This window comes from Dendropsophus ebraccatus, chromosome 3 (assembly GCF_027789765.1).
Source record: "Dendropsophus ebraccatus isolate aDenEbr1 chromosome 3, aDenEbr1.pat, whole genome shotgun sequence".
In the NCBI taxonomy this organism is placed as follows: domain Eukaryota; kingdom Metazoa; phylum Chordata; class Amphibia; order Anura; family Hylidae; genus Dendropsophus; species Dendropsophus ebraccatus.
Genome location: NC_091456.1, coordinates 110879436 through 110951524, shown reverse-complemented (window position 1 = coordinate 110951524; position 72089 = coordinate 110879436). Strand labels below are relative to the sequence as shown.

At 42.8% G+C, this 72089-nt stretch overlaps 1 protein-coding gene across 9 annotated transcripts; it reads left to right on the top strand.

Moving 5' to 3' along the window:
- The first annotated feature begins 12251 nt into the window (after positions 1-12251).
- LOC138785963 (kelch-like ECH-associated protein 1A) lies at positions 12252-45357 on the top strand. Of its 9 annotated transcripts, none has more exons than XM_069962492.1 (8): positions 20703-20793; positions 20879-21083; positions 30481-30572; positions 30689-31282; positions 35733-36409; positions 36573-36778; positions 39328-39504; positions 40237-45357. In XM_069962492.1, exons 4-8 carry the CDS (start codon positions 30719-30721, stop codon positions 40398-40400), a joined length of 1788 nt encoding a protein of 595 aa, XP_069818593.1. In that variant the 5' UTR covers positions 20703-20793; positions 20879-21083; positions 30481-30572; positions 30689-30718; the 3' UTR covers positions 40401-45357. The 9 variants fall into 9 exon arrangements, with proteins under 9 accessions (XP_069818591.1, XP_069818590.1, XP_069818593.1 ...); XM_069962491.1 differs by adding an exon at positions 23247-23418 and having other exon boundaries at positions 30481-31282; XM_069962490.1 differs by lacking the exon at positions 20703-20793 and adding an exon at positions 12252-12311 and having other exon boundaries at positions 30481-31282.
- The last annotated feature ends 26732 nt before the right edge of the window (positions 45358-72089 follow it).

Sequence of the window (72089 nt, the reverse complement as noted above, 5' to 3'; positions counted from 1 at the left end):
GTAGTAGCGAGCGGGAAACGAGGAGCAAATGTGCGCTGACAGCGTTCGTTTGCTCCTCTCCGTCGGCCTGTGGAATAGGGGCTTTACAATGATACTCAATATAACATACACAACTTAAAGGGGTTATCCAGTGCTACAAAAACATGGCCACTTTCTTCCAGAGACGACACGACTCCAGTTCAGGTGCGGTTTGCAGCTCCGTTTAAGCTCTGTTCACTTCAATGGAACTAAGCAGCATAACCCCACCTAAGCTGGAGACAAGAGTGGGGCTTGACTCTGTGTATAGCTGAGTTCCTTCTGATCGACCTTCCTTTACCCATGCATTCCTATCCCACCTTCTAGCCGCTCCCCCTCCCAACACCATCACCCCCTCCCCCCTGTACCTTTACGTCACAGACTTCACCGACTCCAGTTTAACGTTGGAATAGAACGGCCACAACAGCCTTTTCTTTATTAAAGTGCTTGAACATAGCAATAAATAACATGTCAACAAAAACATCCAACACATTCAAACATTAACATTGTCTGATTGACAAGCAGGGAGGTCTGTCAAGGCCCCATTCCGGGCAGTACCCAAATCTAACCCAATTTTCTCCCCTAGCCGCACCGCGCCGACTCAGGAGTTGACAATAAGTCTACTGGTACTGCCGCACACCAAACCGTTCCCAGGGTCCTATCCCGAAGGGAACCACTTAACTTTACCACACTTTCCATTACCAAATAACTTGGTAAAGATAGGAAGCCATCCCTATGATGGGTCCCCATTTAACCAGGCCAATTTTTAGGTGCCCTGCAAGACCTCCCCACGCAGGCTGTCATGACGAAGAGGAGAACAAAGAGCCTCACCAGCACCACCTTCACAATCCATGCTGCTACCTAGGGCGGGCCCTTCCTGTCTGACCCCAAGCTCCACCCCTGGTAAGTACCCTGCTCCAATCCCCTCCTTTCTTTCAAAACACTCGCCCCCACCTCCCCTCCTGACCTCTTTCCTACTCCCCTCACTCCCCACACTCCCTCTATCCCATTAACCCTATGCTGCAGTCCCAGCTAACCAGGTCATGCCGGGCCTCCGCTACACTGCGTATGCTCCGTGCCCTCCCTGTCTCTGGAAGAATGTGGGCATGTTTTTGTAGAGCTGAATAACCCCTTTAACCCCTTAGTGACCGCCGTGCTGCCTTTTAACGGCGGTCACTAATGGGCTTTATTCCGATGCGTACGCCTTTTAACGGCGTATGCATTGGAATGAATTGCCGCCCAGCGGCAGCATAGCGGGGGATCAGCGGTCAGTGTGACAGCTGACCCCCCCTGTAACTGCCCGGAGCGGAGGATTCTCCGCTGCGGGCAGTTTGACCCGTTAAATGCCGCTGTCAAACTATGACAGCGGCATCTAACGGGTCCCAGTGGATCCCAGACGGCTCCGTGGGTCACTTACGTGATCGGGATGTCCCGCAGAGCCGCCCAGTGTCCTGGTGGTCTCTATGGTGATCCTGGGTCTTAATGAAGGCCCCCGGGGTCACCATGGAGATGCCTCATGCTGACAGGGTTGGCTGTGGCTATTGCCCGTCAGCATGAGGCATGATACAATACATTGCAGTACAAGTACTGCAGTGTATTGTATCAGTGATCAAAGTATTTTACACTAGTGTACAGTAATGTACACTAGTGTAAAAGTAAAAAAAAAAAAGTGAAAAAATGTGTTGTGCACCAAACACAACACAGCCCCCCCAGCCCCCTCCCCCAATAATAAAAATGCATCACATTCCCTATACCCAATAAAACATTACATAAAAGTGATCAAAAACACAAATCCTATACATATTTGGTATCGTTACGTCCGTAATGACCCAGTCTATAAAACTATATGAATAGTTATACCGCACGACACACGCTGTAAAAAAAAATTAAAAAACAGTACAAGAATAGCTGTATTTTATCAATTCACTTTAGAAAATACGTCATAAAAGAGATCAAAAAGTCATATACATATACAACTTGGTATCAATAGAAACTACAGATCTTCCCGCAAAAAATAAGCCCAAAACCAGCTCTGTCATGCAAAAGATAAGAACACTATGGATCTTGCAATGCGGCGACAGTTTTTGTGGATTTTTGCTAGGAAGATAGTTCCTATTGCGCCAAAGTGATTATAGTGATTATAGTTAAAAAAACCCTACACAAATGTGGTATCACCGTAACCATAGTGACCCAGAGAATACATGTATTATGTTATTAGTGACCGCCGATACGGATTTTTACGCTGATCACTAATGGGCTCTATTCTGCTGCCATCAGCTCTTTATGGCGTCGGCACAGAATAGTGCAGCGGCACCGGTAATGCCCAAAGCCCCCTCCTCTCAGCTACCGGAGGTAGCTGAGGGGTTGTGGCAGAGTGTGGGCTCAGTCCCGGCCAGTCCCCTCACTGGTAGTATAATGGCGGCCACCGGTAACGGACATTGCCAGCGCAGCTGAACGCTTTCATCTCTTCTCACCATGAATCCACCATGAATTTTTTTTTTTTCATTTTTACTGTCTTCTTTTGAATACTTTCCTCCAATACTTGTGGGGTCAAAATGGTCACCACACCCCAAGATGAATTCTTTTAGGGGTGTAATTTCCTAAATTGGGTGACTTTTTTTTTTTTATTCTGCTGACACTACAGGGGCACTGCAAACGCACCTGTCGCTCAGAAACTTCTTCAGCAAAATCTGAACTGGAAATGCTAATTGGAACTCCTTCCCTTCTGAGCCCCGCTGTGTGCCCATACAGTGGTTTATGCCCACATATGGGGTACTGTTCTACTCAGGAAAACCTGCGATACATATATTGGGGTGAGTTTTCTCCCCTGTTCCTCGTGAAATTGAGAAATTTCAAACTAAACAAACATATTATTGGAAAAATTCTATTTTTTCATTTTTACTGTCTTCTTTTGAATACTTTCCTCTAATACCTGTGGGGTAAAAATGGTCACCACACCCCAAGATGTATTTTTTGAGGGGTGTACTTTCCAAAATGGGGTGAATTTTGGGGGGGGGGGGTTCTATTCTGCTGACACTACAGGGGCACTGCAAACACACCTGGCGCTCAGAAACTTCTTCAGCAAAATCTGAACTGGAAATGCTAATAAGCACTCCTTCCCTTCTGAGCCCCGCTGTGTGCCCATACAGTGGTTTACGCCCACATATGGGGTACAGTTGTACTCAGGAGAACCTGCGTTACAAAATTTGGGGTGCATTTTCTCTCAAGTTGCTTATGAAAATGAGATACTTTAATCTTAACAAATATATTATTGGAAAATTTCTATTTTCAATTTTTTTCCGGCCTAATTGTGAATACTTTCCTTCAGCCCCTGTAGGGTTAAAATGCTCATTATACCCCTAGATTAATCCTTTAAGGTGTCTAGTTTCCAAAATGGGGTCACCTCCTAAATCAACTTAAAAAAAGAACTGGTCCCTAAAAAAAATCAGTTTTGAAAATTTCATGAAAATTTCATAATTTGCTGATACATTTCTAAGCCCCTTAAAGGGGTAGTGCGGCGCAAAAAAATTATTCACAGAATAACACACATTACAAAGTTATACAACTTTGTAGGGTATGTTAAGTCTGTGAATCGCCCCCTTCCCGTGTCCCACCACCCCCGCCCGTGTACACGTAAGTGTGTGGTGCATTATACATTACCTGATCCGTGATCGTCATCAGCCGCTCAGCCGCGATTGGCTGAGCATAACTGTGCTCAGCCAATCGCAGCTGAGCACAGTTGTGACGCGGCGGAGGGGGGACGGCGGCAAGGATTCGTCCGTCCGTCCGAAGATGACGTTTGGCACAAAATGGCGGACGGCCCTCGACATGGATCAGGTAATGTATAATGCACCACACACTTCCGGGTACACGGGCGGGGGTGGTGGGACACGGGAAGATGGCGATTCACAGACATAACATACATTACAAAGTTGTATAACTTTGTAATGTGTGTTATTCTGTGAATAATTTTTTAGCGCCGCACTACCTCTTTAACACCCTAAAAAAGTGAAATATGTTTACAAAATGAAGCCAGAATAAAAAGGACATATTGATAATGTGACTTACGAACTAATTTTTGTCATGTGACTTTCTTTTTTTATAAGCAAAGAATTTCAAAGTTCGTAAAGTGCAAATTTTTAAAATTTTTCATGATATTTTGATGTTTTTCACACAAAAACACACAAGACAGTGACCAAATTTTGCCCCTAACATAAAGTACCATATGTTACGAAAAAACTATCTCAGAATCGCCAGCATATGTTAAAGCATCACTGAGCTATAAGCACATAAAGTGAGACAGGTCAGATTTTGAAAAATGAGCATGGTCATTAAGGTCCAAATAGGCTTGGTCCCTAATGGGTTAAATAAACCTATGAGAGACACACACAAACAGACAGCTTTTGTGCAAAAATACAGAGGTGAATATCACCCTGGGCTCTGTCAGCAAACTCCAGCCTGGATGCTAATTGTATGGTCACACCCAAAGTGACATTGTCATTATTAACATTATTATTTTGTTTGCATTTGCACTTTGTATAGGAGAGGGGAGGGCGACCTTTGGTATATTTATTAACATATTGACTTGGTGATGTGGGCTCTGACATAAAGAATTATAATGGACAGCCCTCTGGTGGGGTATGTGTGTATTATCACCCATTTCCCTGTGATAGTTCACCCCTTTTCTTTTTTGCAAGCGTTTTTAACGTTTAGTGTTATTTTGTAATTTGTTGTTAGGGATTTTTTGTGACTTCAATAAAATATATTTCTTTTTTTGGAAACATTTGTGAGATTATTGATTGAGGGTGTTTTCTTTTTTTTATGTTTGGGAGTTTCAGTTTACTTAAACATAATGGCATCCTGTTTTTTACAGAAATGGTAAGCTCCCTTTTTTTTCTTTTTTTTTTTATTGACCTTCTTAGGAAGTCTTGAAAGGTTAGCTTTTTCAAGTAGTTAAAGCCTGGGGACTCGTACTACCAAACCTGACACTCGCTTTATCTATCCTAACTGTGAGCATGAGGTCTTCTTCACGCTATGCCAATCCTAACCACCGTGACAGGTGCCTCAGCAAAAACACCAGAGCCCACACGCTGCCATCTCAGCACACTGGGCCACGGTAAAGTGACATCTGGTGGCGGGATTTGAATACTACAGACCTTAGTCTGGAAACATATACATGGTACTGACCTATAGATGCTGAAACAAGAGAGTGGACCCCACTCTAACACACTGCAATAACAAAGAAGCCGGGGGGGTGGTGGCGAGACGTAGATTGGCGGTTGTACAGAGGTCGGACTGCCCGCAATATCTTACTTGTCCCTAAATTAGTTTTGCCTGGTCAAGCGTCACTGTCGCTCTAACTTTCAAAATCTAAATCAGCAGCGGATGTGATATTAAGCATGTTTGCAATTTTTTTTGTTTTGTTATTATGCTGTAGAGTAAAGCTATACTGACCAGACATGCAGGTCCAGTTTCCTGAAGGCAGATTCTGCTGGCTGAAAAAAACAATTCTAATTGCAGGAAGTCACAGCAGTACAGAGTGTTGTAGCTCAATGTGTTCATCAATCAAATGACTGCCTTCTTTGTGAACACAGATGACCAGGACTTCCTGTGTTTAGGCTCTTGAGAAACAAAAGAAACCTCTAAAAACTGTAAGTGCTATGTTTCCCATTATAACAAAGGAAATAAAAAAGGATGTAGATTTTGAAAGGTAATGACAGTGACAAACTATATTTCTCCACTTTTTTTGACCATGTTCCTCGCTATTTACATATGTGAACGCCCACCATCAAGGCATAAAAATAAAGATACAACATAGTCTGCTGTGGGTTTGATGTTGCATATTTATGTATTTCAGCAGCACCAAATCCATAATGGATTAGGTATGTAGGTGCCCTTAAACTTTTATAATTACCAGCGGAAGTTTCACCTCCTGCCCCGCCCCTTCCTGCTTTGACTGAGTGACACACATGGCAGTGCTGCAACTGTCACTGTGAAACTTCAGCTGCTAATGAAAAGAATGAATGTAAATGGAGTGATTATGGTGCAATTACAGCCACTTACTCACAGGAGGTGTCTTCCCTTCTTTTCTGCATGAATTGCAACTGACATTTTTGCTGAAGTTGGTCGCTTTTTCTTGCTCGGCAGCATCATGAAGACTTCTCTGGCAATGACTCTTCTCTGCAGGATCTACCAGACAAATATTTTAGGTTGCTCACTCCAACATCATCCACATCTATATACAAACTCCCCAAGAGTATTGCTTCACTCAGTAACCTTACGCCCTCTGTGCCCTCCTATATGTAGTTAGGCGCAGTTTGTGCCTCCAAATAGTAGTCCCGTCCCCCCCCTTTGTAACATCCCCATAAAGTATAGGCCTCTTTGTAACATCCCCGTACAAACCTTCCTCCTTTGTAGCATCCATTCATAAAAAAAAGTCCCCCACCCACTTTGTAATAGCTTCATATATAATAGCCCTCCTTTTGTAACATTCCAAAATAGAATAGTCCCCCCTTTGTAATATGCCCATATAGAATAGTTCCCCCCCCCATTTGTAAGATGCTCATTTAGAATAGTACCCCACACTTTGCAAAATGCCCATATAGAATAGTCCCCCCCCCCCATTTGTAAGATGCTCATATAGAATAGTAATATTACAAAGGGGGGGGGGGGGGCTATTCTATATGGACATATTACAAAGGGGAGACTATTCTATATGGGCATATTACAAAGTGTGGGGGGAATATTATATATGAGGATATATAATATTCCCCCCACACTTTGTAATATGCCCATATAGAATAGTCCCCCCTTTGTAATATGTCCATATAGAATAGCCTTCCCCTTTGTAATATGCCCATATTGAATAGCCCCCCCTTTGTAATATGCCCATATAGAATAGTCCCCCCTTTGTAATATGTCCATATAGAATAGCTCCCCCCTTTGTAATATGCCCATATTGAATAGCCCCCCCCCTTTGTAATATGCCCATATAGAAGAGTCCCCCTTTGTTATATGTCCATATAGAATAGTCCTCCCCCTTTGTAATATGTCCATATAGAATAGCCCCCCCATTCTTATATGCCCATATGGAATAGCCCCCCTTTGTAATATGCCCATAAAGAATAGTCCCCCTTTGTAATATGTCCATATAGAATAGTCCTCCCCCTTTGTAATACTGTATGTCCATATAGAATAGTCCTCCCCCTTTGTAATATGACCATATAAAATAGCCCCCCCTTTCTTATATGCCCATATGGAACAGCCCCCCCTTTCTTATATGCCTATATGGAATAGCCCCACCTTTCTTATATGCCCATATAGAATAGTCCCCCTTTCTTATATGCCCATACAGAATAGCCCCCCATTCTTATATGCCCATATAGAATAGCCCCCCTTTGTTATATGCCCATATAGAATAGCCCCTTATTCTTATATGCCCATAAAGAATAGCCCCCCATTCTTATATGCCCATATAGAATAGCCCCCCTTGTTATATGTCCATGTAGAATAGCCCCCCTTTGTTATATGCCCATATAGAATAGCCCCTTATTCTTATATGCCCATATAGAATAGCCCCCCATTCTTATATGCCCATATAGAATAGCCCCCCTTTGTTATATGCCCTTATAGAATAGCCCCCTTTTGTTATATGCCCATATAGAAGTACCCCCCTTTGTTATATGTCCATTTAGAATAGTCCCCCATTCTTATATTCCCATATAGAATATCCCCCCTTTGTTATATCTCCATATAGAATAGCCCCCCTTTGTTATATGCCCATATAGAATAGTCCCCTCTTTGTTATATGTCCATATAGAATAGCCCCCCTTTGTTATATGCCCATATAGAATAGTCCCCACATCCATTGTAACATCCCCATAAAGATTCCATACTCCCCTTGTAATACACTTATATACAATGTGCAGCACCAGTGTGAAAAAAGAAAAGAAAACATATTCACCTGTCACATCGATCCCCCGCAGCAGCCTCTCCTTCCTTCTCCGGCTCTCGGCGGCGTCTTCTGCTCTGCAGTCCTGCATCCTCTGCGGGGCGTCCTGGAAGTGACGTCAGCCGGCAGGGGCGGCCTGTAACAGACGTGCTGCTCTTGCGGCATGTCTGCTACACAAAGAGGGATTTTAAAGGGGCGGAACAGCCCCTTAGTGTTGGCAGAGCAGCCGTGTGAATAGCGCGGCGGCCGACCGCACTGTTCACAACGGCTGCAGAGGGCTGCTGTTGCAAGTGTGCAGCGGAAACAGCAGCCCACGGATTGGCAATCTTGGCGGCCCAGAGGGCATTTGCCCGATCCGCCGGATTACTAATCCGGGCCTGCTTGTCAGTTTCCTTGGAAACTGACAACACAGATACATACCTCCCAAGTGTCCCTCTTTTGGAGGGACAGTCCCTACTTTTGACCCACATCCCTCTGTTCCTCTTTGCCCCTTACATGTCCCTCTTTTTCTTAGAAACTACATTGGCATTAATAAACTTTCTATTTTTGTGGGTAGCCCTTAAGTCATGTAGCCTAAATGGCCAACTGTATTTTCTGATGCCACATACCTGTTTGAATGGTTCTAGTATATGTTCTACTTTATGCTGAAAATAATAAAACTATGTTTAAAAACAAAACAAAAACTTTCTATGTTGCTTTAGAAAGTGTCTGGTTTCTTACTGTATAATAGACCCACCTTTGCATATTATTCTATCATTTAGGCCAAGTTGGATCCTAAAAATTGTTATATTCAGATGAATCATGTGACATTATGGCCCCTTTACACATCATTTCACACATGCAGACTCATTGACTTCTATGGCCCTATACACAGGTGTTACAGATCCATTTTGGGGACATGATCCATGCCACAAAAAAAAAAATAATTTAAGCCATTGCACATCCATGTGACTTATTTGACAATGGGTCCTTGCAAAGGCAGACAGTTACTGAAACACATTGGTAATCCCGTCCCCGCAGTTGTGGGTCCCCAATTACAGACAGGGCTACTGATGTGTGAATGGGACCTAAGGATGCAGTCACAGATACAGCAGATTTGCAGATAATAACTGTAGATTTGCAGATAGCAACTAAATGCAGGCATCAATCTGCAGCAGATTCTGTATGTGCATCCTTGAATTAAAAAGTATAGAAATGTTTGTACATTTTTTACTTAAGTGAGGCTACACTCACATATCAGTATATTTTCAAGGATAAAACTTATGAGCAGCATTTTTTTATTCTACAATCCACAAAACATCATCTGTAGTGCATCCATATTGTGCTCTGTATTTTGCAGATCTGCAAAAAAAAAAAAGAATGGGGGGGGGGGGGGGGGTGAATGTGGCATAAAATAATGTCACTAGCTGTCCCTACCAGCAAGGAGGTGCTTAAATGGCGAAGTCACAGAATTGCAGAACACAATTGCGGATGGTTTTGCAGAGTGCTTAGGTGTTTTGCGGACCGTATCTTTTTACATTGTGGTTTCCCAAAATTAGAGGATGTGTGAGTTGCACTATAGCAATGAATGGGCTACAAAATACTCTGTACTGAAAACTTATGTGGATGTGTGAATAAGACCTGAACCACAAATGTCCCTTTTTGGCCATCCAAAAGGTTGGGAGGTATGCAGATATGTATGTGTCTGTGCTTTCAGTTGCCAGATCACAAGCAGCAGTCTATACATACCAGCCACACTGCTTGTGATCCAATATCTGATTCTCTAGTCTTCGGATTGGCTGTATCTTCAGGTCCCGCCACCTCTGGCTGTTAATCATTCCGGAGGCCTGAAGTTACAGCAGCAGACCGGAGAACCAGATGCTGGATCACAAGCAGTGTGGCTGGTATGTATAGACTGCTGCTTATGATCTGAAAACTGACTGCATGGATATAGATATTTTTGAGCAATTTTGAATGCAATGAGATGTGTGCCCGCTCTTTTGCTGATCACAGCCCCTTTTATAGAGGCTGATTATCAGCTGCAGGAGCATTTCTGTTTCTGTAAAAGGGCCCTTAGACTTACGGTGCGTTTGGAAAGATTTATCTGACAATTCTTTGAAGCCAAAGTCAGGAACAGACTATAAACAGAGAACAGGTCATAAAGGAAAGACTGGGATTTCTCCTCTTTTCAAATCCATTCCTGGCTTTGGCTTCAAAATCTGTCAGATAAATCTCTCTGTGTAAACACAACATTACTGTTTTTTCCCTCTCTGGCAGGAAGAGGCTGAGCTATGGAGGTTCTTTCCACACGCCAGAACTTTGTAGACCTCATTCTTTACAAACTTACTTGACTAAGACATAAATCCACCACTAGGTGGCAGTATAATACCATGTTACATAATATAAGTGCATGTGTATTATATGAGAACACACCAGGGAACATTTAATAATTAAGTTTTTCCTGTATTTAGACATTAAAAAGTCAGGTTTGCATAAAAATCTGCAACCTTTGGGTGTTTTTACATTGACTGGACCAACTTTAAAAAGGGGACGGGGACTTATACACCCAGTGCATTTACTGAGTTAGGATATGTTCACACTATGTAAGTTTTGTACTAATCACCGCCATGGTGGCCGATTTGCAACAATGCTTGTGACCGAAACTTAAATAGTGCTGCCATCTATGGAATCCCGGCCGGAGTGTATACACATAGTATACCCTCCAGCCAGGATCTCTAGTGATGCCGCAAAAAACTGACATGTCAGTTTTCTGTGGCCACAATTGATTGAATAGCGGTCGCAGAAAACCTGTCAGTTCACACAATGGAGCATGCGGCTCTGGCAGCGGCAAATTGGGATGCAGGCACGCATGGATGCGCCCGCATCCCAATTCATCAGAAGTGAAGATCATTTGGATGGTACTGCAGTACCGGCCCGGGATGATCTTCTCTGACACCGGCCGTTCTGTGACCCGTCCTAGTAACAAAACGGCCGGAGCCTTACGCCATGTGAACATGGCCTTAAAGTGTTCTAACCTTGTCAGAGATCGGTTGCTTTGATTTTCCAGGATGGTGTACACCTTTACAGTATTTTCTGGTTCAAGGAAGTGGACTTGGGCTGCTGGATGGTTGGCGTCATTCTTACATTTTGCAATGTTCCTGACAAACTCACATAAGTAGGAAAATGGGGGGGGAATACACTTGATTTTCGCTTTTGTATCTTGAGAAGCAGTTGCTGAATTAAGCACACTGATGATGGCTTTGTGTGACTGTTAGTGTCCTTTTACTCACACAGATTATCTTATTTTTGAAGCCAAAGCCAGGAATGGATTTGAAAAGAGAAGAAATCTCAGTCTTTCTTTTATGACTTGTTCTCTGTTTATAGTCTGCTTCTCTCTTTGGCTTCAAAAATCTGTCAGGTAATCTGTCTGTGTAAAAGGACCCTAAGGCTATTTGAAAAACATGGATACAACCATAGTGCTTGAAGGAGTACTCCAGCGGAAATTGTTTTCTTTCAAATCAACTGGTGCCAGAAAGTGCTAGAGATTTGTAATTTACCTTTATTTAAAAAATATATATAATCGCCTGTCTTCTAGTACTTATCAGATGTCCTACAGGAAGTGGTGTATTCTTTCCAGTCTTGAGCGCAGGATAGGTTTTCTATGGCGATTTGCTACTGCTGTGGACAGTTCCTTCAGAGGTGGCAGCAGAGAGCACAGTGTCAGACTAGAAAGAATATACAATAATAGAATAAATGGAATAAAAGAATATACAATAATATATAAGGTCTCCCTGACGAAGAAAATCTGTGAATTTCTGAAATGCGTTGGGGTAAGTGTGGTCACCCACGGCCACCGTATCTTCTTGTGACGTCACAAGTACTTTTTGGGCGGAAGTAAGTGATGCACGCTGCCGGCCTGAGTGTGCCCACAACCTCTACTCCGCACCACATTGAGACTGCAGATCTGCTGAACGCTTCTCTGGACTTCAGAATAACTTTACTGCGATACCCACCATCGGGAGTGACATTCCAGATTGGACTGTTATACAGACTGCCTTCGTCCGCACACTGGACCGTCACGTCATGCTTCGTATTCTTGCGATGCCAGCTCTGTACACCCAGGTAGGATTTAGAAACATATCCCATACGCTGGTCAGGTTTTGCATTGGTGTTCAATAGTGAGCATTAAATGATGGATTAGTGCGCGGATATATTAGTGCGGTATATCAGATTATTCTTGAAGATATTCCTAGTGGGCATTTATCCCTTTTTTTTTCAGCACGATCTGCATCCGGCACCCACTGGCAACTTTAATACGTGTGGGGATCACCCCTGGCTCTATATGTATACTGACTTCTAGTAGAGGGTAAGTTGCGCCGGAGTGGCTGTGAAATTACATATGGTTTCATGTGTGTGTTTCTCTAGCACTTTTTCATTTTGTTACGTTTGGACTTTGGTAGGCTCTGTTCTTCACTCTGTGCAGCACCATCTGTAGGGTTTTTGGCGCAGCTTGGGCCCAGTCTGCTTAAGACAGGCATTTTAATGATTGTGATAGAGTACATACAGTACATACAAAAGCTGATAAGTACTGGAAGACTGGAGATTTTTAAATAAAAGTAAATTACAAATCTCTGGCACTTTCTGGCGCCAGTTGATTTTAAAATATTTGTTTTTGTGAACTACCCCTTTAACAACAGGACAAGCTCACTGTCCCCACAGCAGGCACCGTCTAAAGCAGTGCTTCTCAATTCCATTCCTCAGGCCTCACAAAGAGGTCATGTTTTGAGGATAATTATATCACTTGTGAAATACTAAGAAAATCCTTAAAACATGACCTGTTGGTGAGGCCTGAGGACTGGAATTGAGAAGCACTGAGAAGCTGAGTAGTCTTTTTGCATCCTTACACCTCTTAGTAAAAAAGGCATGGGGAAGGGGGGTCGAGATTTATGTAATATCACCATACAGGTACTGGATAATTTTCCCTCTTTGGGTACATCAACCGATATTTTTTTAATGCCTTTTTTATGCGTTTTAGCATATATGCTCATGATGTGATCAGTACACTTGCTCCAGAAAGAATCTGACTCCTGTCTACATATTACATTCCAACTTCTGTATTATATCCAGATTTTATGTAATTTGAATCTTAAAATCTGAGAACGTGCCCAGTTTCCCAATGTATTTGGGTATGCTCCGATTATATGACTGCTCTGTCTATTGCTGAACAGTAGTCTCATAATAAAAGTCTGCTTTTAAAATGGATGTAAAATCAATTGTACAAGGTGCAGAGCAGAATATTATCCATCCCTTCGGAGCTGCTGGCTGGACTGCAGAGCTTTGCCTTCTCCTCTACAATGATTTTGGATGAGTCATTGTGACTGGATTATTGCCAAGCAGCCCTCATTGCTGCTGTGAACACATCCAGCACATCTGAGCTGTGCATTGCTATTACCATATACAGAGGAGAGGTCTCTGTACAGCTTGTAAACCAGCTGAAGAATCTTGATTTTTCCCTTGAAAACTGCTTGAAGTTACAGATGGGTCAGAATCCTGCTGTGTTGCTATAATTTCCTATCTTCCTTTAGCTGGTTGTGAGGAAGAGTGTGGTGTGATGCCACTGTATAAAGGTAAGTGTTCATGAATAGCTGTTAAATGGTTGTCTGAGTGTGACACTTTCTAAGCACATGATTTATGGAACAGAAACTCTACTATCTCTACTCATAAGTTATACAATGGTCCCGGCCTTCACCCTCTGCAGCCTGTAATTGTATTCATTCTCCACCCATTTCTCTGACAACTTCAAACAGTACATACAATATATACTGCTGGCATGCCGACTTTGGTTGTTCACAGAATATAATGCAGTGTCCCAGAACAGCCATTCTTATGCTCATGTTTTTATTATAACTAGTTCTGTTCTGGAAAGCTATGGTCCACTGCAAACTGCGTGTATTGTTTCACCCTTCTCAGTATTCAGGTCTGCTATTTCATTCATTTATTGCATGTGTATTCAGGTATCAGTGTCTAAAGGTATTATGTCGCCTCCTAGTGTTCAAGGATGGTACTCCTCATGTATATTCCTCTGTATATGCCTAATGGTGTGATGATGCAATGGCTGGATGTCACGTGACTGTGCCCTGCTTCCATGGTAACACCAATGGTCATCGAGCTTTTGGCTGGGGTTACCATGTGACTTCCTGTGCTACCTCAGTCTATTCCCTGCCACAGAGGGGGTAGGTCGTGAGTCTAGTCTTGTCCTCCACCATCAGGAGACAAGTTGTGCTTTTGTCCTCTCTCTCCCTGCTAAGGAGAGAGGCCTCTGTGTGCTCTGCTGCTCCAGTCCACTGGCTGTGTTCCTGTCTCGAGTCTCAAGATTCTCATCTGGGTGTCGATTCTTCAGTCATTCTTCAATTCCTCTCATCATCATCTCCTCAAATCATCAACAGCAAGTATTTCATTCAAGTCTCATTCCACCCAGCATCTCAGCTTCAGTTTCACTACTACTCCCATCATTCAGCACGCTACTCTCACAGCCTATTGCAGCATCACCCATTACTCTGCTTTATCCAAGATTGCCTTATTCCCGGTTGCATCCGGAGAGACTGTTACTACTAGTTACCACCGTTACAATAAATATACAACTACCGTTGTTTCTGAACCTTGGCATTGGTGTGTTCATTGGTGCCCTGACTAAGGACAACGAAGAATCGCACGCCCAGTATTCCCGCATGGTCAGGAGCCCGGTTTCCAGCTGTATCACCCTCGTGCCTACACCGTGACCACACTACATCCTACAGCTGCCCCGGTTCCTGCACCCTCACAACATCTGCACTGCGGAAGTGGCCCCCAGGGGCCAGGGCGTAGCAATAACACATAATACAAATATCTTTAAACTTTTTTTAAATTTTGGAGTGAAAGAAGAAGACGGGTTCCAGTGAACATTACTTTGATTCAAAGTCCAGTGCATAGTAGAAGTAAAATTTGCAACACCTTAAAATGAATGCACCATCAGGCCCGGGCTAAAGCACTGGAGGTGGACCGACCCACCCCCAGTGGGAGGAACCCCTGCCCCTCTATGATGCAGCTCCATTAGAATCTGAGCCACATCATTGAGGGGCAGGGTCCACCTCCAGTGCTTCAGCTTGGGCCTGATGGTACATTCACTTTAAAGCGACTCTGTACCCACAATCTGACCCCCGAAACCACCTGTACCTTTGGATAGCTGCTTTTAATTCAAGATCTGCCCTGCGGTCCATTCAGCAGGTGATGCAGTTATTGTCCTAAAAAACAACTTTTAAACTTGCAGCCTGTGCCAAACGGGAGTATCTGTGCCCTAACTTTGCACAACCTCTTCAACCCTCCTCTCCGCCCTCTTCATCCTTAGGAATGCTCCAGACAGATTGCCTCCTATTCGTCAGCTGTGTCAGCCCGGCACATGGGCTGGATTGTTAAGGTCCTGTGCAATGTTCAGCATGGAGAAAATGTTCCAGTGGCATTCCTAATGATGAAGAGGGTAGGGAGGAGGGACGGAGGGGTGGTGCAAAGTTAGGGCACAGGTACTCGTGCACAGGGCAGTTTCTAGGTCATTTTGGCAACAGGGCGAATCTTGATAAAAGCTCCCCCCCCCCTTAGGATTCGAGTTACTGGGAAGCAGTGTAAGTATTACGGCATAGAGCAGTGCAGCGCTCCTACCAAATAATGTTCTACTGAGTACAAAAACATCATTCAGTGACTCACAGGTGACGTCTTCTTTGATCTGAGGTGTCACTTTCCTTTTCATCTCCATCTGGTCCAGGCTTCCATGACTGTTTCTTGCAGCTACAGTTCATCTCTTCTGAACCTGCCAGACAAACATCTCAGGCTCCGCACTTATCCAGCAACTTCCTTCCCCTTTCCCAGCTATAGGCTCCCAAACTGTAGGAATTCTGCTGCTTGGTGCAGTAAAGTCTGCATGGTGTGATCTCCATTACATTGACATACAGGATGCTGGGAGAGCTGTGTGACCTCCATTACACTGACATACAGGATGCTGGGAGAGCTGGGTGACCTCCATTACACACTGACATACAGGATTCTGGGAAAGATGTATGACCTCCATTACACACTGACATACAGGATGCTGGGGAAGCTGTGAGACCTCCATTATACACTGACATACAGGATGCTGGGAAAGCTGTGTGACCTCCATTACACTGACATACAGGATGCTGGGAAAGCTGTGTGACCTCCATTATACACTGACATACAGGATACTGGGAGAGCTGTGTGGCCTCCATTACACTGCCATACAGGATGCTGGGAAAGCTGTGTGACCTCCATTACACTGCCATACAGGATGCTGGGAAATCTGGGTGACATCCATTACACTGCCATACAGGATGCTGGTAAAGCTGGGTCACCTCCATTACACTGCCATACAGGATGCTGGGAAAGCTGAGTCACCTCCATTATACTGCCATACAGGATGCTGGGAAAGCTGAGTCACCTCCATTATACTGCCATACAGGATGCTGGGAAAGCTGAGTCACCTCCATTACACTGCCATACAGGATGCTGGGAAAGCTAAGTCACCATCATTACACTGCCATACAGGATGCTGGGAAAGGTGGGTCACATCCATTACACTGCCATAGAGGATGTTGGGAAAGCTGAGTCACCTCCATTACACTGCCATACAGGATGCTGGGAAAGCTGAGTCACCTCCATTACACTGCCACACAGGATGCTGGGAAAGCTGAATCACCTCCATTACACTGCCATAGAGGATGCTGGGAAAGCTGGGTCACCTCCATTACACTGTCATAGAGGATGCTGGGAAAGCTGGGTCACCTCCATTATACTGACATACAGGATGTTGGGTGACCAACATTATACTGACATACAGGATGCTGGGAAAGCTGGGTGACCTGTGGCGCCGGGGGCTGGGCTTATCATCTCAGGGGCGGGGCTTATCACGGTGGGGGCCGCAGGATTATTTGGACATATCCGGTGCTTCCTCTGGGCAGGATTCCCCCCACCCCCTCCTCATAAGCCCCCATCAGCAACTCACCCTGCTCTTCACCACTCCTCTTTTTGGTGAGTCCTCTTCTGGTTTCCGGTGCAGGCAGCCACCTGTAATACAGAGGCCGCCTGCACAGGAAGCCTCTGTGTCTGTGCCCCTGCGCTGTTCCCTTTAGCAGTGCGTGCATCTAAAAGGCGTAGGCACAGCTAAAGGTTTGCCAGGGGATCTGAAACTTAGATACCAGATCCCCGGGCAAGCCCTGATAATGCGGGGGTTGCGGGCTGGGTACTGCCCGGCTCGCCCGGCCCTAGAAACGGCCCTGCTCCCATATCTGGCACGGGCTGCTATTTTAAAAGTTGTTCTTTAGGACAATAACTACATCACCTACCGAACGGACCCTCAGGACAGATCTTGGATTAAGAGCAGCTATCCGAAGGTACAAGTGGTTTGGGGGGGTCAGATTTAAGTACCCTTACATGAGTGCTTTATTCCTTCATGTCAGAGTAACAAGTTATCGTTATTACACAGGTTCACAGGTCCTATTTCAGGCCATATGCCTGTGGTTGAACTGAGACATTGCTTAGACATGAATAAATCACTCATATGAACAGACTTTTATATTTATTACTATGGAAAATATGTAGTCCCTGCTTGTGGCTAAGGAAAATACTGTGCCGTCTAAATCCTAAAGTTAGGCTGAAGCTATGCAAACTTTTTAGAGTAAGATTTTCAGTGTTAACAACTGCTGTCCTGAGAAACTCTTTCATAGGGATTGATTAAAGGGAACCTGTCACCCCCCTGTCGGGGTGACAGGCTCCCGACCCCCCGTTAGAGACCCCTATACTTACCTCATCGCGCCGGGTCCCGCTTCTGAAGATGGTCGGGTCCCGGAGATCTCAGCTGCTGCAGCCCGGCGCGCAGAGTCCAACACCCATAGAGAATGACAGGAGAGTCCAGCGCTCCGTCATTCTCTATGGGTGTTGGACTCATCTCTCAGCGCGCGCACCGGGCTGCGGCGGCTGAGATCTCCGGGACCCGACCATCTCCAGAAGCGGGACCCGGCGCGATGAGGTAAGTATAGGGGTCTCTAACGGGGGGTCGGGAGCCTGTCACCCCGGCACGGGGGGTGACAGGTTCCCTTTAACTCATATTTACCAGGTTTTTTTACATAAAAAAAAATCAAATATTTTTGCACAAGCCTCATTTAAGAAAAACTTGTGACTTTTTGATATCTGTTATGCTGTTAAAGTGTTAGTATCGCTATAACTTTCAGAGTAAGGCTGGGTTTACACTGCATTTTGCAATTCGTTCTTTTCATCCATTTTATGCATAAAAAATGGATGAAAAACAGATGCATTTGTGTGCATCCTTTTTGATCCCTTGTTCCATTGACTTCCATTATTAAAAAAAAAGAAGTAAACTGATCAATCTGTTTTTTAAAGTGTGAACACACTGTCGTTTATGTCCAAGAGTCTTGCTGTTAATCGTGCCACTAAATGCTGTTAAGAACAGCTCAGGCAAGATGGCAGCCCCCCATAACAATGTACACAAAGTAAAATGAAATACAGTCAGAAAATAGAAACAGGTTAGAATAAAAGAGGAGATTTTGTATTTGACTAACCAGAAAAAGAAAATTTGGGTAACACATTCGCTTTAATGATGACAGTTGTTTGGTAACAGCGGCTGTTATTTGTTTTTTTTACATTGTGTGAACATAGCATTAGGTTATGTTCCCCCACAGTATTTTTTCTCAGTATTTTGCAACCAAAACAAGGAGTGGGTTGTGACCCTGCTTTTAAACTACACCCATCAGAGAATTCATTTAGGGGTAGAGTAAGCATTTAGGAATGTTTTTGGCATTAGGCCCTAAATATCACTGTTAATTAATACACATAACCACTAGCTACTAAAATATAGTAAGAATGCAATTCCTATCAGTATTTTCTATCACTAGACATAGGTCTGAAATCTAAAGTGTAGTCTAACTTCTGATATACTCCAACACTTTGATCCAAACATTTACAGATGAAAATGCCATGTCTAACCCTAGGTTCACATGGCATCACACTCCAAAATATGCTCCAAACAATACATGCAATGTTTTTAATGGAAATACATGTTTTGAGGGAGCATTTTTTAATGTAAGAATAAGTGACGTGTCATAATAAATGCAGGATGTTAACTGTCCCCTCAGAATTTTTGCCACATATGTAGCCTATTTCACTTGCATATTTTCTTTAATATGTAATTTTTCTATCCCCCTTCTGGTGACACAGGGCTATCCTGTACTTAGAGGTTGTATAACCATAGCTTATAACTCTCAGCAGTTGCAAGCATAGAGAAACATTTGTCCCGAAAAGTGTTGAGTCACTGCTGTAATTCCCCTCAGCAGGGATCTTTGAACCCAGATCAGAAGAGAGAAGGAATGCGCCCATACAGTATATCTGTCAGTATTGCCTTTTGACTTTGTTTTCAGTGTTTATTTGCTTCTGTCTTTATTCACTCTACTTTTTTTTTATGTTTCAGAATCTCAGGTTTCATTAACACGTCAGAGTCAGTTTTTACTGTCAGGAACTCCTGATCAGGAGGCCACAAAAGGCTTCAGGAAACCATCAGTATTTCCTGACAATAATCAGTTTTTAACTTCAGGAAACCATCAGAAATTGCTTTCAGGGTTTCTTAATCAGAAAAGATTTTTTTTTTTTTTTTTTTTTTAATATGGTCTAGTATGCCAACATACATTCCACATACATCACATGTACTTACATATACCCACATGGCTTCTAGTGTACCACCTCCCCCTCGTGTACCGTGCCACAGTCTCCCCCTCATGTACCATCATCCTCTAATCTGTTGCATAACCACAACTCCCATTATGTAATGATGTCCTGCATATTACCCTTCACACCATGCTAGGGGATGAAGTCCTACATATTACCACACACCCTGCTGGGAGATGTAGTCCTGCATATTACCACACACCATGCTGGGAGATGTAGTCCTGCATATTACCACACACCATGCTGGAAGATGTAGTCCTGTATATTACCCCCCACATAATGCTGGGAGTGTTATGCGGTGGGGGGGGAGGGGGCGGTTATAGTTCTGCAAACTGGATGGCCAGAGACTGCAAAACTACAACTCCCACCATGAACTGTTAGTCAAGCACTGTTGAGATCCGGGGTAAAGAGGGGGGGGGGGGGGTTGCTGCAGGGGGTTGTAGTGCGGTGGGCTCCACTTTACGGCGCACCTATAGACTGCCAGAGTTCTGGACAAAAATAGGGCAGGATATATAAAATCATGAATGGACATCCTTCAGGAGAAATTCTGAAGTGTGTTCATCACTAATTTACCCCTATGGGTCTGGAAACCTGATAGGAAATGCAGACAAATTTTCTGGATGTATGAAGGGGGCCTTAGTGGGTGGCTAGATCCTAGTGAATCCTAAAGTTCATGAAGTGACTGCGATTTTTAATGGCTGACAGACTTGTATCTGTTTAGTAGGTAAATGACTACAATAGCTTTACAATGGACTGTGGTATAAATGAACTCTACATTATATAGAATATGCTTGTGTCGCGTCTGTCTGAAATTGGCTTGTATGCATATTATCTGCAAGTCTATTCTCAGTGCTTTGCAGGTGTAAAAGGGTTAATGAGGAACTCCTCTCTAGCATTACAATGAATCACTGCTAGGTTAGCCTGGTGTGGATGACAGTGCAGTATTTGAAGCACCGTGTGCACTTCCCAGACAGCAGCACTACCAAGAGAAAACTAGAAGTAGAACTCTCAAGACCTTTTGGCTTTTGACCCCATATAGTCACAAGATGCTTCAGGCATTAGCACTGGTATGACAGGATTACGCAAATATTAAGCCTGGTCAGTAACTTAGGCTTTCAGCTACAGCCTTAACACAGACATTTTCTTTTTTAGTTTGTGACATCTTGCATATTTGGATCTTACTACCAAGAATACCTGGCGATCAGTTTGTGAAGGTCTGTTTCATTACTTAAACTGGATTCTACTGTGACTTCAAAGAGCAAACAAGACTAAACGTTCTGGGGGCAATGGAGAATGTGGAGATGAAATGCAACAAAGAAAAACTGAATATCTCGGGAGTGTGGATCTTTAACACAAGGTATAAACACCCCCTCTCTCTTTTACTATTAATAATAATATATTCAGCATTTCCTGCTTCCGCTGAGGCACTCTATGCGATTCTGAAAGTTATACACAATTGCATAGTCATTTGCAGTTTTCAGAGTGTAGGGAGAAAATACAAATACTCTGCGAAAGTTACTACTGTAGACTGGCACTTCAAGCAAATAGTGCCAACCATGTGCCACTGGGTTTATTCTTCTCACTCTGCCTTTCTCCCCTGTCCCTGTAGTTTAGACGTATTAAAGTGCCATCATAGGAAGCAAGCTATATTTTCCCATTCATAATGTCTCTTTGTGCATGGCAGGTCCCTTGTTTGATGTTAAAGTCTTGGTCATTTTTTGCTCCTAAAATGTCCTTATATTGATGTCCCTAAAATGGTACATTATTTGATACATACAATAATGAAACTGTTTACACCAGTTAAAGGAGTTATCCATTGAAAATCTTTTTCTTTCGAATCAACCGGCTTCAGAAAGTGATTTGTAATTTACTTCTATTTCAAAATCTCAAGTCTTCCGATACTTATCAGCTGCTGTATGTCCTGCAGGAAATGTTGTTTTCTTTTCAGTCTGACACAGTGCTCTCTGCTTACATCTCTGTCCGAGACAGAGCAGGAGCAAATACATATTAAAAAACTCTCCTGCTCTGTACAGTTCCTGTCTTGGACAGAGATGTCAGCAGACAGCACTGTGTCAGACTGAAAAGAAAATAACATTTCCTGCAGGACATACAGCAGCTGATAAGTATGGAAAGACGACATTTTTAAACAGAAGTAAATCACAAATCGGTATACCTTTCTGAAACCAGTTGATTTGAAAGAAAAATATTTTGGCTGGATAACCCCTTTAACGTTCATGATAAATATATCGGCTCTGTGTATATGTATGTGTGTGTATGTATATATATATATACATATATATATATATATATATATATATATATATATATATATATATATAAATAATATGTTCTGTGATGTGGCCAAAAAATAAAGTCTGTTGTGGCCAGAGGAGGAATCCTGGCTGCAGCTACAAGAGTGACTATTAACTATAAGGGCCCATTAGGAGGGTTATGGTTAAATACATATGAGCAGGAGCAGACTACCTTCTACTTAACCTCTTATGTACTGCAGTGTGTAAAGGCCCTATTCCACCAACAGATCTGAAGACAGATTATCTGCCAAAGATTTGAAGCCAAACCCAGGAGTGGATTTGAAAAGAGGAGGAATCCAGTCTTTCCATTATGACCTGTTCTCTGTCTATAGTCTGTTCCTGGGTTTGGCTTCAAATCTTTGGCAGATAATCTGTCGTCAGATCTGTTGGTGGAATAGGGCCCAATGTTCACAAGGAGATATCTGCTTTTCTGCTGGTGCACTGATAAACCCCTGACCGCTGCACAGAGCTTTTCACATTTTTCTACTTGATTGAGGCAGGCAGCTGAGGACAGAGGTTGTTAAAAGACAACTGATCGTTGTCTTCTATTACATGAGACAATTATCGGCAGAATACGGACGATAATCGCTTCGTGTAATAGGGCCTTTACACACTGCAGTACATAAGGGGTTAAGCAGAAGGACACAGAACATCTCTTATCTTCCCTCCTGCATGGGCCCCATAGCAGCTGCCTACCCTGCCTCTATGGTAGATGCGCCACTGTTTGAAGTGTATACAATACGAGGCTATGCTCACACGCTGTACAAAGAACGGCCATTCCAGCTACCTACGGCTGGAATTAATTATCATGATGTTTGTACAACGTGTGAACATAGCCTAAACATATAATATGCAATTTACTGAGAGTTAAAGAGACAGCTAAGGCCCTGTTACATTACATTTTCATCTGTACTACACTAAAAAATTCCCCATGTTCATGCTAAAGACTATAGTATTTCACTGACCCAATGAAGGCCATGAGAGTGTCCTTTTGGCCTCTGTCAAGTCAGTATATGTCAGTATATCCCAAAAAGTATAGTGTAACGTAGTAACCTACACATATAAGGTATCCTTTAAAAAATGCACATCTTCAATAGTTGCAACAAGAGTTCCACTGAACAGCTTTTTTTTTTAACAGCATCATTTTGTGATACCATCTATATCATAAAAATGAAAGTCTGTCTTGTCTGTCTGTCTGTCCCATATAGACTTCCAAACGCCTGAACCGTTTGACCCCAAATTTGGCAAACAGATACATTGGGTGCCCGGGAAGGTTTTTGCGAAGGTCCCATCCCCGCCAGATGTACAGGAGAGGAGGGGGAGGGGGAAGAGCAGCGCCCCATAGAGATGAATGGGAAAATCTCCACACTGCAAACACAGGTGATATAATTAGCTGCATGTCTCCAGCAGTAAACGGCAGTTGGAGCCTTAGCAACCAATAGGATTACTGCTTTTATTTTCACAGGGAGTTGTGGTTGCTAGGGAAGCTGCCTCACAACATCCACAGTAATAACTGGTAGACCCCCTACTCCATCTATACAGGACATGTATATACAGGGCCCCCTACTCCATCTATACAGTACATGTATATACAGGAGCCCCTACTCCATCTATACAGTACATATATATACAGGGCCCCCTACTCCATCTATACAGTACATATATATATATACAGGGCCCCCTACTCCATCTATACAGTACATATACAGTATATACAGGGCCCCCTACTCCATCTATACAGTACATGTATATACAGGGCACTACAGGTATACAGGACCCCCTACTCCATCTATACAGTACATGTATACAGGGCAGTATTACCAGCTGCTGCTGCCCTAAGCACTAAACCTGAGGACGCCCCATCCTCACCAATTAGCATCAGGATAGGTAGGTAATAGCTCCACACGTCACATTTAACACCGCCACACCAGACCTGACCAATACCGCCATACTGTGACTGGATAACACTGTCATATCAGACCTGACCAATATCGCCATACTGTGACTGGATAACACCGCCACACCAGACCTGACCAATACCACCATACTGTGACTGGATAACAGTGCCATACCAGACCTGACCAATACTTTGACTGGATAACACTGCCATACCAGACCTGACCAATACCGCCATACTGTGAATGAATAACACCGCCAGACCTAACCAATACCGCCATACTGTGAATGGATAACACCGCCACACCAGACCTGATACTGTGACTGGATAACACTGCCACACCAGACCTGACCAATACCACCATACTGTGACTGGATAACTCTGCCATACCAGACCTGACCAATACGGCCACACTGTGACTGGATAACACTGCCATACCACACCTGACCAATACGGTCACACTGTGACTGGATAACACCGCCATACCAGACCTGACCAATACCGCCATACTGTGACTGGATAACACCGCCATACCAGACCTGACCAACACAGACACACTGTGACTGGATAACACCGCCATACCAGACCTGACCAATACCGCCATACTGGGAATGGATAACACCGCCACACCAGACCTGACCAATACCGCCATACTGTGAATGGATAACACTGCCACACCAGACCTGACCAATACCGCCATACTGTGACTGGTTAACACCGCCATACCAGACCTGACCAATGCCACCAAACTGTGACTGGATAACACCACTATACCAGACCTTACCAATACCGCCATACTGTGACTGGATGAATCTGCCATACCAGACCTGACCAATACCACCATACTGTGACTGGATAACACCGCCATACCAGACCTGACCAATACCGCCATACTGTGACTGGATAACACTGCCATACCACACCTGACCAATACCGCCATACTGTGACTGGATAACACCGCCATACCAGACCTGACCAATACCACCATACTGTGACTGGATAACACTGCCACAGCACCTCCACCAACTCTATACTACAGGTATACAGAACCCCAAACTATACACTACAGGTATACAGGACCCCGAACTATATACTTCAGGTATACAAGACCACCATCAACTCTATACTACAGGTATACAGCACCTCCACCAACTCTATACTACAGGTATACAGGACCCTCTATACACACTGACACTTTATACCCTGGCAGCGCCGGGTACATTTTCTAGTATTAAGTATATGTCAAATGTTTATGCTCTCTTTGCCTATGTGTGAATACCAGAAGTGTTGCATGGGTTGCCAGTGCCAGGTTCAATGCAAGTATTGTGCTCCCTGATCATAAATTGTTATAAATTGTCCATAGCAACCAATCACAGCTCAGCTTGGTATTAGTGGCTATGGGCAGTTTGCATCAGTTCATGTTTTACAGTGATTGGGCTTATTCCCTCATAATGTATTTTATGGATGCAATGGACAGGGAAGCCCTGTAATAGAGTGTTTGCCTGCCCAGCATGATGTATCAGGATCATGCTGGGAGTGGGGAAACAGTTTGAATCTCCACAGCACTGTAGTGACAGAGACCGGCTCCGGAAAAAAGGCAGTAGGGAGCTACAGGGACATATCAGCAGGTTTGTTTGCAGGAACCTGTTGATGATTTCCCTTAACCCCTTCAAGACCAATCCCATTAGTGCCTGGATGTCTGGGTCAAATTAATGCAATGTTCCTCCCCACCTTCTTAGAGCCATAGAGCTTTTATTTTTTTCACCTACAATGATATATAATTTAAAAAAACAGCAATCAGGTTGTTTTTTTTTTTCGCCTTTCACAGTACAGGAACAATAATGTTATATTTAATAGATCAGACAGTTCTGCACACTACGATATATAATATGTTTGGACAAGGGGGTATTTTAAACTTTTATTGAGAGGGGGATTTATAAGGGATTTTGTAATACTTTTAAAAACCTTTTTATTACATTTTTTTTGAACACTTTAAAACATGCAATCATTAGATTGCATATACTAATCAATGCCAAAGCATAGCATAGTCGATCCGACAAGACGGAGGTAAGTGGATTACCTCTGCCCGTCGGTACAAGCGATCGGGACCCAATCAGTCAGTGACAGGAGCTTGTCCTGTCACTGAGTACCTTAAAGGCCGTTATCACTATAGATTGCTGCGTTTAAGGGGTTAATGACAGGCAGCTGCAGGATCACACATCCTGTCATTATCCTCGGTTACCTGGACACTGATGTGTGCGGGGCCGCTCTCACTGCAGCTGTCCCACACACATCAAAAGCCCCTGAAGTCAAGATTGTGCATATACGTCCCTGCTGCATATCTACGTATTGCTGATGTGAATAGGTTAACTGCAAAGACTAGTACAGCTTGGAAAAAGGAGGTAATGGTATAAAGTGAAGGCCATACTGGGAACTGCAAGGGACTTTAATGGCCCTGACAACACCTTTTAACCAAATTAGAGATAAAGTAAGTTTGGGCACATCTTTACATAAATTTATTCAGAGAGAATTTTGTGCTATGAAAGAAAAACATTTGTATTAAGGACAGACCAGGTGCAACGCTTGTGCTTGTTCTACAACATTGGTCATATACCAGTTGTCGGTGACAACTGACAGAAGAACAACAACAACAAAGCAAAGAGGTGATGAGATGGAGACTATATATACCCTCAGGAGAAGATGCCAGAGCTTGTGGGCTGTGCTTATAAATATAGGTGGACAGGCGCATGTTTGCCTATAGAGGGCGCCCAATCCTCCTGGAGGCCAGCTCAGAGCAAGAGAAGCTGCCAGAGAGCAGGCAGGCTAAGAGAAAGGGAGACAGCTGAGTGCGACCCAGAGCAGGTATAGGGTAATGGACACAGCCACATGCTGTTACATAGAATAAAAAATCCTGACATTTTTTTCCCATTGTATTGACTATTGTAAAAAAATTTTTATGGTGTGTACACCTATTTTAATACTCTTTAGTATTTAGTTAAATACATGATAGTCATACCATGACCTGGATCAATTACTTAGTTTACAACATAGTAAATCTTAACCCTTAGACGACCAAGGACGTACCGGTACGCCCTGGAAGTCTGTGCCCAGACGAATCTCGGAGTACCGGTATGTCCTGAGCTATGAAGCACGCTCCGGAGTGGAGCGCGCTTCATAGCAGGTGGTGGCCGGCTGCAGTGAGCAATCTCGCTGCAGCACGTCATTAACTCCTTAAACGCTGGCGTTTAAGTGTAAGTGATAGGGGTCCCCTGTCACTTATCGATCAGGACCCCTGCAGTGTGACTGCGGGGGTCCCGATCGTTAAAACAGATCGCCGGAGGTCTCTCACCTGCCTCCGTGCGGTCCGATCGGCGATCTGTTCACTGAGCCTGCACAGGCTATAGTCCCCTGAAAAAATAAATGTTTTTTAAAATGTGCCAAAGATCCTCCCCAATAAAAGTCTAAATCGTCCCCCTTTCCCATTTTATAAATAAAACACATAGAAATAATAAAATAAATAAACATTATTATAAACTGTAGCGTGCGTAAGTGTCCGATCGATTAAAAAAAAACAATATTATTACCGCTCGGTGAAAGGTGTGAACAAAAAGCTGTAAAAAACGCCAGGATTGCTGATTTTTTAATTAAATTTTATATATAATTTTTTTTATATATATATATATATATATATATATATATAAAGTGATCAGTATGTCCGATCGACACAGATACTAATAAAATCTAAAGATATTGGCACAAAAAATGATGCCTCATACAGCCTCGTAGGTGAAAAAATAAGTGTTATAAGACTCACAATAGGGACATTTTCAAAACACCTATTTGAAAAAAAACCTTTTACTGCTCATAAAAATAGTAAAACTTTAGAAAAGCAGTAAAATGCATATCACTGTATTCAGACTGACCTATGGAATAAAGATAGCATATCAGTTTTACTGTAAAAGCATTACCATGGAAACCCCCAAATTTGCAGAATTGCATTTTTTGTCCCAAATTCACCCCATAAATGATATTTTAAGGGTTAAGTCATTAACCCTAAGAAGACCGGGCCAACTTCATTTTTTGCGTTTTCGTTTTTCCCTCCTTGTGCTTAAAAGGCCATAGCACTTGCATTTTTTTCACCTAGAAACCCACATGACCCCTTTTTTTTTCGTCACTAACTGTACTTTGCAAGGACAGGCTGAATTTGTTCATAAAGTACACTGCGAAACCAGAAAAAAATGTGGTGAAATAAAAAAAAAAAAGCGCATTTCTTTTATTTTTTTATTTTTTTTTCGTTTTTACGCCGTTCGCCCTGGGGTAAAACTGACTTCTTATATATGTTCCTCAAGTCGTAATGATTACAACGATATATATAACATGTATAACTTTCATTGTATCTGATGGCCTGTAAAAAATTCAAACCATTGTTAACAAATATTGTATATGTTCCTTAAAATCGCTCTATTCCCATGCTTATAGCGCTTTTATCCTTTGGTCTATGGGGCTGTGTCAAGTGTGTGAGGTGTCATTTTTTGCGCCATGATGTGTTCTTTCTATCGGTACCTTGATTTCGCATATGCAACTTTTTGATCGCTTTTTATTACAATTTTTCTGGATTTGATGCGACCAAAAATGCGTAATTTTTCACTTTGGGATTTTATTACGCTTAAGCCACTTACCGTGCAAGATCAGGAATGTGATTAATAGTTTGGGTGATTACGCACGCGGCGATACCAAACATGTTTGTTTATTTGTTTATTTTTATTTATAACATGGGAAAAGGGGGGTGATTCAAACTTTTATTAGGAGAGGGGGCTTTTTATTAAAAACAACACTTTTATTTTTACTTTCGCACTTATACTTTTACACTTATACTAGAAGCCCCCCTGGGGGACTTCTAGTATAAGTGCACTGATCTCTCATACAGATCTATGCTGCTTGAGTGTACTTTCCTTAACTCAAAAAATTTCTTTATTAATAAAATCATGTAAAGCATAAATATCATACATAAAAAATTAGGGAAAAATGATAACAGTACATTAGTCCAGGGGACAAAAACAAATATGGGTCATAAGACTACTTGAAAAAATATATTACATACATGAATGTATTGTGCCACTAAAAGGGCATCGGATAACTAACAGTTCAAAAAACAAAGGTCCCAGTAGGTCTGTATTTATAAGTGCATATACTAACAAGTCAATAGACACAAATGGAACCTGTAAACATCACACATAAAATTGCAGCTCGGGGGTATTTTGAAGCTATGGCCGGGGAGGGGGTGGTTAAAGAAGGCGGAGATCACTTACCTCCCCGGCTCCAGCACCGGGTCCCGGATTGCAGGACTCCACTACGGCCGCTGAATGGCTGAGCTGCCTTGAGACGTCACATCTCATGCCGCAGCTCACACCAGGAAGTGGCAGCGGGACGGGTGTACAGGGCGGCGTGATCCGGCAACCGAGGCGGTTAGTGATCTCCGCCGTCTTTATCCACACCCTCCTCGGCCATAGCTTCAAAATACCCCCGGGATGGATTACCCCTTTAATTTTATGGTAAATTGAAAGGCGCCATTACAAAGTACACCTGTTCCTGAAAAAATCAATCCCTCACATGGCCCTGTAGATGGAGTTTTAGCTCTTAGAAGGAGGAAAAAAACAAAAATGCAAAAATGAAAATTGGCCCAGTCTTTAAGGATATAAGGATATTTTATGGTCTGTCCTTAAGGGTGGGTTCACACATAACAAATCCGCATCCGACTGATTGACTGAGCACCAGGAGACGCCAAGAGCCCCTGAATCAAGCTGGAGCGTGAACCTGGCAATGTATGTTGCGGGCAGCGGGGGGGTTAAGGGGGCCGGCATTTACTTACTCGCATCAGGATGACAATTCCGCTGTGAGTATGGAATCTCATTGAAATCACAGTGAAGGTATCTGCAGCGGATTTCGGAGCGAACGCGCAGCATAAAATCCGCTGTGGGCATGTCACGTGTGAACCCACCCTTGGGGGTTAAAAAGTGCTTCAAATTGTCTACATTTTTTAGGGATCTTCACTGCTTACTTTCAGTGGATGAAACTCTGTCCTGGTCCTATAATGGACAAACAGGTTTTTGATCTGTCACAGATACTGTACGGTACAGTTATTAGAGCTGTATGTTGTGATGAGATTTGCATCTGTGTGTCCATTACACAGACAAATGTATTTTCACTCTATTCTAATCATGTATTCATCAAGTTACCTGTTGTACTAAAAAACATTAATTTATTGTTAATTTATGATAAAATAAATATGGACAATGGGGGAGATTTATCCAACATGGTGTAAAGTGAATCTGGCTCAGTCGCCCCTAGCAACCAATCAGATTCCACCTTTCATTCCTCACAGACTCTTTTGAAAATGAAAGGTGGAATCTGATTTGTTGCTAGGGGCAACTGATCTAACTTTACTTTACACCATGTTTGATAAATCTCCCCAAATTACTCTATAATTTTAACACCTTTATTTCTGGAACTTTAGTGAATTTATCCTTTTTCTTTCTCATTTTTAGCACCAAAGTACCATTTTTGGGACCCATTGGTTTGTGGACATCTTCAGCTGTTATTCCAGCAAAAACATTGGACTTTCCAGGCATCAGAAATTGTAGTAAATTATTATTATTGTAACGACTTATTACTAGTAACAGGCTAGTTTGTTTGTGTGCAATTATTACCTATGTGAAGAAGCAATCAGCATGCCATATAAATGTCATATTTCAGATGTTCTCTAAATAAACTGCAAGCCTGAGGATGTTATGTTCAAGGAAGAAGAAATCCAGTCTTAAGCACTGTACAACAATTGCAGTCCCTTCTATGAAAGGTCATGGCTACCTTGACTACACCATTGAAAACCATTGTTCAAAAGCTTTTGAAAAGATGGATGAGCTTCGAAAGAATAATCAGCTCTGTGATGTCCTTATAAAAGTTATTTATAATGGTCAAGAAGAGCATTTCCCTATACATAAAATTGTGCTGGCATCCTGCAGCTCCTTTTTCAGAGCTATGTTTACCAATAACTTTCGAGAATGCTACGCCAAAGAAGTCACCATCAAGGATATATGTCCAATAGTAATGCAAAGGCTTATAGAATTTGCCTATACATCAAGGATTACAGTTGGAGAAAAATGTGTTTTACATGTCCTCTTAGCTGCAATGAGATACCAGATGGAGGATGTGGCGAAGGCCTGTAGTGACTTTCTCGTGAAACACCTTGAGCCCAGCAATGTCATTGGAATTTCCAACTTCGCAGAGCAAATAGGATGTACAGAGTTGCATACAAAAGGAAGAGAATACATTAATATGCACTTTAGCGAGGTAGCTGTAATATGCTTTAGTAGAAAATCTGCATTATACATGTGATATTAATAGATTTTTTTTATGATGCTTCAAGGGAAAAGAAGAGTTTGCTATTTCCTAAAATCTTTTCTGTGAAAAATTTAATATCCACTGGAATAATATTTTCCAGCATAATTGTAGTATCAGGTCATTATCATCTCTTGTTGCTGTCATTATATAGGACCCTTCATTGTTTACTGCCAGAATGAAAACTTACACTATGGAAGTAAACAATGAAGGAGATTAAAAGAGGAAACATGCTGTCAGTAATCATAAAGTTTATTCCTTTTATTAATTACCTGTATTTTATTAAATGGCAATTTAATATTTCTGGGATTTAAAGCTATGTTTACATGAGGACACTGCAGTATGTTGGTGGTAAAAGTCTGGATACTGGCAGAAAGCTATGTTGAAGTATACTGTTGACCCATGAAATATATATTTTTGCTGAAGTGTAGTAGACCTCCCAAAAACGTACACAATCAGAAAACAGAATAAATGTAGTCACTAGTAGAGATGAGCGAGTACTGCTCGATAGAGTAGGTATTCGATCGTATAGTACACTATATACACTATAGCATGGAAATCGGCAAAAAACAAGTGTATTCACATCTTCCAGCAACCCAATGGCAATAGTTCTCTGGTGCCCCACCATTCCATGTACCCCCAGAGTGGCTGCAGTGGTCACATATAATGATACATCTAAGTCAAAGACCCGATATACAGACACAAGTGGGGAACCAGTGAAGTATTGCCATGGCTGTACTGGGGAGGTGTGTTGTTTTTTTTTTACTGAACCTGTGCATTTTGCTATGGATCTGTGGGTAATTAACAGCAAAATCTGCAACACCTCTCCCTAAAACTAAGGGCCCATTTACACGGAAAGATGATCTGACAGATTATCTGCCAAAGATTTGAAGCCAGAACCAGGACTGGATTTGAAAAGAAGAAAAACTTAGACTTTCCTTTATGACCTGATCTCTGTTTATAGTCTGTTCCTGGCTTTGGCTTCAGATCTTTGGCAGATAATCTGTCAGATAATCTTTCTGTGTAAATGGACCCCCAGGCGGGGGTGGGGATCGGGGCGGCGCAGGGGGCTGCGGTTGACAGTGGGGCCATGCTGCGGATAAGCGGAGAGCCGGGCTGCGGGCAGGGGGCCGGGCTGCGGGACCACAGTCTTAAAACGATCGCAAAACTATTTTTTCGTACGATATATCATACCGTCTAAACGCTGATCGTTATGAAAAAAAAATCGTTACTCCGACATCGTTAATCGTACGATCGGGCCAATTATCGCTCTGTGTAAACCCAGCATAAGGGTCCATTTACACAGAAAGATTATCTGACAGATTATCTGCCATAGACAGAAACAGACTATAAACAGGGAACAGGTCATAAAGGAAAGCCTGACATTTCTCCTCTTTTCAAATCCATTCCTGGCTTTGGCTTCAAATATTTGGCAGATAATCTGTCAGATAATCTTTCCGTAAATGTAATCCGTGTAAACGATTATCGGGCGAATTTTCGCGATAACGATCAAATTCGAACGATAATCGTACGTGTAAACGCGGCGAACGATCGAAAAATCGTTCATTTTGATCTTTTAACATGTTCATAAATCGTCGTTCGCCGATCGCAAAAAAATCGCTGATCGTTCTGTGTAAACAGTCGTCGCGCGGTAGTCCAGCCGCCCGCAGCCCCGGCCCCCCGCTCATCCGCAGCCCCCTGCGCCGCTCTGATCGACACCCCTGCCGTCCCGATCGCCTCCCTGCTGCCGCTCCGATCGCCACCCCCACCGCTCCGATCGCCCCCCCCCCCCCCGTCGCCGTTTCGATCGCCCCCACCGTCGTGGCCAAGAACATACGTTACCTGCTCCGCGCAGCAGGTCTTCGGACATCCCCGTCTCCCCTCTTCAGCACACTGATTGGCTAAAGAGATGAGCCGGGAATTTCAAACGGCTCCTCTTCAGCCAATCAGTGCTCCTCTTCAGCACTGATTGGCTGAAGGGGAGCCGTTTGAAATTCCCGGCTCATCTCTTCAGCCAATCAATGCAAGGCAGCACTGATTGGCTGAAGGGGAGCCGTTTGACATTCCCGTCTCCCCTCTTCAGCCAATTAATGCACGGCAGCACTGATTGGCTGAAGAGGGGAGCCGGGAATTTCAAACGGCTCCCCTTCAGCCAATCAGTGCTGCCGTGCATTGATTGGCTGAAGAGGGGAGCCGGGAATTTCAAACGGCTCCCCTTCAGCCAATCAGTGCTGAAGAGGAGCACTGATTGGCTGAAGAGGAGCCGTTTGAAATTCCCGGCTCATCTCTTCAGCCAATCAATGCGCTGAAGATGGGAGCCGGGGATGTTGGAAGACCTGCTGCGCGGAGCAGGTAACGTATGCTCTTGGCCGCGGCGATCAGAGCGGTGGGGGCGATCAGAGCGGCGGCTGGGGGACGATCGGAGCAGCGGCGGGGGTGGCGATCGGAGCAGCGGCGGGAGGGCGATCGGAGCGTCGGGTCGTACCGTCTAAATGCTGATCGTTATTAAAAAAAAATCCTTACTTCGAAATTGTTAATCGTACGATCGGGCCAATAATCGCCTCGTGTAAACTTAGCATTAGGGTGCGTTTACACAGACAGATTTTTCTGACAGATCTTTGAAGCTAAAGCCAGGAACAGAATATAAACAGGGATCAGGTCTTAAAGGAAAGACTGGGATCTATCCTCTTTTCAAATCCTTTCCTGGCTTTGGCTTCAAAAATCTGTCAGATAAATCTCTCTGTGTAAACGCAGCATAAGGGTCCATTTACACAGAAAGATTATCTGACAGATTATGTGCCAAAGATTTGAAGCCAAAACCAGAAAAAGACTATAAACAGAGATCAGGAAAGCCTGAGATTTTTCCTCTCTTCAAATCCATTCCTGGCTTTTGGCTTCAAATCTTTGGCAGATAATCTGTCAGATAATCTTTCTGTGTAAATGGACCCTTATGTTGCGTTTACACGGAACGATTATCGATCGAATTTTCGCAAAAACGATCGCATTGAGCGATAATCGCTCCATATAAACACAGTGATCACACAACGATCAAGCGATGAGTGAAAAATTGTTCATTTTGATCTTTTAACATGTTCTTAAATCATCGTTCGTCGTTCGCTAAAAGTTCGCAGATCGCTTCGTGTAAACAGTCTTTCAAAGATTCTCCCTATATAAAAGATGGGCTTAAACGATTTTAAAAACGATCGCAATAACAATTTTTTTTTTTTTTTTTTTGCTACAAAATCGTTAAACGATCGATTGGGCGAATTATCACTTCGTGTAAACGTAGCATTAGGGTTCATTTACACAGAAAGATTATCTGACAGATTATCTGACAAAGATTTGAGGCCAAAGCCAGGAATGGATTTGAAAAGAGGAGAAATCTCAGTCTTTCCTTTATGACCCGTTCTCTGTTTATAGTCTGTTTCTGGCTTTGGCTTCAAATCTTTGGCAGATAATCTTTCTGTGTAAATGGACCCTAAGGCTGCATTCACACGTTCCGTGAAGTTGTCCGTGCTCACGGATCCGTGCGCACGGACAATTTTACAGCCCATTGCTTTCTATTGGGCTATTCAGATGTTCCGTGATTTCACGGATCCGTGATCCGTTCCGTTAAAAAATAGGACATGTCATTACTCGGAACGGATGCACGGAAAGGATTCCCCATATGAAGCCTTAGGGTACAAACACACACAGCAGATACGTAGCAGATACGCAGCAGATTTGATACTGTTCAGTTATTTAGATCTAATCTGCTGCGTATCTGCTGCGTATCGCAACAGTAAATACGCAGCGTATAAGCCGTGTGTGTTTGTACCCTCAAGCTATCTTGTTTTGGCCATGGCTCTGTCCATGGCTCAGCTGAGCTGTAATTAGCTGGCAAGTTGATAAATCTGGGCCATTGGCTTTGTTATGGATTCGGAATTTCCATGCTTTGGGCACAAATGGAGCTTGTCTTGCATCTGTCTTTTTGCTTTATTCCACACCCCCACCTCTCCTGTCCCACCTTGACCATTTAGGTGGAGATTTATCAAAGGGTGTAAAATTTAGACTGGTGCAAACTGCCCACAGCAACCAATCACAGTTCCTCTTTCCTTTCAGCACTGCCTAAAGCTGAGCTGTGATTGGTTGCTGTGGGCAGTTTTCACCAGTCTAAAATTTACACCCTTTGATAAATCTCCCCCTTAGTGTTCTCCATTATCTCATGAAAATCCTATAACAGTGGTGGTGGTGGAGAGGGTTGACACAGCAAGTTCTGCTATTTCTATAGGACTTATTGGGCATAAAGTTAGTAAATTATGTTATGCAAAAAGTGTCACTGTAAAACTAGTGAAAAATTATTTTTTAAAGTGTAGCAAGTGACTGTATATACAATGGCAACATTGTTTTGTTTTTGTTTTAGGTTACAAAAGAGGAGGAATTCTTAAATCTTTCTCATTGTGAGCTATTGGACTTGGTCAGTCAAGAAAGCCTAAATGTCCTCTGTGAGACAGAGGTGTACAATGCATGTGTAAGATGGATGCAGTGGGATTTGCACAACAGAGCTCAGTATTTTAATGTCTTGCTAAATGCAGTTAATCTCTATGCTCTGCCACCCAAGTTCCTGGCAGTTCAGATAAAACAATGTCCCATTCTGGGTATGGAAAATTCATGCAGGATGTATCTTTCTAAGATTTTCCAAGAAATGTCTTTACACAAGCCTCTCCCACGAACAAAAGTACGAGGCAATCAGCTAATCTATGTTGCTGGTGGCTACCTTCATACCTCATTGAGTTCTATGGATGCCTACAACCCACAGACTGCTGAATGGATTAAGCTTGCTGACATGCTAGAGCCAAGAAGCGGTCTTGGAGCTTGTATTGTCAGTGGTTTGTTCTATACTGTGGGAGGAAGGAATCATTCCTCAACAGACAATACAGACTCAAATTCTGTAGCCTGCTTCAATCCACTAAATAATCAATGGACTCCAAAAGCATCAATGAATGTTCCCAGGAACCGTGTTGGAGTAGCAGTAGTTGATGGTGCCATTTATGCTGTTGGAGGCTCATCTGGATCTGAACACCACAACAGTGTTGAAAGGTAAGTGTGGAATAATATTAGCCAAAAATGTGCATGGTTTATTAACATCAATGCAATATTTTTATCGATTTCATACATATGATGATTTGCTTATTTATTCAAGATAATTTCACATATCATTTGTGCATGCTGCTATTTTAATCCTCACTTCCCACAACTCTAGGTATGATCCTGAAATCAACCAGTGGATATTTGTAACTCCAATGCATGTTGCACGAATTGGCGCTGGAATAACATCATGTCGTGGGCTTTTGTATGCAGTTGGTGGATTTGATGGAGAAAACCGACTAAACACTGTAGAGTGTTATCATCCTGAAAATGACCAATGGCGTTCTGTGGCATCAATGAAAACTATACGAAGCGGTGCAGGTTAGTACACCTCATCTGTTGTAAGACCACTACAGCAAAAATAAATTTAACACAAACCGAAAGCTCATACACAAGGCTTTACTAACATAACATTAACTTACCCTCCGGTCTTCTCTCCGTCTGAACACTGCTACAGCCGCTGATAGGCTAAGCATCGTCAACTCAGCCAATCCGCGTCTGCAGCGACATTCCTGCTACAACCGCTAATGCTGGGGTGGCATTTATGACGAGGCCGAGCCTGACACCCTTGTATCTCAGTGTGCCAGGCTCTGCTGAAGATAGAAGACTTCGGGGTGAGTATAAATAGGGCCCCCTCCCCAGCACTGTACCCATCCCAGCAAGGAACAGGGGTAATTAACCCCTACATTTCTGGGTTGGGTACATTAAAGGACAACTCCCGCGGGACCCCCCCCAAAAAAAACCACAGACACCATACTCACCATCCCTCCCGTGACGATCGCCACTCCATTCGCCCGCCGTCCGCCTCACCGTCACCGCCGTCTGCCATCCAGCGATGTCTCTGATTTCCGGGTCCTGGGGATGGAAAAGGTTGCCAGTGCGCTTGCGCACTGGCAGCCTTTTCATTGGCTGGAGCGCATCACATGGCTTCCAGCAACCTCAGCCAATCAGGGCTGACGAAGCTGGATGCCATGCGATGCGCTCCAGCCAATGAAAAGGCTGCTGGTGCGCATGTGCACCAGCAGCCTTTTCCGTCCCATTCACTCTCTATGAAGACGCCGAGGAGGAAGAAGACCCGGACCGCCCCCCGGCTCTGACGTCGTCGTCACCAGATGCCGCCCGGGAGAAGAGGACCGTGACGATCGTAATAGGTAATGTATATATTCTTTAACTTCCGGGCGGGGGGTCGGGGGTCTGAAAGTGGGGGAAGGGGGCCAGACCGGGTATTTAACCACATTACAAAGTTATATAACTTTGTAATGTGTGTTAAATAAGCTAAAAAAAATGTTCGTGGGAGTTGTCCTTTAACATCAATGTGGCCCCCATGGGATTAATTGAGGATGCCATGCATCCTGTAGGGTGCAGAATAACTGTCACAATGATAGGTGTTCTGCCCCTGGCTTTTTTTTGTGTTTTCTTTCCCTTTTTGTTTTTCAGATATTGGTATTTTATACTGGCTTACTCTAGGCCCCGACCTAGTAATGGATGCCGTCTATCAGACGGCTTCCACTACTAAGTCTGAAAGTAAGTAAAGTAAAATAAAACACAACACAATAGAAAAAAGTATTTTATTTAAAAAAGAACACCCCCACACCCCTTGTTGACCATTTCATTAAAAAAGAAAAAATGACGCAGTCCAACGAATCCACCGTAATCCACCAGATACTGATATCTGAAAAACAAAAGGGAAAAAACAAAAGGGCATCCTCAATTAACCCAATGGGGGCCACATTGATTTCACAATGTACACATCCCAGCAAGGAAAGGGTCAATTGCCCCCTGCCTTGCTGGGATGGGTACATTGCTGGGGGGGCATATTGATACTCACATTGAAGTCTTCGATCTTCCGCAGAGCCTGGCACACTAAGATACAAGTGCGCCAGGCTCTGCCTTTTCAAAAAAGCGGCCCCCAGTATCACCGGCTGTAGCTGGGACCATGCTCAGCCAATCAGCAACTGAAGCAGCGTTCCCGCTGCAGATGCTGATAGAAGAAGACCAGGAGAAGACCAGAGGGTAAGTTAACCATCCCCGTCCCCCCAACCCCCCCGAAATGGAGCACAGGGGGTTAATTTGACTAAAAATAACATCCAGTGTTTGCAAAAAACATCCAAAAATAATTGTCATGATCATTATTTTGATGTCCGTGCAGACAACATCCGTTATGAAATACATTATGTGCATCGGATGTCCAGCATTCCATTGACTTCAAGTACATTGCATTGAAATATATTTAAGTGCTTTATTTTAAACATAGTGTAAATATAGCCTAACTGCAACAAATCTATAGCCTAGTATCTAGTGTTGTACAAGTTTCCTTATGCAGGATAGTTGATAGACCCATAGATAAAAGGTGCAGACTATGCAGACTAATTTACCATAATTGAATACATTGAAATAATTGAATGACGGATGCCCAATGCACTTAGTCTGCACAGACCTCAAAATACTGATCATGACAATTGTTTGCAAACAACAGATGTAAGTTTTTAGTTGTTCACACAGTTTATCTTTTTTCTCTGTTCTTTCACTGTCTTTACTATTAAATTCAATGGACTTTTCAATTTAAGACTCACCCAAAGGTCAATCAGTCCACCTAAACTACAGTAATGTACCGACAGCCTTCATTGCACTGACGGGAGGGCAAACAGCGAAATGACAGGCCTCATTTTAAAAATTACCATACGACCAGGAAAAAAAGTTGTGGGGACATAGCATATGATTGTATCATATAAATAGAGGTTTTAGCCTGCTAAGCACTGTTGTTTACATTGAATCTATTTTATATGATACAGAGAACAAGAGTTTAATTTCTCATATGCATTTCTTGTGCTGCCCATTGGTTAATATGGTAAAACTATTTCTTCTTAAAGGAGTTGTGTGTCTGGACAATTATTTATATGCTGTTGGAGGATATGATGGCAACAATCAACTAAACTCAGCAGAACGGTACAACATGGACCACGACTACTGGGAGTCTGTGGCCCCTATGAAACACAAAAGAAGTGCACATGGCCTGGCTCTGCACCAAGGAAAGATTTACGCTCTTGGTAATATTTCCATTCTCCTCTTTATAAAAAAAATTCTATTTTTCCTCCTCACATACAAAGCTGTTTTCAATATTTGATACTGCTACTTATATTTTCTCTCATAGTTGCGTAACTGATATCTGAGGTCCCACAATGCACTGCACTCTGATAACAGAAATAAAGCAGATTAATAAATGTATAGCATAAAAAAACATGTCATTAATAAGTAGTTACAGTGTGGCATTGTAATGAAAATGATCTACACAGCAATCATAAGTAGCATCCAGTCAGAATACATTCAATAAAGTATAACCTCTGCCGCTAACTCACTCACTGTATCTGTAAATGTATTTATGCCTAATTGTCTCTTAAAGCTCTCTATCTATGATTCTTTAGAACACAAGTGGATATTGCTAAATATTATTCTCTATATATATGCACAATTAGGGTGGTTTTACACCTAGCGTTGGCATACATGGTGTTTTTGAGGTTTATTTCTTTGGGACACTTCAGTAAAATTTTAGCTGTAAATCAAGAGGCAAATATAAAACTCGCTACATATAGTGAAGAAGAGTTGACATTGAAAAAAAAAAAAAAAAAAAAAACACCCAAAAAGATGCCAGGACAAACATCACAAAAAATCATCTCAGAAAGAGGCCTTTGTTGTGTTGCTGTTTTTTTCTTTTGTTATGATGGCTGGCCAGCTATCACTAAACGTCATGAATAGCAATATATATGTATTTTTCTTCACAGGTGGCTTTAATGCAGATGGCTTTCTATCTTCTGTAGAATGTTATTGCCCAGAAAGTAACACATGGACAGAAGTGGCAGAAATGCCCGTAGGATGCAGTGGCATGGGTGTAGCAGTTACCATGGAGCCATGTCCGAACACTGTCAGAGACGTTGAAGAGACCTAATGGAAGATATTGTAGAGGCCTAGAATGTAATTAGCCTTTTCCGTTTGAATATATTTGGCTGCTTTCAATATTATATTGCTGCTTTCAAGATTCTATTGGCTGTCCTTTCACTTAAAGTTCTATGCCCTGCAGACAATATATAGGTACTGTGATATGTAGGCAAGACGGCATTCTGTAATGGGGTGGTGCTCATGGTGGGAGTAAGTCCAAGTAAATAGTAGAAGGATATCCCAGCACTCACCAAGTTCTTTGCGCTTTGTCAGTAAAGTGTCACATCATTTAGGTACAAGTAAGGAGGACGCATTTCGGGCTGTGGCCTTCAGCAGCTCAGCACCGAAACGTGTCCTCCTTACGTGTACCTGTATGTTGTCACATTTTAATAAAAAGCACAAAGAACTTGATAAGTGCCAGGATATCCTTCTACTATTAAATAGGTACTGTCACCAAAATAACTTTTGATATGTCATAGAGAAACATTTTTATTGGTTAGGGTCTGAGTGTTCAGATGGTGGTCAATGCTTGGCTAGTTCTTTTCTGGCACATGACCGAGACAGATGCATGATGTAAGTTTATGGGGGCCGGCTCTCTCACATAGACATGGAGTAGGGAAGCCAGTTTATACCTCATGCCCACTCTAAAATTGCACTATAAATGTATGTCAGCAAAAATCTGCATATTCCGTCCTGTCTTCAAGTTTCCATGTTCTTCACCCAACATCCATGACTGGTATTTTGGATGATTGTTAATTTGTATAGAAGTTGAGTTTTGTAGAAGTTTAGAGTTGTCATGAACCCTTTCATCTGTTCATAAGCAGTGGCCTGCTGATTTGATGATAGAAAGTTATTCAGTTAGACCTCATTTACATAAGTACATCTACAGGTTTAAAAAAAAAACCTGATTCCTTGTTTGTTATAGGGGTGAGAGACGAACAAACAACATAGAACACCTATATGTTCCGCCACCAAGAAATGGAGACAGAATGCAAAATTCATAACATATTTAAACTTTTATTGACACATGATCCAATCATTAAAAACACACATTAAAAACAAATGGGACGACTAGGTACCGGTGTAATATGGGCAAACATATAGATGTTAGAATTTCTAGTACTAAATAAATACTGTTAGTTATTTCATAAATACAGAAAATATAGTAAGAATATCAAATTAAATAAAAAAGAACTAGAACAAATATATAGTCTATGTCTGTGTGAGGTAGCACCCAAACAATATGGCTGCAGTGAATTGATATTAACCAATAATTTTAAAGTGCACTTGCTTCAAGACAGTTTAAAGAGTATAATATATATTAACCTATCACAATTTACTCAAGAAGCCTAGACATATAAACATGTTACAGATAATACAGCAATATTACCAAATTACAATAAAGTGCATGTGCTCAGAGGTAGTAAATAGCATCATATCACATTTCATTACAAAGGCACAAGCATGTGAATAGTATATTGCACTGCAATTCCACGTGGAACCTCACCATTACCCCTACACCTAACCAGTAACGGAAAACCCCATACCAGGTGCGCCTCGAAACACATTTCGCATTTTCAAGAGGCTAATGAACCGTCGCTCATCCTGGTCCTATATATCCATCCCATTCACATGTCCGCAAAATTTATCTGTAATTGTAGATCCGCAATAACAGACACATTGATATGGTTTCTATGTGCCTATTCACATATCCACAAATTTTGCTTAATGCGAAAAAAGAGGACATGTCCTAGTGCAGACTGTAATTGTGGCACGGGCACATTAGTAGATTTCTAAGGAATCTGTATTTTTTTGCCAGCAAAATATCCACGGAAAATACCGATTCACAATTCTGCCTAGTGTGATCATTTTGAACAAAAAAACCCACCTCCTTTTCTACAAGTACTTTCCTCTTTCACTGATCCGCAAAAATGTGCAGTACAGATAATACTATGGATGAATTTTTGTATATTGGGGACAGAAAATTGCATTCACAAAATGTAGTCCACAAAAATATACTGACAGACCAAAAAGAAAATGTGGGTTGTTGTTGTTCTTTTTCAAGCTTTCTGGTGAGCACTCAAAATTGTGGGAAGTAGAAAAACACAACACCATGTCCTAAGTCCTGATCTTCACTTCTGCAGTTTTGAAACTTATCATGAAACTTGTAAAGCCGTGTGGCCCTGTCATTACAGGGCCACTGCGATTCAAACCATTTCCCTGCTTCCGGAATGATGTGGATACATCATGTTGTCCTGGGAAATAGTCCAGGACTTGCATTTACCATCTGTGTCGTCTGTGTTTCACAAAAAGAACACGGCACATGTGAATGCAGCCTTCATCAGAACTTCTCATACTGACTGAAAGACTGACAGGTCTTTCTGTGAATTGTGGCTGCAGAAAACTGACATGTCAGTTCTTTGCAGCGCCAATGTGTATACGCTCCGGCCGGGATCCATTGAAGAATAGGCAGTGTTCCACACCGTACGGGCGTTGTTGCCGATTCCTAACACCCTATTGCCCAACTGCCGTGAAGCCCCACCAAGGTGAGACTGTCCACAGATGAAATGAAGCAATTTCAGAGCAGAAAGAAGTCACAGAAAAGTTTTATACGAGTATATATTGAATGTGCAGCATCTGCCGTACATAGAGTAAGGGAGGTGACTATATTACTTTAAGAACGGTGTACGAGTTTGTCGTTCTTGATAAGTTCCCCCCTAAGTGCAGTTTTAAATAACTTCTAACCATTCACTTTTGTCTTGTGAAACATATATCAAATGGATGTACTGTAATTTATGCAAGTACACAAAAAAAAAAAATTGGCACTATATGACTAAATGTTAACAGTTGGGAGTGTGTCCCTATAATGATTCACTTTTTCAGTTTTCATTGGATAATCAGCAGTGTTGGACTGGGCCACAGAAGGACAAGAGAATCCTTTGGTGGACCTTGTCATCTGTACCCAAACAGCTAGAGGGTGAAAGGCACATTCCTGTATTTTGCTGTATGTGATAAGTATCTGACTAGAGGGGGGTTATGATCACCGAAACCCAACCTAGCACTCAGACCCACTCAACTTGGATTGGTGTTTAGTTAAAATTTTGAGTTAACTCCTTTAAACTTGGGATTTGCTTGGGGACCATTATTTTGTACTTTTGTCCTGCTATGATCTCTATTGTGTTTTGTAGTACATTTTTTGTGACAATTTCTTTAGCCAACATTAGCATTGAATCCAACAAAGAGGATCAGCATATACCTCTGTGGACTTGTACATTCTGAATGTACAGTAGTCATCATTTACAGTATATTATACAATATAGCAAATATATGCTTTTTTTGTTTTAAAAAGTGCTTACTGATACCATCACTTTAGTATTTATTGCCTAAATGGTAAAAAAAAAAAAAAAAAAAAAAAAAAACGCTAAAATTAAATATTCAGAAAAAATGTTGAGGGGTGTAAGTGTCTGTCATTCAAAGTAATTCAGAGTGTCTGCACATGTGAGTGAAAATGGAGGAACTAGGCCTCTTCTCTTAGGATCAGTGAGAGGTCCCAGTTGTCAGACTGCCACCAATCAAACATTTACAGCAAAGATTTTATTGATATGCCATAAATCCATGATACTGCCAGATCTTTTAAATTAACATTTACCTTCTGGATCATCTGGACATGGACCTGTATATTTATTTAGGACTTTTGATTTTATGAGCAGTGTATATACATCATATAAGGCAGCAAAAAAGTACGGAATAAGGAAGCTAATGACCATATGATGAAAACCCAAGAGATACAGGCTATTGACCATCACTGATCTTGTCAATGCCTATTGAAAATGAGGGGGAAAAAAGGGTATTGTGAGGGGCTTTAAGGCAAGGAAAGCCTTCATATTTATGCTTCATAATGAACAATATCCAGCTTATTTGTAAAATATACAGTGAAATAGATAATATTAATACTTACTGTATTCCTTTTAAGGGAACCAATCATGCCAATTTTGCTTAATGAAGTAACCATAAGTAAACATTGCAAGTTCTCCTAACGTAAATCTTAAGTGTTTAACATCCCATGCTTCTGCCCGAAAACATACTTTAACCTTTCCCCATGCCGCATGCTAAGTACCTGTTAAGTAGGCATTGGGGCAGGGTTTGAATCATGGCTTGTGGGAAATCTGTATTCACACCTGCAGTGTCACAGAGGGGCTGTCCCATGTCTTGCTCTGTGACTCATTGTGCCCAGGGAGGTATGAATACAGAAGATTTCCATTTAGATATGACTATTTGGGATTCAGACAACGCCCCAATGCTTACTTAACAGGTCATTACATGGGGAATGATTACAGACTCTTAATTACACAGGGCTTACAATGCAGGAAATGATTAAGGGGTATTTTTGGGGAGAAGCAAAATGCTTTAAATAAATGTACAGGGTAAGGAGACCTTGCAGCAAGTGTTGTTATGCTATGGGTTATTATGCTATGGGTTATGAATGGGTTAGTAAGAAGTTAAGTTAGCTTAGGTTTCTTCATATCCACAGCATGTTATTATAGTCTCTACCTCTGCTACAGTGTATGGCCTGTATTTGTGCATATGTTCATACTGACAGATTTTAAAGATTTAATGTTATCCTAATATATTTTCAGTGAAATATATTCATTTATATCTTTTAGGCCCCATTCACATGACGTTTTTATCTTTATTTTTACATCTACAACAATCTCATAGTTGGCAATATGTAAGAATTATTAAACATATCTCTTTGGTAGTATCCCAAATTATACTGCTAACATACTTCAAAAACATGATGTGATTGAGGCCTAATCTACTGTAACTTATTTGTGGGGAAAAAATAGTGTGATTTTAATTGTGCCAAAAGAAGGGCAATGATGGTAAATGTATATATGTAAAAATGTAATTAAATGTAAAGAAAGTCGAATTTGTAAATATGTAATAAATCTTGTGTTTTAATATCATATGTCCAAATGTTTCATTTATTTATTACATGTTCTATGTGTTAGGCCCCATTCACATGGAGCAAAACAGGCGTAATGGACATGTCCATTCTTCAGTGCAGACAGATGCCGAGAGAGGAGGTGCGCAAGCCTCCCATAGACTGCAATTATGACTGGGATTATGATTAGGCAGACTGGCGGGATTCCACCACGGAATTACACCTGTTTTGCTCAGTGTGAACAGAGCCTTTAGAAACACATTTATGCATTCCACAAAACACAGAAGTATTTACATAATCTTGATCTGAAAACATATATATTCTCTAGTCTTTTAGCACCATATGATAAACACACTACTCATCACTTGTCAACTGAACAGCCTTCAATAATAATGCATATGAACTGGAGATCAGAGGATCACATCTGTTCTGACTGCTAAAACTGACTATTGTTAGGTGATAGAGAATACAAAGGTAACAATTTTGTTTTTTTGGCCCCTTTGCCTTTGTGTATAGTTGATAGCTCATTGCCTAGGTTCCCAGCATTACCCCGTAGTGGCAAAATGGTAAGTACAGTGCAGGTCCATCCAGTGACTCACAGGTGATGTGTTCTCTTATTACAGTCATTCACAGTCATTAATTTTCCCTTTTTTCCAACAATCCCCTCACCCCTATACAAATTCTTCAATAGTGCCCCAAACATGAATAGTTACCCCTATTTAAGATCCACACAGTAATTAGCCCCTTCTGTTCCTTCATACTGTAAATACCTCAAATGTTTGCCTTGACACTTAATAAGATCCCTTCTGTGTCCCCACACTATTATAATGCCCCATTTTTGTTTCTAGATTATACTAATTCTCTCTTCTTTGCCCCCAAATAGCCACAATCCCCCCTCTTGCCCCCCCAAGTAGTAATAATCCCCCTCCTGTGACCCTCAAGTAGCAATAACCCTTCTTCTCTGCCTCCAAATAGCAAAAATCTCCTTCCTGTGCCCCCAAGTAGCAATAATCCCAGTATAGTAACAAAATACCCCCTTCTATGCCCGAAAATAGCAAAAATTCCCCTATGCATCCAAGTAGCAATGATCCTCCCTGCTGTGCCCCAAGTAGTAATAATATGCCCCCCCCGTGCCCTTTCAGTAGTAATAATACCCCTCCTTTGTCCCAAGTAGTGCTAATGCCCCCATTTTGTGCCACCCCCCCCCTTCCCCCCTCCTCTAGTGCTGTATAATCTGCCTCCTGAGGCGAGATCTTCATCTTGTCTCATGACAGATATGGCCCTATGAGTCTTATGTTGATATTCTGAGGGTTAACTATGCATCTGTTTAGGAAAATATCCTTTTGATTATGTCTTTTCTGTCACATTTTTCTTTTCTTTAAATATTTTTCACCTCTTCTTTGGAACAAAACAAACAGGGTATATACCTCCTCTTCTTTCTTACATAAACCTGTATGGAAATCACTATTTGTACAGATACTCTATCTCTTAGAATAAAAGTTTTTGCATTTTGTAGTAAAATGTTTACTAAAGCGTAACTATAAAATAGTTTGACCTTTCAATTTTAGTTAGCTTAGGTCATGATAAGACTTTTTGCAATATTCATTAATAACCTAAAATGAACAGTTTTTTAAATACATAAAGCCAAAAGTCCCCTCAGAGCTCTCTTTGCCTCTGAGTTATTTCTGCATTCCTGCTGGACACGCTCCCTCCCTGGAGATCTGTTTCTAGAGTACAGACTCTGACAGCAGCATCAGATAACAGCCCTGACACAGACAGAAACAAAACCTCCTCCCCCCCTCCTGTCACCTCACCCCTCCTCCAGGAGCAGCGCAGGGGAAGAGCTGGATGGAGGGACAAGTGTATCCAGTGCCACCATGACTCCAATGTACTGCATGAGGGAGAGTGGGTGAGTCACTGAGGGGAGGACTACAAGTCCCAGCACAACACAGCTGTAGTCCTTCCATAGTACATATAACATTCACTATCAGAGGTCTGCAGCAGGTGCCCCCACCTCCATGGCTGATATTATCCTACAGTGTAATGAGAGCAGATGACTGTATCTAATCCCACTGTGTGTGATACCATCAGCTGGGGCTCTGTATCTAATCTTACATTGTGATACTGTATGCTGGGGCTCTATCTGATCCTGCTATGTGTGATACATCTGCTAAGGGGCTGGTCAGTGAATGGAGAGAGCCAGCCAGGGAGATGAGGGATAGGCCACGCCCACTTTCTCTCAGCGAGGAGAAAAATTCATTTATTCTTCTGAGCCAAACAACTGGGGATATCTCAGCGAGCGCACAAGCTATCAACACAATTTAGGGCTCTTTTTAAAGGGTAACACATGGGCTTTTTATTTGAGGGATTTCATTTTTTGGCTACTGAAATTATAGTTACGCTTTAATTGAATATGTTGGTCTCACATAAGCAGTACATTATGTTTTTAACTACAAACAAGGAACAAACTGTTAAATAAAAGAGACCCATGTGAGCTGTGCATGGCAAATTTTGCATGGTGTTTTTTGTGCTGAAAAAAACACCACAACGCCGCTCAACAAACTGTCAGCGCTGCTTTTTGTCTGCTAGTAACTAATAAAGTGCAAACATTCCATCGTGGGGTGTCAAGCAGCAAGATGTTTGTCAGCAAGTAGGTTTTTTTATGACTAAACCAATTTAAAAAGGAACTGTCCATGTGATCAACAAGTCTAATGCTGAGTTTACATGGATCAATAATTTGCCTAATCGAACGATTAAGGATTTTGAAGTACTAATGTGTTTTTTATAACGATCAGCGTTTAGACGGAACAATATATTGTTTGGAAAAATCGTTATTGCGATTGTTTTAAGATTGCTTACGCCCATCCCACACATAGGGTGAATCGGTGAAAGACTGTTTAAACAAAGCGATCTGCGAATTTTTAGCAACTAACCAACGACGATTTGAGAACAAGTTGAAAGATCATAATGAACTATTTCTCGCTCGTCACTTAATCGTTAGCTGTGTTTACACAATTCAAACGATAATTCGAACGATAATCGTTCAGTGTAAACGCACCATAGCTTTTTTTTGATCAGCTGTTGTCACCCTGAGAATCAAAGACTCACCCTTACCGCCTTTATATTGCCTTTATGACCTATCAGGGCAGACAGGTATAGACAGGTTATTTTGTGAGACAACACTTTAAAGACAATAGCCATATGTATAGTAAAACCATGAAATTGCGAGTGAAAATATAATTTGCTCAACAGATATAACGTGTTATTCACTCTGTTTTAAAGAAGGGTGTCAAAGAACATCTATCATAAAAGAGAGATAATATTTTTTTCTATTCAGTTACAATCTACTTGCGTGACAGCGTGACAGCCTAACAGGGAAGTCCAGGCTCTTTCTATACTCATAGTGACTCAGCAGCTCACTACACAGTAAGGTTGTTTAGGGTCCTTTAATTAGAAAGACATGGAGAAACAGTAACAAATACAGTAATCTCAGCACAAATAGCAGCGTATATGTCAGTTTATTAAATTTATTATTAATTCCTATCAGTGGCACTTTTGGCATTGATATAGTGCACTGTGAAATAAGGAATAGACTGATAAGATACTGGGTGTGTTGATACAGTAGCTTTATGTGAAGGAATGAATATAGTGAATGAGCTTTGAAATGTGACAGGTACAACATGTGTTTAGTTTCAGCAGCTCATTAAAAATGACTAATTTCTGACTGGGAAGAACTTTTAACATGGTCATTGACTTGTCCCACAGCAACTGAGATGGGGCTTCACCTGTATATCCCTTCATTTAAAGAATCAGGGCTGCCATCAGGATTTTCGGGGTCCCATACAGCTGAAGTGTCTGGGCCCCTCATTACCAAAAAATCTGGGCCCTATCTTTGACTGATGTCTCTGGGTTGCTTTGGATACGACCCACACCAGCCGAGTTCCATGCACAAGTCCTATAAATTAAAATAAAAACACAGCGACCCAATCTCCCACCAGCATATGCATCTGCACACTTCTCCAGAGACCTCAAAGACAAAAGCATAGATATCTTACCTTGGCATACTATAGAGGAAATTACCCAATTAAAATACCACACATTTAAATATTGGTACAAATATCCATATTCTTGGGTAAGAATAAGGGCCCTATTACATGGGACGATTATCGTGCAAAAAATCATTATATCGTTGAAATTTAAACGATAATTGTTCTGTGTAATTGCAGGCAACAATCAAAAAATCGTTCATATGTTGTTGATTGTTCATTTAGATCTGAACCTAAAATTATCGTTAATCTTCGCTAATCGTTCGCTGTAATTCCACATTCAATCGCTCAAGTTCCGCATTTGTTTACTAATCGCTCAGTGTAATTGCACGATCTTAACTTATGACCATCATTCTGTGTAATATCGTGAACGATTTCAGGTTAACAATACACAATCTCGTTTGCAATTGTTTATCGTTAAAAATTGCTCCGTGTAATAAGACCCTAAGGTAGTATCATGTTCATGGTAATTGAATAACCCCATTATAGAACATCAATTATAACCAGGGGCTGGCTGGCAAATTTTAGCGTGGGGGGCAAGCACAAAGCAGTGGCCCACAAATAGCGGACAATCATCAAGGGGGGGGGGGGGGGGGTTTACATGTATTTAAAGGGGAACTCCGGACAAACCTAATGATCCCAAGCCATCAGGGGGTGGGGGAGGAATGTAATAAAGAATCTATACTTACCTGTCCATGTGCTTCCGCAGCACAGCATCACTGGTCACAGATCAGCCTCCTTCAGCTCCCGTTCCTGCAACGTTCCATACTAGGGCAAGACACTGCTGCAGTCACTGACTGGCTGAGTGGGTACTTCTGCCGCAATGCAGGAATAGGAGGAACAGGATACCCGCAGCTGTGAATGGGCTGGTGACACTGTGTATAGATTTTTTTATTGTGTTCCCCTCACTCCCTGCTGGCCCAGGATTTTTAGATGCAGCCAGAATTCTCCTTTAACTTGCTATGGGTTTGATGTTGCGGATTGATTGATTGACATACAGGGTGACTGTGACGCTGTTATGAAAAGGACATTTTTAAGGCTATGTTCAGCCAACAATTTTTTTTATAAAAAAGAATGGTCGTTGTTTTACAATGACGGCCATCAATAATGTTAATGACCATGACTGCCGGCCATCATTATCAAACAACAAACAACAATTATCAAAAAACACTCACTATGCTTATGTTGTGAAGGATCAAGCTAGGCTGTGTGTACTACAAAGTATACTACCCCTGGTCTACGGGCCAGTTTGCCATACAGTATACTTGGCAATGTGCTCAAAAGCACTTAATTCACTTGTATATAGCATACAGAGACATATAGGGGATAAAGCTCAAGATACCTATATGTCCTGACACTATCCTATCTAGCTGATCTCATATCTTATATCTCTGGTATTAAACGCTTCCCATGTCATCTGAGCTCCTATTTGTTATTCATAGTCCAGGATCAAGGACTAATGGTGCGTTTACACAGACAGATTTATCTGACAGATCTTTGAAGCCAAAGCCAGGAACAGACTATAAATAGGGATCAGGTCATAAAGGAAAGACTGGGATCTATCCTCTTTTTAAATCCATTCCTGGCTTTGTCTTACAAAATCTGTCAGATAAATCTTTCTGTGTAAACGCACCCTAATGGTCCTTTTACACGGAACGATTTATTGTTCGAATTTGCACGATAACGATCGAATTCGAACGATAATCGTACGTGTAAACGCAGCGAACGATCAAACGACAAGCGATAAATCGTTCATTTTGATCTTTCAACATGTTCACAAATCATCGTCGATCATTCGCAAAAAATTAGCAGATCGTTCCGTGTAAACAGTCTTTCAACGATTTCACCTATGTGTGAGACAGGCTTACGCGATCGCAAAACGATCGCATAGCGAATTTTCCGTAAGATGTATCGTTCCGTCTAAACGCTGATCATTATAAAAAAAACATTGTTCATTCAAAATCGTTAATCGTGCGATCGGGCGAATTATCGCTCCATGTAAAAGTACCATAAGGGTCCATTTACACAGAAAGATTATCTGACAGATTATCTACCAAAGATTTGAAGCCAAAGCCAGGAATGGATTTGAAAAGAGACATCTTAGTCTTTCCTTTATGACCTGTTCTCTGTTTATAGTCTGTTTCTGGCTTTGGCTTCAAATGTTTGGCAGATAATCTGTCAGATAATCTTTCTGTGTAAATGGACCCTTATGCTGGGTTTACAAGGACCGATTATTGTGCGAATTTGCACAATAATGGTCGAATTCGAACGATTATTGCACGTGTAAACGCAGCGAACGATCGAACGACGAGCGAAAATCGTTTATTTTGATCTTTTAACTTGTTCTTAAATCGTCGTTCGCAAAAAATTCGCCGATCTTTCCGTGTAAACAGTCGTTCACTGATTTTACCTATGGCTTAAGCGATCACAAAACCATCGGAAAACGATTTTTCTGTACGATATATCGTTCCATCTAAACGCTGATAGTTATAAAAGAAAAATCATTACTTAGAAATCGTTAATCGTACGATTGGGCGAATTATCGCTCCGTGTAAACCCAGCATTAGGGCCCTATTATACCAACAGATTTCTGACCAATTTATCTAACAGATTTTCGAAGCCAAAGCCAGAAACAAACTATAAACAGAGAACAGGTCATAGAGGAAAGGCTGAGATTTCTCCTCTTTTCACATCCATTCCTGGCTTTGGCTTTAAAAATCTGTCAGATAAATTGGTCAGAAATCTGTTGGTGTAATAGGGCCCTTAGGCATCAGAAGAATTGTTGAATGTCTTTATTTCACATTGACAATGCATTTCAAACACAGTGGAAACCACAGCACTACTTCACCAAGAGCCGTGCCATATTGTGAATAATCCCAGCAACATTGCATGGCTATTGGTGAAGAAATGGCAGTGTGCCTTCGTCAATGTTCAGACTGAAATGTGGAAACGCATCCTAAGGGTAGAAAGTCACTGGGCGGATCCGCAGCGAGTTTCTCGCTGCAAATTTGCAGCGAGACTCGCTGCGTATCCCTGCCCCGTACCCATATGGGCAGACAAACTCGCAGCAGGATGCACATCCTGCTGCGAGTATGTCAGCAGCCTGCCCCATTAACACCCCGGCCACCAGAGCCTATACTTCACCTAGTCCCTGCTCAGGCTTGCTTCGGGGCTCCCCGGCAGGTCCCGCTCAGCATAGGCGTAGCTACCATAGAGGCAGGGTAGGCAGCTGCTATGGGGCCCCTGTAGGAGGGGGGCCCGGGGATGCACAGGGAAGATAAGTGTCAACCTGTGTCCTTCGGCTTAACCGATCATGTTCTGCCGTGTGTAAGGTTAATAAGCAGAAGACAAGGGATCTCTGCTTCACTGGTCTGATAACCCCTGACCTCTGTTCCCCTGAGCCCTGCAGAGGTCAGGGGTTATCAATACACTAGCCATCTCCTTCTCTTCTGCTTTTAAGTTTTTTTTGTGCTGCAGCATGTAGGTGAGGTTTATATAGTGTGCTTTTTGTTGTGCGGGGGGGCCTGTACAATTTCTTTGCTATGGGGCCCCATGAATCCTAGCTACGCCCCTGCCGCTCAGTCAATCAGTGCGCTGCCCCGCTGCGAGTTTGTCTGCCCATACGTGTACAGAGCAGGCATCCCTAGCGAGTAGCTCGCTGCGGATCCGCCCAGTTTGTATCCTAATGCAACATTCACAGTTTGTTTTTTGTTTTCTTTTTTGCGCAGCATACCACACTATTCAGTCCTGGTAAATTACTGTATATTAACCGAAGTGGCCCCAACAATCTGTAGTTGGCTATGTTGAAGTGAATGGGGGATCTGTCATGTGGGATGCTGATGGATAGCTGTGATGTACTGCAACAGCTGCTCTTCCAAGTGTGGTGTGTATTAGGTGTGGTGTGTGTGTGTGTGTGTGTGTGTGTGTTAGGGACCCACAGTACAGACCCCTGTACCTTCTCTGGCTGCTCCTGTATTCTTATCTGTTACTTTAGCTGCAGAACAGCAGTGCAAGGGTTAAACCTGACTGCTCCAACAGATAAAGATAAGGAGACAGCCATAGCCAGAGACTGGAGCACCCCCCCCCCCCCCCCCTTTCCCCGATGTGACAGGACTGCTGCTGCTGCCCCCACCTCACACTGATTACTCACACTTCTTCTCTGTCAGGACGGGTCAGCCGGGGGAGGGACGCTTCCTCTCAGCTCTGGCTGCTGTGGTCTGAGCACAGAGGAGCTGACCTCATCGGTCACTCAGACGCAGGGGGAAGCTCCTGTCCCACCTGTCAGCAGCAACAGATGCTGTACTGCGGGCGGGCGGGAAGTTCATGGCCACCAGGATAAGTGCTGTTAAAGTGACATAGCGGCGTTAATTACATCTGGACGCTGCAGCCCTTAGGTGCATTGGGGGGACCGGCCCGGGGGGCATATGCCACCCTGCCCCCCTGCCCAGCCCGCCCCTGATTATAACTGAGGTACTACTATAAAAATGAATGTGGTAGTTACTATAAAAATAAATTTGGTAGTTTAAGTTGCTTATAAACCTCACACTATGTCCATAAATTCTCTTCTATAATCAAGCATATAAAAATACTACCATATAAGTCGAAAAATAGTGATTGATAATATGAGAATTTTTTCCTATAATAACTAGACATTGCTTGGTATCACTTGCTCCAAATACTACTGAGCTTGTAACCCTAAGTGCTTATTCCCACATTCCACGCATGGTTGGTAAATTTGGACGATGTGCTACTGTTTGTGCTACTGTACTGCTGGGAACTCCGAACTCTATTCCATAGCACAATATGTACTAAGTACTTACGGACCATGCACGGGACATGGGAAAAAGCCCTAAGAGAGACATTCTCTAGTGCTTACTTAAAAGAGAAGTTCGGGAAGACCTCTTTTTTTCACAAGTACCAGGGAGGGATTGGATAAAAGAAATACCATGCTCTCACCTACCTGGCTCCAGCACTGGATCCAGGGAGGGGAGAGCATGTTATTTCTGTTATTCTCCCCCCCCCCCCCCCCCCCCCAGGCACTTGTGAAAAAAAGAGGTCTGCCCAGACTTCTCCTTTAAGTAGGGACTAAAGATTTCTTAATGCATGAAAACAATAACATTGTTGTTAAAACTGCAATAGACAATACCATATATCAACTCACACAAAAGCACTCGTTAGTGATGGATAACAAAGCATATTTGACAAGAATAATAGTTTGGTGCAATACAGATAGATAGATAGATAGATAGATAGATAGATAGATAGATAGATAGATAGATAGATAAAAACATACATAAGTGTGAGCGTATTACCTTCAAAACTAATAGGCTGACAGAATACCCTAGCTTAGTATGAATAGATGACCCTATTTAAATAACATATGCAAACACATACACACATACTGTATGCATTACATCCATCATATACATACACACAACATAGCCCCCCTGTGCACTTTCCCCCAGTAGTTTATAGCCCCACTGTGCGCTCTCCCACAGTAGTATATAGCCCCCTGTGCGCTTTCCCCCATGTGGACACAAAATGCAAAGCCGGCGCACGGAAAGCCTTCAAAGAGAAGGAGCGCAATTTGGATTTTGGAAGCTGGATTTGGTCAGAACAGAGGACGAAGGCCATGTTGGGTTTGCAGAGCCCCCGTGCTGCCAAAACATTGTAAACCCCAACAAGTGACCCCACTATGGAAACTACACCCCTCAAGGAATGTAACAAGGGGTAAAGTGGGCATATGGACCCTACTTGTGACAAGCACAATGTGCTGTGAAAATGCAAAATTTAATTTTTTACACTAAAACTTTGGTGTAACTTTGAATTTTTCATGTTCGTAAGGGGTTAAAAGAAAAAATAAACCACTAATCATGTAGAGCAATTTCCCCCGATTACAGGAGTACCCCACATGGGGACATAAAGTGCAAAGTCGGCGCACGGAAAGCCTCCAAAGGGAAGGAACGCAATTATGATTTTGAAAGCTGGATTTTGCCAGAATGGATGATGAAGGCCATGTCAGGTACGCAGAGCCCCCGTGCTGTTAAAACATTGTAAACCGCCCACAAGTGACCCCAAAGAACTCAGGAATCTGTGGATCGTATGTGTCAGGGACTGGGGTCCAGGTGGGATCACTTGAGGGGGTTGCCTGGGGCGTAGTCCTGGGGCAACGCCTTGGGGGCTTGTCATCACTAAATGAGGATGATGATGAGGAAGAAGAAAGAAGGAACGAGGGATCTTCCTCTTCTCCCTCACTGGTTGTCTCAGTATCCAGGGGTATGCCTCCTCAACCTAGAACAACCTGTGGGCCATTATTTTTGTTTTTTCTTTAGGATGGCTTCACACACACCGGATCCACAACGGATTTCACACTGCGGATTCACTGTGAAATCCACTGTGGATCTAGTGTCAGTGCATCACTATGAGAATAAATACACACAGCGGAATTGACATCGCACTGCGTGTATGTAAGTTAACCCCTTGCTGGCTGGAGCATTCGGGCCTGCTGCCGTCTGCTCATCCCGTACAGCCGATCAGTGTGCTGCCCCGCCGCTGACTGCCGAGAACCCTGAAGCAAATCGGAGCGGGAAGGAGTTGATGTATGCTCCGGCCAGCGGACGGTTAACTTACATACATGCAGCGGGATGTCAATCCTGCTGCGTGTATGTATTTTCATAGGGATGCACTAAAACTGGATCCGCATCGGATTTGGCTGCGAATCCGCAGCGTGAAGTCCGCTGCAGATGCGATGTGTGTGAAGGCACCCTTAGAGGGTTCTGTAAGTGTAAGTGTTATGCTTTTACACGTGTAAGTAATAGTGTGTGTGTGTTTTATGTACTGTTTTTACATTTTATTTGTGTTTTTTTGACTTTTTTTTTACTTGGGGGGCACACTGGGGGGAGGGGGCATGAAAAAAAGAATTTTTTTCTAAAAAAAAATTTACACTGGAAAAAAAAAGGGCAGAGGCAGGGGACACTATATCACCACCGATATAGGGTAGAGGGTGGCAGGAAAAAGGAAAGGGTGACAGGGGAGGAGAGAGGGTGGCAGGAGAGGAGAGAGTGTAAGAATAGAGGGTGGCAGCGGAGAGGGAGAGGGTGGCAAGAAAGGGGCGTCGGGACAGAGGGAAGAGGGTAAGAGGAGAGGGTGGCAGGGGAGGGGAGAGGGTGGCAGGAGAAGAGAGATGGGTAAGAGGAGAGGTTGGCAGAGGAGAGGGTGGCAGGAGAGGGGCAGCAGGATGGAGGGGAGAGGGTAAGAGAAGAGGGTGGCAGGATCAAGGGGAGAGGGTAAGAGAAGAGGGGAGAGGGTAAGAGGAGAGAGGAGAGGATAGAAGGATGGAGGGTGGCAGGGGAGGGGAGAGGGTAAGAGTAGAGGGTGACAGCGGAGAAGGGAAAGGGTGGCAGGAGAGGGGCAGCAGGATGGAGGGGAGAGGGTAAGAGGAGAGGGTGGCAGGACAGAGGAGAGGGTGGCAGGGGAGAGGGTGGCAGGAGAGGGGAGGAGCGGCAGGATGGAGGGGAGAGGGTAAGAGGAGAGGGGAGAGGGTAAGAGGAGAGGGTAAGAGGAGGAGACACACAGGGAGATCAGCTAGCAGCAGGCAACTGCAAACTGATCTCCCTGTTACTGGAGGCAGCACAGGGGGGGGGGGGGGGGGCGGAGGATACATGGTGGAGGAGGCACCTGGCGTCTAGCACACTCCAGGACCGCACCGGGCGCCGGGCACACCGCTCCCATCATCTCCTTCTCTGCTCGCTTATTCACAGCAAGCAGAGAATGAGATGATGGGAGCAGTAGTATAGATCGCCCGTGATTGGCCGGCCAGTGGCTACCAGCCACAGCAGTGATTGGTGCTGTGTCGGACAGCACCAATCACCGCTCAATGCTGTGGACTAGTCCCGGAAACAGAGCAAATTGCTGTGATTGGCCGGTGAGAAGTCACCGGCCAATCACAGCAATCGCCGTCACGAGAGGCAGGAAAAGTGCCCCCTACATGACACCGGAAGATGGTTGCTGTAAGAATCAGCAGCCATCTTCACCTGTACGTCATGAGTCCTTAAAGGAGTAAAGGGGATGTCCAGGCAAAATAATTTTCAGATATGTTATTGCCCAATAAAAGTTATTAAATTACTAATAGACACTTATTATGGGAAACGCACCTATAGTGCATTTTCTCTGCACTTACTACAGCTTGGCGTGTTCAGGTCTCTGTAAAACTGGTGATGTCACGTCACAAATTGCCGACTCCTGCTGCATTGGTGGGACAGACTGGAGCAGCAGGTGTCAGCAGTTTATGTGATGTAACGTGCGCCATGCTGCAGTAAGTGCAGGGAAAATGCACTATAGGAGTATTTTCCATAATAAGTGTTTATTAGTAATTTTTATAACTTTTGTTAGGTAATAACATATCTTAAAATTATTTTGCCTGGACTTCCCCTTTAACTTACGCAGTACACTACCTAGAAATGGCCACAAGGTGGCAATATAATGCCAAGAAAAAGGGTTTTGCAAGCAACTCTAAAAACAAAACATTTGTTCAGTTAAGTGTTGAAAGTGGTTTAAAACAGAAAATGTTACGTACAGTATGTTTTTTTTAATAACCCTCAGTTTTTAAGTGTCCTGTAATGAAAACAATGATACGACTGGTTATAAATGGTAAAAAACACAGGGTTAATTTTTATATACAGTAAGACCAATAAACTCTTAGACGTAACCAGGGTAGCCAGGAGAATTATTGTAAATATTGATGCTCTTATTAAATTTGCCATATCAGCCATAGCTGGGCTCTATAGCAAACTTTTGATTGCCTGCCCCCCACACATCTTGTGCAGTTTAAAAGAACCTTCATCCACTTAGATTTACCATTTAGTTTTCCATGCATAACAACTCCATATACTTAAATACATTTAACCCTTTGAGGACCAGGCCCAAAATGACCCAGTGGACCGCGCAAATTTTGATCTTAGTGTTTTCGTTTTCCCCTCCTCCCCTTCTAAGAGCTCTAGCACTCTCAGTTTTCTATCTACAAGCCATGTAAGTGCTTGTTTTTTACAGGAATAGTTGTACTTTGTAATGGCGTCATTCATTTTACCATAACATGTATGATGGAATTCCAAATATATTATTTATGAAGATATAAATAGGTGAAATCGTAAATAAGAATGCAATATGGTAACGTTTGGGGGGTTCCTGTGTCTACGTAATGCACTATATGGTAACAGCGACATGATACCATTACTCTATAGGTCAGCCCGAACACAACCATATGCAGGTTACACAGATTCTCTAATGTTATATATGTATTTTTTAATGAAATCCTTTTTTTTGGCAATTAAATATTAATAAAATGGGCCTATTGTGACGCTTATAACGGTTTTATTTTTTCACCTATGAGGCTGTATGGGGTGTCATTTTTTCCGCCATGATCTCTAGTTTTTAATAATACCATATTTGTGAAGATCGGACGTTTTGATCACTTTTTATTGATTTTTTTATATATATAATGTAACATAAAATCGGTAATCTGCGCACTTTTTCCCCTCTTTTCGTGTACGCCGCTTACTGGTCGCAATGACGCTTGTTATATTTTAATAGATCGGACAATTACGCACGCTACGGTATATTATATGTTTATCTATTTATTTATTTTTATATGTTTTATTTATATAATGGGAAAGGGGGGTGATTTAGACTTTTATTGGGGGAGGGGCTTTGGGGTAGTGTAATAGTGATTTGAACTTTTTTTTTTTTACACTTTTGAAGTCCCTTTGGGGGACTTCTACATTCACTACTTTGATTTATACACTGATGATTGCTATGCCATAGGCATAGCATTGATCAGTCTTATCGGCGCTCTGCTCATTGAGCCTGCCTGTGCAGGCTCAGTGTAGCAGATCGCCGATCGGACCGCACGGAGGCAGGTGAGAGACCTCTGGCAGTCCGTTTCAACGATCGGGACCCCCGATCGGTAAGTGACAGGGGACTCCCCCTGTCACTTACACTTAAACGCCGCGGTCGCGCGTGTCAGCGTGTCATTACCGGTGAGGTCCCGGCTGCTGTTTGCAGCCGGCCCCCACCTGCTATGAAGCGCGCTCCGCTCCGGAGCACGCTTCATAGCGGGAGAAACACCCAGGACGTAAGGTTACGTCATGGGTCGTCTGGGGTTAAGTTATCCAGCAAAAAAATAATTCTTTTAAATCAACTGGTGTCAGACAGTTCTATAGATTTTTTATTTACTTCTATGTAAAAATCTCAAAGTCTTCCCATACGTATAAGCTTCTGCAGGATGTGTTGTTTTATTTCCATTCAGAAACAGTGCTCTCTGCTGACATCTCTGGCCAAGACAAGACAATCCCCATAGAAAACCTCTTCTGCTCTGGACAGTCCCTGTCTCAGATATCCATAAAGTAGGCCACTCTCTGCCCTTGTATAGTTGTTAAAAAGGTACTCCAGGATGAGAAAATTGTATTTAAATTAGACTATCAGCTAAAGATATAACTTTCTTGCAACTGATAGACAAAGTTCCCTAGGAGCGCTCATGTCAGAGGTGGATTTATTTGAGATCTTTAGAGCACGGCATCCTGGTGTGCAGGCCTATTAACCCCTTCGGGACCAGGCTAATTTTCGTTTTTGCGTTTTCGTTTTTTCCTCCTTGTGCTTAAAAGGCCATAGCACTTGCATTTTTACACCGACAGACCCACATGAGCCCCTATTTTTTGCGTCACTAATTGTACTTTGCAATGTACTTTATCCTGTGTGGGGCTGTGTGAGGTGTCATTTTTTTGTGCCATGATGTGTTCTTTCTATTGGTACCTTGATGTCGCATATACAACTTTTTGATCGCTTTTTATTAAAATTTTTCTGGATTTGATGCTACCAAAAATGTGCAATTTTGCACTTTGGGATATTTTTGCGCTGACGCCGTTTACCGTGCGAGATCAGGAATGTGATTAATTAATAGTTCTGGCGATTACGCACGCGGCGATAGCAAACATGTTTGTTTATTTATTTACTTTTATTTATAACCTGGGAAAAGGGGGGTGATTCAGACTTTTATTATGGGAGGGGGCTTTTTATTGACAACAACACTTTATTTATTTTTTTTACACATATACTAGAAGCCCCCCTGGGGGACTTCTAGTATATACACTCTGATCTCTCATTGAGATCTTTGCTGTATACTTATACAGCAAAGATCAATGAGATCGGCACTCGTTTGCTTTCGGCTGCTGCAGCCGAAAACAAACGAGTGCCGAGTCGGGGACGGCGCCATCTTGGAGCAGTCCCAGGCCGGCTTTAGTAACGGAGATCGCTCCTCCGGGACAACGTCCCGGGGGAGCGATCTCCCCCACTAGACACCAGGGAACGTCTGAATCCGGTAATCGGAGGCAGCTGTCATCTTTGACAGCTGCATCCGATTATCTTATTAGCTAATAGCCGCGGTCCCGGGCTACATGAGGCACCCGGGATCGCGGCGGTTCAGAGCGGGGTCGCCGCGCGGCCCTGCTCTGAACGCCCGTACCCGCACGAGGACGTACAGTTACGTCCTCGTGCGGGAAAGGGTTAATGTTATTCTACCACACACTATCTGTCTCGCATAGATTAAGCGCTAGGAGATGCACACATTCTAGCTTATGTATTGGAGGTGGATTATTTCCCCCGCACATTGCCTGACCACTCCCCTTTGACTCTAGTCCTTGCACCCCAGGAGTGTGGCACTCTACAGAACAGATGAAATTCCCACTGGTTGGCAATCCTTAAAATCCCAGGAATACATATGGCGATAGAAGACTTAACGAGGGTTAAAGCATGTCTGAAGGGTCATTTTATCCAACAAATCACCCATATCAAAAGAACCAGAGGCTCGGTCGGCTTTACAGAATTCCCTTTTACAGGCTGAAGCCTTTCATATTGAGGGTTGCACTAATAATACAGCTACTAGGTTGAGGGAGGCCCAACAGGCTATTACAGACTTTGACTTGGAATCTGCTGCCCATAAACCTAACTTTTATAAACATATGTTTTTTTGTAGAGGGGGAACACACAGGACATTTACTATCTATTATTTCTAATTTTCAAAAAGGCCCTGCGTTTTTCACACACATGCAAAATGCTAATGGTGTTATGGTTACATCCACTTCGGATATCATTGGAGTCTTCCTCTCCTACTATGTAGACTTATATAGCTCTAAATTAGAGGTCGACCTCAGCCAGATTACAGAATTCCTGTCCTCTATTCGCCTTCCCATTCTCCCTGATGACATTAGGGACTCTTTAGATTCCCTGCTAACTTGGGAGGAGTTAGAGGTAGCAGTCCGGAAAGGTGGGGGATGTACTGCTTCCAAGATTGTTAAAGGTGTGGCAGGCTTTTTTAGAAACGGTCTCTCTGCCTGATACTATGCGGGAGGCATTAATTGTGGTTTTGCATATATGCCCATCTCTTTACTCTCCACAGACATTAAGATCTTGGCCAAGGCCATTGCCACTAGCTTATCCTTACATATGTCTACCCTGATACATCCAAATCAAATGGTGTTCATACCTGCCAGGTCCACGGCAATGAATATTCACTATTTATTTGTCAACCTAAAATTGCCCTCGGAGGGCTCGGGTAAGAGGGCGGTTTGCTCACTCTACACTGTTAAAGCCTTCGAGTGGCCATTCCCCTATGCAGTACTGGACAAAATGCACTTTGGGCCCCAATTTCTATCTTGGGTTAAATTATTATACTCCTTGCCCTGTGCCAGACTAAAGATTAATAGGGGATTGTTAGCTAACTTTCCTTTACACAGGAGGACTAGGCAGGGCTGCCCCCTATCCCCACTATTATTCTCGCTAGCTATAGAGACGCTTGCAGCTCTGATTAGAGACCATCCAGATGTTCATGGGTTTAAAAGGGGTCCGGAGGAAGATAAAATCTTTTATATGCGAATGATGTCTTGTATATCTAAATCCCTATCCATGGTCATGTCCCTTATAAGTGACTATGGTAGATTCTCAGGTTTATCTATTGGCTGGGACACATCTGTTGCTGCCAATCGATAAGGTTTGTATACAACTGAGGAACCCCTCTATTCCCCTGAAGATCGTTACGAAATTTAAATACCATAAATACCTTTAAAACCCCTACAGAGAGCAAAATCAGCTGGTGGTTTAGCAGCACCTAATGCTAAATTTCCTGGTTTCCCAACTTCAACATTTCCGAGGATGGGAGACAAAAACTATTTCAGACCCCACAGCAAAATTGTTACAATTACATTTTAAGTCCCTTAAACTATTTGAGGTATTGGAGGCAAAGAAATTCTCTACCACCGCTGTGGGTCAGCCCACCTTACAATTAAATCATAGGGTTTGCTGGAAACTACGGGATATGTATGGGTTAACGGGATGTTCGGCATATACATCTATATGGGACACACCTTGGTTGGCAGAAATCTTTTTTCTGGAGGGGTTTACCCAGTGGCAATCGTGGGGCCTTAGAAGGGTGGGACAGTTATATAAAAATGAGCAATTGAAAAGTTGGGAGAGGAATACCCCATACCTAGAACCCACTTTTACAAATATTTACAGCTACGACATGCCTGTGAGGGGGAGGAAGATCTCCTACTTCGGGAAACCCACCTATAAATATAGTGGGCACCTCTACATCCACTTCAGGTTTAATATACATTCTGTACCTTCAAAAAAAAAAAATTCCTAGAATGACACCCTTTAACCATAAAAGGGAAATGTGAAGCTGATTTGGGGCCTCTAGAGGATGATTTGTGGAAGGAGGTTGTGGACATGTCCTTTAGTTTGTGTCTTGGGTTATGTGGAAGATATAGATCTGACTAATCCTAAGAAATTAGCAGTCACTCGGATACTATATATGGCCAGGAAATTGTTAGCGCAATCCTGGCTTGACCAAGCTCCACTGGTCCTATCTACATTTATAGCCAAAGTAAATTGGCTTATTTCTAGTGAGAAATACGCTTAGGAGAAAAGGGAGGCTTAGAAAAAATTTGAAAAAATCTGGGCCAGATGGCTTGATACACCAGGCTTGGCACGCTCATCGCTCACCAGGGCCAGGACCTCTCCCTTGCCACCGACTTAAATGTCGGAAATTTGCCTTTTTAAAATCACATTTTACTTTTACATTTAACTACTTAGCACTTTCCCAACCAATAGGAAGTTATTCCCGGTCACCCTTATATAGGAAAGTTAGTTCCTGGTGGGAGGGTCTTTTCTTAGTTGGAATTGGAGAGAGAACATTATTGTAGTCAAGACAATTAAAAACCTGGATTTGCCTGCAGTGGAGCAAATAGCATAAGCTGAAGTACTCCATTGAACCTTGCTCTGCCTTCTCGGGGAACCTTGAGAACTTAGTGTCAGGAACCGGACAGCAGGACAAGACAACACAGTGAGCCCTAAGCTCAGCCCCGCCCACTGTCCTCTACCTATTTGCCACAATCCGCCCTAAGATGGTGGCGAGCAACTGGGCGTCAGTCCCTGCACTGGCTAGGTGGGACACAAGGACAAGACAGACAGTCAAAACACAATAAAGAATGGTCGACAGTCCGGGTCACAACAATCTGGCAGCAAAAGTACAAAATCACAATCCAAAGGCAAGGTCAAAAAACAGGCAGTATGGTCAGGGGCAGGCAGCAAGCAGGAAAGGTCAGAAATACAAAGCAGAGTCAGAATAAACAGAGCAAGAATAGCAAACACAGAACCAGGCAGAGACAAGCTCAATATCCGGGAAAGATATCCCAGACTGAGGTAGTTATATAGGAGGCCAGGGTTCTGATCCAGAACATAATTGGACCATCCCCCTGAACTCCAAGCACAGACAGCTGAGAACAAAACAGATCCACTGGCAGGAAGACCTGTCAGTCACAGCAGAACCAAAACACAGATTAACCCTGACATGGCCAGACAGAACTCAGCAGGTAAAGTCGGGTGTGTCTCTCAAGGTGAGCAAATAACCAGTGTTCACACACTACAAAACAAAACACAGAAACAGAATGCAAGAAAATCAGCACCTTCTCAGCCGCACAGCATGAGCAGAGGGACGCATGACGCTCTGCAAAGATACCATCCTGACACTTAGCTTCAATCAGTTGTTCAAGCCTTGGACTCGGACTACCAAACCTGATACTTGCTGGACTTGTTTGGCAAAACGTTCTTTCTCTTATCTACTTATTCTCAGCTGTGAGTATGAGTCTTCTCCTTTTGCACTACAAACCATCCTAGAGACCACCCGAGCAAGGTATCCATCCACAGACAGCTGTTTTGGGTTATTTGCCCCTCATCAGTGTGGAGTAGATTTCTGGCTAGTGGGAGCAATGCCTAGTAAGTGCATGCAAAAGGACGCTGGTTGACCTCAGGGAGATCAACCAAAACACTGCAGAGACACAATCACATGTCTCGACGTCAGTGTATTCTAGAACATTGCCCCCTGGGAAATCAAATGTGCAAAAGAACACTTCATATACACCATCACATGTCTCGACGTCAGTGAACTAGCAAGACCTTCCTTCGGGTAGGAACAACCAGGCCAAGGAATGTCTCCAATCAAGGAGACCACCCGAGCAAGGTATACATCCACAGACAGCTGTTTTGGGGTATTAAACAGCTGTCTGTGGATGATACCTTGCTCGGGTGGTCTCCTTGATTGGAAACATTCCTTGGCCGAGTTGTTCCTTACCAGAGAAAGGTCTGGCTAGTTCACTGACGACGAGACATGTGATGGTGCCTCTGCAGTGTTCTTTTGCATATTTGATTTCCCAGGGGGCAATGTTCTAGAATACACTGACGTCGGGACATGTCATGGTGTCTCTGCGGTATTTTGGTTGATCTGCCTGAGGTCAACCAGCGTCCTTTTACTACAAACCATCCTGGCAGGGTACTGCACTACTTGGGCCAGGTCCCTAAGAGAGGCTGCTTACCTACTAAAGTCAGCTTAACTTTTCAAATTTATTCAACTCGGCTATTCTTTTCAACCTACTATCTGCACCTCAAGCACCCAAAGCCATCAAGGGAATGGACACAGTATTCCTGTGATTGTTTTTGGCCCACTTCCTACTGAAAAGTGTTAACTGTATTGCACTTAAGAATTCTCAAGTAAAAGTTATTGTGCTGGACTCATTACTGCTCATTACAACCTGTCGCACCTTTACCTGTTGTATACCTGCGGATGGGCATCACCACTCCTGGCCACGGTAACAAGTGTCCAACTAGCCCACTGCTAACAACACCTAGCAACCCCAAATTACTTTACAGCAAAATGACATTAAAAGGACCTGAAGCCAACTCCTAAACTGAGATTTTACCACCATTTGGCTGGGTTCACACTACGTATATTTCAGTCAGTATTGTGGTCCTCATATTGCAACCAAAACCAGGAGTGGATTAAAAACACAGAAAGGATCTGTTCACACAATGTTGAAATTGAGGGGATGGCCGCCATATAACAGTAAATAACTGCCATTATTTCAATATAACAGCCGTTGTTTTAAAATAACAGCAAATATTTGCCATTAAATGGCGGCCATCCACTCAATTTCAACATTGTGTGAACAGACCCTTTCTGTGTTTTTAATCCACTTCTGGTTTTGGTTGCAATACTGACTGAGATATACTGACTGAAATATACATATACTGACTGAAATATACGTAGTGTGAACGCAGCCTTAAACAGCTTAGGGTGCCCTGATTACACACCTTTTTTCTTACAGTTTGATACACCTTCCTATTTCTGGGATATGTGTGTTAATTCTTTGATAATTTAGGCAATATTTAGCTATGAACTTATTTTTAATAATAGAAGTGAATGTCAGGTGATGGGCATGGTTTTACAGTCAGGGGATGTGTATTAACCATCAGAAGGAAGTAGCACGATATACATCAGGTAAGGTTTGTTTTACATAGGCTCTTAAGGTATACTTGAGAAAGGCTAGTTGCGAGCCAAAATGTATCATTGTTGTGTGGTGTAAAGACACAGATTTTTTTTTACTGAAGTGTTGTCTCCTACATTTATTTTTACTAGGGGGTGTGTTTTAGACATACACACCCGATAATGTAAAACATTCACTGTATAATCACTCCCAAATTGCCCAAAATGGGCAAATCCCACCCTGCACGTATTGCTTAAAAGGGTCGTCCGGGATATTTTAATAAACTAGCATTGCATTGACCTCTGTGGGTGTTGCATATTCTACATACACTTCTATTTTTTATTTAGAGCTCTTACTGTATTCTCAGGCTCAGTCACATGACCACCCTGCCTGTGTTTTCTTTACTTACTGTGATGTCACGTTCCCTTTCTGTTTCCTGTTCCTGCCAGTGAGGGAACAGTGAGTCATCAGGTGGAAGGGGTTATGTCTCCACATTTCTTTAGCCCCACCCCTAACATCTAACTAACATCTGAGCCCAGACGAAACTGCAGCAGTAAGGACAGCATGACAGACTACAATCTCTGTACAGCACTGCAGCATAGGTTGGAGCTATAAGCAGTAAATAAAGGAACTATGGGGGTGAATTATCAAAACTTATCAAGAGGACCAGGGAAGAAGTTGTCATAGCAACCAGTCAGATTCTAGGTTTCATTTTCAAGGCCTTTTTAAAAATGAAAGAAGCAATCTGATTGGTCGCTATGGGTAACTGCTCTGCGCAGACTTTGCTAAATCTTCCCCTATATTGTTACTATTGTACTGTAAAGATGTACAGTGTGAGGGCAGTGCTGCTGTTGTGTGTAATATTGAGAGGAGTGATGATACTTCACCTCATGTCAGTCACCATTCTAGCTATTTCTTGCTGAGGTAAACCGGCAGCAGAATCCTGCCTCATAAAAAAAAAAACCACCTGTAGGATGGCTACTGTAGTGTATATGCTATCCAGGACTACAACTCCTAATATGTACAGGTGTGCTGGGGTTTGTAGTTCTACAACAGAATAAAGAGTGAAAACTAGTTGATTTAATAACATAAGTAATTGGCAAACACTGAGCCGCCATGCTGCTCAAAAGGCACTTGTAGTAATACAGACATTTCCTGCCTGTGGGCGGAGCTGGATTCAGAGAGGAGGGGGTGGAGCTATAGGCTTGCAGAGCTGTGATGTCACTGCTGACCCCTGTGACCTGGAAGTTCTTTATGTAAACAAACACAAGTCCAAAAAGCAGCAACAGAGGAGAAGGCCAAGGGACACAAAGGCGAAAAAAGAGAAAGGGACAGATTACAAATTATTCCCATTTCCTATAAGAAAAAAATGTTGGACAACCTCTTTAACCCCTTAAGGATAGAGCCTGAAATGGTCTTAAGGATAGGGCCAATTGTCACTTTTCCTCCTCGCCTTCTAAGACCCATAACTCTTTCATTTTTCCACCAACAGGGCTATGTGAGAGCTTGATTTTTTCAGGAGCAGGTGTACTTTGTAATGGCATCTTTCAGTCTGCCATAAGATGAATGACAAAACCCCCAAAATATTATTTATGGGGTGAGCTTGGGTCAAAGAATGTGATTCCGCAAATTTTTTGGGGACTCCATGTTTACGTAATGCACTTTACACTTTGCACTAAAACTGGCATTTTAACTTTATTTAATAGGGCGGTTTAAACACAGCGATTTGCATGGTTATTAGGTTTTCTAACGTTTTACTATTTTAATTAGCAGTTTTTTACGTCATGATCTCTAGTGTTTATTAGTAAAATTTTTCTAGATCAAACGTATTGATCGCTTTCTATTAATTTTTTATACAAAAAAGGCAATCTCTGCGTTTTTTTAGCACTTTTTTTCACGTCGTTCACCACGCGTGTAAAGTATTGTATTATTTTAATAGATCGGACAATTACGCACACTACGGTATATAATATGTTAATTAACTTTATTACTTTCTATGTGTTTTATGTATGAAATGGGAAGGGGGTGATTTACACTTTTATTGGGGGAGGGGCTTTGGGGCATTTTGTAAAACATTTATTGATTTATTTTTTTTACACTTTTATACTTCCCTTAGGGAACTATCACATTCATATATTGGATCAGTAACACTGATCCCTGCTATGCCATAGCATTGCAGGGATCAGTGTTATCTGTGATCTTTTGATTCAGCCTGCCTGTGGCAGGCTGAATCAGATGACCGATCCGAGGACTGCACGGAGGAAGGTAAGAGACCTCCGGCAATCAGGAAATGCGGCAGGGAGCCCAGCAGACACGCTGCGGGGGTCCCGATCACTAAGTGACCAGAGATGCTCTGGTCACTTATACTTAAATGTTTAAGGGGTTAATGGCGGGCGATCGTGGTTGCCCGCCATTGAGGGTGAGGGCCTGGCTGCAGATAGCAGCTGGTCCTCACCCGCTATGGGGCGGGCTCAGCTCCATAGCCCGGGAGCACGCCAGGGTGTACATTTACGTCTTCTTGCATTAAGGCCCAGGCAGTGAGGGCGTAAACGTATGCCCTGTGTTGTTAAGAGATTAAAGAATTAAAGGGGTATTCCACTCAAACATAACATTTCATATGTTGCTACCCATGGGGAGACTAACAATTTATTCCACGCTTCTTATTATCTATTCAGTCTCCTCCGCCCAGTTTTCAGCATGCTGCTTTCTGCCCTAGGCACTAGACCACGGGTGCCTAGTGGTAAATATGGCCCTGGTCTTCAGCAGAAAGCAGCACCTCAGGGAGAAAGGAGACTAAATAGATAACAAGTATAAAATTAATTGTTAGTCTCACCATGGGCAGCAACATATCAAAAGTTATGTTTAAACAGAATACTCCTTTAAAGCAAAATTATATTTCTATTTAATATTAGGTACAGGATTGTTGTATAGTGGTGTCAGGAATGTTTAATCATTCAACCATTATGTGCCTGCAGAGTAGAATTATGCATTTTGGCTAGTGATAGCAGATAAGTAAAATACATATTTGTGGTAACTGAAAGCAGGAACCACGATTTGCTATTTCTCTGAAATAAAGCCAGACAGTAAAAGCCACATAGGACCGCAAGGATTCCTTTTGGTGGGACCAGCAATCAGCTGTAATATGTGAGGGAACTAAGCAGCAAGTGTTCAATTTCCTTGCAGCAGCACCACCACAAGAGAAATTAAGCATTACATGATGCTGATTGAAATCTATAGACTGTTCCTGTAGCAAGATGACATTAACCCTTTGCGGCAATATGATGTTCCGGGAACGTCATATAATGCAGGTAGTTCCTGCAAAATGATGTTACCGGAACGTCATTCTTTCCCTGCCCCCCCCCCCCTCTTTAGCAGTGATTGGACAGCAGAAGGAGGCTGTGTCACAGTTAACCCCATAGGGCGCCGCGGTCCGTAAGGCCAGAGCGTCTAAGATAAGATAATCCTTTAATAGTCCCACCATGGGGAAATCCAGTGTGTTACAGCAGCATAGATATTACACATACAAAACGCTAAAAGCTAAAGTAAAGGCATTACGATTAAAGTAGACAAAGAGAAGAAAAGGTAAAAAAAATAGATACAATAAAAACATTAGACTATTTTAGTTCTTTTTATGGAGTGATCTCTGCATGCGTCGGTGTTGGTTGTACAGCCTAACCGCTGCAGGAAGGAAGGACTTCCGATATTGCTCCTTCTCACACTTTGGGTGAATTAAACGGTCACTGATAGTACTGCCCACTGCTATCATGGTCTTGTGCATAGGGTGAGAGTCTTTCTCCAGTATGGAGCTGACCACTGACAAAATCCTTCGCTACCCCACCACCTGCACCGGTTCCAGGGGGCTTCCAAGGACAGAGCTGGCCCTTCTGATCAGCTTGTCCAGTTTGTTCCTATCGCTGGTTGATATGCAGCTCCCCCAGCAGGCCACTCCAAAGAAGATGGCTGACGCCACTACAGAGATAAAGAAGGTCCTAAGGAGTGCCCCCTGGACTACAAAGGCCCTCATCCTCCTGAGCAGGTAGAGCCTGCTGTGGCCCTTTCTGCAGGGCCGTATTTACCACTAGGCACCCGTGGTCCGGTGCCTAGGGCAGCACCTTGCAGGGGGGCAGCACCAGGGAGCAGGGGGACAGAAAAAACTATTTTTTTTTTTTTTTTTTTAGTTTCCCTCCTCCCATTCAGACTTGCCAGTAAATCTGGTGTCTTTTCCAGGGGGGTGGGGGGTATGGTGGTATTGGTCAGGTCCGGTATCGCCAATAGGTGCGTGTAAATGGGGCGTCTTCAGGTTTAGTGCCTAGTTGAGAAATCGGTGCAAAATTTCGAAGTCCTCTAACATCTAAAAAAGTAAAAGGACGTTCACCAAATGACCTCACAATAAAGTAGACATGTTGTAGATGTTTTACCTACATCAAAAACCTCAAAATGATCCACACAAAAATTTATTGAATAATTCATATATTTTATTTAGACAAAAAAACGATCCCCCCATAAAAACATATACACTATAGACAAAGTGGCAGCGAAACACGTTGGAGTGTGGAAGTGGGGGAGACAGAACGCATGGCTACTGGGTCAGTATTGGTTGATGAGAGCCAGAACCTGTGATCCAGTGGGGATGACTTAGGCAGGGCAGTTTCTAGGTCATTTTGGCAACAGGGCGAATTTTGATAAAAGCGCCCCCACCTCACTCAGTTCCGCTCTGGGGAAGAAAGGGGGGCTTTTATCAAGATTCAGGATACTAGGAAGAAGCAGTGTGTGTATTGCAGCATAGAGCAGTGCAGCGCTCCTAGCAGATAATGTTCTACTCAATACAAATTCATCATACAGTGACTCACAGGTGACGTCTTCTTTGATCTGAGGCGTCACTTTCTCTCTCCATCCGGCTCAGACCACCATGACGGTTTCTTGCAGCTACAATTCATTTCTTCTGAACCTGCCAGACAAACATTTCAAGATCCGCACTTCCAAAAACTTCCTTCCCCTTTCCCACCTATAAGGTCCCAAACTGTATGCTGGGAGAGCTGGATGACCTCCATTACACTGACATACAGGATGCTGGGAGAGCTGGATGACCTCCATTACACTGACATACAGGAATAGGGGAGAGCTGGGTGACCTCCATTATATACTGACATACAGGATTAGGGGAGAGCTGGGTGACCTCCATTATAAACTGACATACAGGATTAGGGGAGAGCTGGGTGACCTCCATTATATACTGACATACAGGATTAGGGGAGAGCTGGGTGACCTCCATTATAAACTGACATACAGGATTAGGGGAGAGCTGGGTGACCTCCATTATACACTGACATACAGGATTAGGGGAGAGCTGGGTGACCTCCATTATACACTGACATACAGGATTAGGGGAGAGCTGGGTGACCTCCATTATACTGACAAACAGGATTAGGGGAGAACTGGGTGACCTCCATTATAAACTGACATACAGGATACTGGGAGAGCTGGGTGACCTCCATTATACACTACCATATAGGATTAGGGGAGAGCTGGGTGACCTCCTTTATACATTGACATACAGGATTAGGGGAGAGCTGGGTGACCTCCATTATACTGACATACAGGATTAGGGGAGAGCTGGGTGACCTCCATTATAAACTGACATACAGGATACTGGGAGAGCTGGGTGACCTCCATTATACACTGCCATACAGGATTAGGGGAGAGCTGGGTGACCTCCATTATACTGCCATACAGGAATAGGGGAGAGCTGGGTGACCGCCATTACACTGACATACAGGATACTGGGAGAGCTGGGTGACCTCCATTATACACTGCCATACAGGAATAGGGGAGAGCTGGGT

Bases quoted from the DNA above. Each gene is read 5' to 3' on its own strand.
- LOC138785963 (XM_069962490.1), top strand. From the start codon at position 30,719: ATGTTATGTTCAAGGAAGAAGAAATCCAGTCTTAAGCACTGTACAACA. The intron at 36,410-36,572 runs GTAAGTGTGGAA...CCACAACTCTAG, and splicing joins CACCACAACAGTGTTGAAAG to GTATGATCCTGAAATCAACC. The intron at 36,779-39,327 runs GTTAGTACACCT...TTCTTCTTAAAG, and splicing joins AACTATACGAAGCGGTGCAG to GAGTTGTGTGTCTGGACAAT.